Below are 72,089 nucleotides of genomic sequence, written 5' to 3' on the forward strand. Positions count from 1 at the left end.
ATCCTTTCCACAAATCTGTGAAGTAGTGTTTTTTTTTTTAAGACAAGTGACAGGAATCTTATGAGGGGATTGCTTATAGATATAGAATTCACATGGATAAGTATAATGAAGTAAGATACTCGTTTATATAAGTACGGCAGGTTAAAATGAAGCATGATAGTTATACAAGTCCATTAGAAATAATTGTATACATTTTTTAAAAAGAAATAATTGTATATTCATATACTTGCATAATGTATAAGATAATTATATATAGAACTGTAGCTGTTTACCATTGTAATGACATACACTTTATGTTTTAGTTCTACTTTTTCTGTTGCATTTATTTTCAAGCAGTTGTTTATGCATTCCCCCCCCCCCTCATAAAGTATGCATCCTTGTGTTTTGTTCCTTTCATTCGTTTCTGTTTTCTGTTACTATTTTAAAAGCAACAAAAATGCATTTTTTTTAAAAAAAGGCAAATCACAGTATTTGAAACAATTATAAAAAACCAAAGTCACTTCTTAAGATGTAGATATAAATTGCTATTAAAATAAGGCACAGAGACAGAATAAATAAAATATTGTATGATAAAATGGATGCAAAATTGTAAGGAAACAATTACGTTTCAGCTATGAGAGGACTTGCGAAAAAAGAACTCAATAAAATGTACCTATAATTTAAAACGAAATGGGTACAAAATGTTTTACAGATGGTATGCAGTTCCTTCTATAATTACAAAGATATTAAAATATTAAAATAAGTATTGGAAGTCTGCAAGACACCAGTCTAGAAACCAGGTGCTTGCAAATTCTAGTTCTGCCTTGGGCATAAAGCTATCTGGGTGATCTTAGAACATAGAATAATAAAACTGGAAGGGACCTTGGAACTGAAATTGGCTTTTGTGTTGGTTCAAGAATCTGACATGAGAGAGACATTGGAAGAAGAAGAGACAAAAGGATTGGGTGGGCAGGGAGACAGTTAAGCTTAGAGAATATTTATTTATTTATTTATTATTTATTAATCATTTTTATATGCCGCACCCTCTCCACCAAGGGACTCGGGGCGGCGTTACAAATATGTTATGTATATGAATATGTTAGCACTGTTTGACATTAATAGTAGAAAAAGGCATGTACGTACGTATGTATGGTTTTTTAAAAAAATTCTAGCATGGCCATTGTGAGTTTTGTCTCCTAGTTCCTACTGTCTGTCTGTCTGTCCATCCGTTTGTCTGTTCCTTCGTCCATCCATCCATCCATCCATCCATCCATCCATCCATCCATCGATTTTATTTCTAACCCTAACTCAACCAAATGACTCTGGCACATCTATGTTGTCTATCTCCTCCTCCTCTTCCTCTTCCTCTTCCTCTTCCTCTTCCTCTTCCTCCTCTTCCTCCTCCTCCTCCTCCTCCTCCTCCTCCTCCTCCTCTTCTTCCTTCTCCTTCTTCTTCTCCTCCTTCTCTTTCCCATTCCCTCCTCCTCCTCCTTTTCCTTCTCCTCCTCTTCTTTCTCTTTCACCTTCTCCTTCCCTCTTCCTTCTCCTCTTCCTCCGTCTCCTTTTATTTCTCCTTCTTCTCCTTCTTTCCCCTTCCCCTTCCCTCTTCCTCCTCCTCCCTCCTCCTCCTCCCTCCTCCTCCTCCCTCCTCCTCCTCCCTCCTCCTCCCTCCTCCTCCCCCCATTTAGTTTTTGAGCAAGATCAGTCATGTGTTTAATACTATACTAAAGTAATATTACTATAATTATGTGCAGAAATGGGCAATGGCAATTCCAGGGGGGCCATGGTTGCACTCATTCCCGATGAAGCCTTTGTAAGGAAAAGGGAGACGGCTTATGTTTCAGACTCTATCCTTTTGCTTGTCAAATTGCCGAACAAGAAATCTCGGTTTACCCATCACAGCAATCCAGGTGAGATGAATCCCATCAGTTTTTCTTTCGTGGGCTACCAGAGTGAATGTGTGGGGCACATCTAAAATAATTTTCAATCAGAGAAAGGTTGTGACCCAAATCTAGCTAATATAATGAGAAAACCTTGATTCATGCTGAATTTCAAGATGGAACATGACCCTGCAAAAATGTTAAATTAAAAGAAATAAAAGAAACATCTGGGGTCCTTGGAACTGAAGTGCTTGCCCAAATCAAGAGTCAGCCAAAGGATGAAGATAGTCTGAACCAGAATGTTCCCTCTCACAATTCTTCACTGGTGTTCAGATTCTCATTGTTTTATTTAAGGGATATACTATGAGAGTCTCTCTCTGTTAAAATGTCAGACTTTCAAGATTAGATTCGATTCTGTAACTTGCAGAGACACACCACACAACAATCGGTTGAGGATATGAAGGTAGATTGAGCAAATGTTGTAAACAGAATTTTAATGTCACAATGCCAAGGAACTTCTTCATGGGGTATTTAATGCCCATCCATCTATGAAGACATAGAGAGGAAACTGGAGACATTTTTATTAGGCTTAACCACAACAAAATATAATAAAGAGACTTTATACCTAATTCTGCATATTATCACAGCGGCCAGAATAGTATATGCACAGAAATGGAAGAACAACACAACACCAAGCAAAGAGGAGATAACACAGAAGATCTTAGAATGCGCAGAGATGGATAAATTGACCAAGGAAATTCAAGGAAAGGAGGAAACAGAGTACTCTTTAAGTTGGGGGAAATGGTATAAGTGGTTATATGATAGAAACAGGAAATAAGAACTTTGGGAAATGTCGTTTGTATTACAGAAGAAGTAGGAATTAGTGATAAGAATGTAGGAAAAGTAGGGTTTATAAAAGTAGGAAAAGTTATATATTAGTAGAAGAACAACAAAGACTGTCTGATACAAATAACCAAACACAGACTGATAAGCAGAAGAGTAAGAAATAATAGTATCAGCTCAGGATTCTAAGTGTTAAATTACTTTGAGAGGGAAATAGTGTTCATAAAGATATACCGATAGATACCTGCTGTAAGAAGGAATGTGTAGTTCTGATGTTATTCGTAAGTCTTGTGTATGTTTTTGCCAATGTGTATAAGTGTTTGTAATAAAAAAAAATTTAAAAAAAAGAAAATAGTCTGAATCAGAATGTTCCCTGTCCCAATTTATCATTGGTGTTCAGATTGTCATTGTTTTATTTAAGGGATATACTATGAGAGCCTCTCTTTTGTAAAAGAGGATTTCAGGATTTCAGGATTTCAAGATTAGATTCAACTCTGTAACTTACGGAGACCCACCAAGCAGCAATTGGTCGAGGATATGAAGATAGATTGAGCAAATGCTATAAACAGAATTTTAATGTCATAATGCCAAGGAACTTTTGGGTGGGGTATTTAATTTCCATCTATCTGTGAACATCCATAATCTTCTTAGGAAGCAAAGAAAAAAAACACTAGCAATTCTGAAATGCATTGTATAATTCCCTTCTAAATAAAAGGGAATTTCAAACACAACTAACCAATAGAACAAAACAGCCAGAAGGGTAGGTTTAACCAATATGCTAAGAACATGCTGTCCAAAAACACAACCAAGTTTATTACCTACCCATCTATCAGACTTTGTTGCAGAAAATGAAATCCAGAAAGCACACTCAGATGACTGATTCAGCTGGATTCATTAACTTCTCTATATACATAATAACAGATGAATAAATGTATAATACCAATAGTAGATTCTTTCAACATGATAGAAGTTACAAGCAGAATACAAGCAAGAGAGAACAGTTTCATCTCAGAGTTCAGAGCAGACAGAGACAGAGTAGTTTCAGTTTCGATTCTCAGCACAGACTCAGATCTGTTTCAGCTCCCATTGGCTGACTTAGTTACTAGGTCGATTCATTGGCTGACCTTGTTACCATGTCTCTCCCAGTCATGAGTATTCTAACAGCATCTCTAGCATTGATTTGAAGTTACTATTGTAATTTTTTTGTGTTGTGGGCCAGGAGTCATACAACAATAGCTGAAGAAATCCTCTAGTCACACTAGAATTTAAGAAAATGCCTTACTGTGAGGCCCTTGGTGCTCTCTGAGCTTGGTTATTTTCTTGTTAGATCTTTCATTACCAAACTAGTTAATATCATCAGTGCTAGAAGGGAATGGTGTTTGCTCTCTTTTTATATACTCGTGGAATGTCCTGGCAGTATTGATGGGGGTGGTCTTGGTAGTTCCTTGATTAGGTTGTTGTTTACTGTTTGACTGTTAGTCTGAATTGGTAGTTCCTTAATTGGGTATCATTTACTTCTTGATTATTGGTCTAGTGTTAATCTTGGTGTTAATCTCTGCTCGTCTAGATGTTGACTGCTGGCCAGAAGATATTTCGAGTATCCCTCTTGAATGGTACGTAGGTGTTGTTTACCATTATGTGCCTGTTGATGGCTGATTTTTCTGAGAGGAACACAGAGACCAAGGACCAAAGGAGATGCCAAATATGGAAAACAAATGGCTGTGACCAGAAGACAGGATTCCACCTTTCCCAAAATATGCTTCCAACCACACCTACTCCTGATCAATTGATCTCATGTTCAAGGTTGAATCAACTTCTCAGATTTCACCCATTTCAAGGCTGTCCTTAGGGGAGGAAAATGTCTCATCAAAACAATTGTGTGGGATTGCATCCGTAGCAATGTACTAGAATTTTACAAATTCAGGTGTCAAGTAGTGAGCTATGATGTTGATAAGTCAAGATTAAAGCATTGCATGAAAGACAAAAGCAGAAAGAAAAAAAGTCATGAAGGGGTGTTGATGATCTCCATCAAGAGATGACTCCCTTTCCTGGTTCTGTTTGATGCCCCCCAAGGGAAGAAGACTGGTAAAAACCTTCTGAACAGCTTTGAAAAGCAAAAGGAAGAAAAGAACAAATTGCAAATAGCTTGTTACTTGGAACTTTTCCTCTCTCCTCGAAGTTCAGCTTGGTACAAAGTGTTCTTTTTATTTGTTAAGAAAATTCTTTGTTAATCTTTTTCATTGAGAGCTTTGATGAAGAGGTAGAGGGAATGTTAATCAGATTGGCAGAGAAGCCAAAATTGGATGGGATAAAAGACTGAAACACAATGGAAAACAACCTTGAATTGTTAGAGAAATGGACTCAGGGTAACAGAATGAAAATTTAATAAAGACAAATGCAAAGACCTTTACTTAACAAATAAAAGGCAAATGCATTAAGTGCAGGAAGGTGGATACTTGATTCTGTAATGGAAAGGCTGCCAGATGTGCTGGGGAAAATCCAAATGTCCAGTAAATGAAAACAAAGAGTCACAACACGTGTTTCTGTGTCCCTTTACTCTCTTCTAGTGGTTTTCTGGATTTTTGCAGCCTAAATCTGCAATGGTTCAGGGATTTCAATATTAAGGGAGAAAGATAATTCGGCGAATGCTGGCGTGAATATGTCACACATATTTTATTTGTATTCATTTGTTTATTTATTTTATTTTGTCAAGCATGTATTAGATGACATATATAAGTATAAAAATGATTATAAATACAGTAAATGGATACAAATAAGTGGGGACAGTAGGACAGGGACGGTAGGCATGCTGTTGAGCTTAAGCATGCCCCTTATAGAGGTCTTAGGAGTGGGGCGACGTCGACTGTAGACAGTCTAAGGTTAAAGTTGTGGGGGTTTGGGGAAGAAACCACAGTATCAGGTAGTGCATTCCAGGCATTGACCACTCTGTGGTCACTCTGTCGTATTTTCTGCAATCAAGTTTGGAGTGGTTTACCTTGAGTTTGTATCAATTGTGTGCTCATGTATTGTTGTGGTTGAAGCTGAAGTAGCCATTGACCGGTAGGACATTGTAGCAGAAATGCCAGGTCTGGTGGCATAAGGGATTCTGTTGTGAGCAGAGGAGTGGAGGACTCTTCTCGTGAAATATCTCTGGACTCGCTCAATTGTATTAATGTCCATTACACAGTGTGGATTACAGGCAGATGAGCTGTATTCGAGAATTGGTCTAGCAAATGTTTTGTATGTTGGCAATGACTTAAAAAAGCAGGGTCATTGGGTTATCTCTGATTGGTTACATGAATGTATAAGATGTTTGCCACACTCTTCCATAGGTGTGACTCTTCCTTGCATGCTTGCTATCTGTGTGCTGGGGAACTGTCTACCCAGCTATTTTGATTGGCCAAATAAAAGCTGTTTCTTTTTTTTTTTAAAAAAAAGCAGGGTCATTTCCTGTACTCACCCATGATCTCAGGAAGAGATAAGTCTGATTTAAGGAGATGAAGGCTAGCACACTGTCCATTCCCAGATGAATTCTGAACCACCAGTTCTTGGATCTGAATCATTGCACAGCACTCAAAAGACTTGTCTCAAAGATGCTTTTCCAAAAGGCAACTGGACTATATTTTTCTCCCAGAAGCTTCAAAAAGTCTGACTGGAGGGTGGGTGGGTGTGGGGAAAATGGAAGGATTATATTTCTTTGCAGTTATCTGGTCGTTAGCACTCTTTCTGAGAGCTGTCGAGATTTCCCCACCATCCAGTCAGAACTGATGAAGCTTTTTGGGTGAGAAGCAAAATGTCTTCTCATATTTTCCTTAAGGAAAAAAAATATAGTCCAATTGCCTTTTGAAAAAAAAAAAACACCTTTGAGACAACCATGACCTGGATGACTGAGAATCTCCGTAGATACTCACAATGCTTCTAAATAAAAAGATTAGGGAATAATGTATGGGCATATACACACTTTTGATATTTAGGCCACCCGATTCTGCCATAACTCTGGGCAGTGATTTTGCACACTCTATACTTTCAAGATTTAGACCATTTTAAAAAAATACACTCTGAATGCAATTAAACATCAGAAATAGAATGAAAACACATCTGGGCAAAATTAATAAAACAAAAAGCAGACATAATATGTCTACAGGAAACACATATCAAACAACAAGACATAAAATACTTAGAATGTCCGAAATTGGGGAAATTATATACAGCATCGGCAGAAGAAAAAAGAAAAGGATTAGCAATTTATGTTAAAGAGAGAATAAAGACAAGCTTAATCTATGCAGATCCAAGGGGAAGAATATTAATTTTAGAGATATGGATAAACCAAAAACCAATATTGCTGGTAGCAATTTATGCCCCAAACGAAGACCAGAAAAATTTCTATAAAAAATTACATGAAAAAATCAGAGAAATTGGAGGGGAAAACATCTGTATAATAGGAGACTATAATGCCATAGTAGATAGCAAAATAGACTATGTAAGTGACAAAAAAACCAAAAACAAAAAAAAAGTATTACCAACGTGTATGGAGATGATGGAAGAGCTAAATCTAATAGACATCTGGAGAAAAATGGAACCAAATAAAAAACAATTTACCTTTTACTCAAATCCACACCAATCTTGGTCACGGATCGACATGGCATGGATGAATAAGGAAATCGGGGCAGAAGTATATAAAATTGAAATACTACCAAACACCTGGGCAGACCATAACCCCATTAAAATAATCTGGAAAGGGGAAAAAAAACTAGACGAAGATGGACATTAAACCTGCAAATATTAAAAGAAAAAGAATTTATCCAAAAGTGTAAGAGTGAGTTGGGACTATTTCTCAAAGAAAACACAAAAGAACAGACATCAATACAAAACCTATGGGATACCATGAAAGCCTACATACGAGGAATCATTATAGCTTATTCAGCAAAAAGAAATAAAGAAAAATGGGCACAACAGAAAGCATTAGAGAAGGAAATTGAGAACCTAGAAAAAGAACTCCAAAACAAACCACAAAGTGACAAAATTAGAAAAGATTGGATGCTAGCGAAACACAAATTAAACATACTAGTCCAGGAAGAAATAGTAAAACACTTAAAACTAACGAAACAAAATTTTTTTGAACAAGCAAATAAACCAGGAAGGTGGTTATCTTATAGATTGAGAAAAGAAAGAGAAAAAAGACTAATATATCAACTCCAAGAGGAAACGGGTGAATTACAACACACAGTGGAAGGGGAAAAAAAGATTGTACATAAATATTTCGAGAAGTTATACAAGGGGGAACAAGTAGATGACAAACAAATACAAGAATATTTGAACAAAGAAGAACCCCCAGTAATACCGGAAGAGATGAAAGAAATGCTAACGAAACAAATAACAAATATTGAACTGAAACAGGCAATTCAAAAACAGAAAAATAATAAAACACCAGGTCCAGATGGATTCCCAGCAGAATGGTACAAAACGATAAACGATCTGAATGAATCAATAGAACCCCTAATGTTGGAGATGTACAACGAAACATTGACGAAAGCAAAAATACCAAACACATGGAGGGAAGCATACATTACGTTAATATATAAAGAAGGTACAGACCACAACCAAATTCAAAATTGCAGGCCAATCTCGTTGCTGAACGTGGACTACAAAATATTTGCAACAATAATAGCGGAGAGACTAAAAAGATTACTAAATGATTACATACACCCAGATAAAAATGGATTTCTCCCAACAAGACAAATTAGAAATAATACCAGAATAATTGCTAATATCTTGGAGTACTATGAGGTGCATACAGAGAAACAAGTGGCACTTGTATTCCTGGATGCACAGAAGGCATTTGATAATCTAAATTGGCAATGCATGAAACAACAAATTAAAAATATGAATCTAGGAAATAAATTTGAAAAATTAATAGAAACAATATACTCCACCCAAAAGGCAAGCATACTATTGAATGGGGAGAATACAGAGTCTTTTGAAATAACGAAAGGAGTGAGACAAGGCTGCCCACTATCACCTCTGCTTTTTATTCTGACGCTAGAAAGCCTTCTGATACGAATTAGAAAAAACCAGGAAATAAGAGGAACCAAAACTAAAAAGGAAGAATACAAAATACAGGCCTTTGCAGATGACTTAGTATTTATCATAGAAGATCCATTAGAAACAGGGAACAGGTTAATGCAAGAACTAGAAAAATATGGAGATGTGGCAGGACTAAAAATTAATAGAGAAAAGACTAAAATAATAACCAAAAATCTGAAGGAAAAACAGAACAAAGAATTAGAAAAAACAATAGGACTCCAGGTAGTAAAGAAAGTCAAATATTTAGGAATATGGCTAACTGCAAAGTGCTCAACCATAAAAGAAAATAATTACCCAAAATTAGTGCAACAAATAAAAAAAGACCTAGAATTATGGGGGAAACTACAACTATCGCTATTAGGGAAAATAGCAACTATAAAAATGAACATACTACCAAGAGTCCTATATCTATTTCAAACGATCCCCATAAAACTAGAGAAAACTTTTTTTACTGAATTGAATAAAATAATACTAAAATTCATTTGGCAAGGGAAAAAAGCTAGGATAAAACTGAAAGCATTACAGGACGATAGAAGCAGAGGTGGTATGGGACTACCTGACTGGGAACTCTATTACAATGCAGCAGCACTAATTTGGATTAAAGATTGGATAAATCTAAAAAAACAAAAGAATATTAGCAATAGAAGGCCACGACCTACAAACAGGATGGCACTTTTTCTTATGGGAAGAGAGTAAAAAGAAGCAAAAATATTTCCATAGACATTACATTAGAGAAGCATTAATTCAAGTCTGGAATAAAATTAAAGCAAAACACTATATGAAAATACCGGCATGGCTTTCCACCATGGAAGCCATGATACACCCCAATACGCTAGATTTATCAAAAATGGTTAGATATAGTGAAATATTAGATAACCAGGGGAATTTGAAAACGAACCAAGAACTAAAAGAGAATAATATCAATATAGATTGGTGGCCATACCTCCAATTACAATCAAGATATAAAAAAGATATAAAAGAATATGGAATATATACGGAATTGCAACAAATAGACAAAATCTTAACTGGCCCAGAAAACAAATTTATAACGAAAATGTATAAATATTTGTTAGAAATAAACTTAGAAGAAGAAATAGTTAAAGGATGTATGATAGCATGGGCCAAAAATTTTGGTTATAACATAGATCTAGCGGATTGGGAAAAAATTTGGAATATAAATTATAAATTAACGAGATCAGCGACACTGAAAGATAATATATATAAAATGTTTTATCGTTGGCACCTACCACCAACAAGATTAGCAAAAATGTACCCAACACTGAAATCGATATGCTGGAAATGTAAAAAAGAAGAAGGGACCTACTACCACATGTGGTGGACATGCCCGGAATCGCAAAAATACTGGAAAAGAATCTGGAAGTGGGCACAAGAAATTACGGGGGAACAAGTAAAGTATAAACCCGAAACCCTTTTATTAGGAATAATTAAAGGGAACTATACAAAAAAAATTAAATATTTACTAACACATATATTAACTATAGCTAGAATTGCCTTCGCCCAATGCTGGAAGCAAAACAATACACCGCCAGATGAATTAGTGATAAAAAAAACTTTGGAGTGCGCAGAGATGAACAAACTAACTCAAAAATTACAGGACAAAGAAGAATCGGAATACTACGAAATTTGGAATAAGTGGTATGAATGGTTGGATAATAAGAAAAACATTTAAGCCGAAAACAATATACATAAATAAACATAGAACTGTATATAAAAATAGGTAAATATGTTAAATATCATAAAAATGTATAGATAAAATGACATAAGGATTGTAATATATGGTAAAGAGAGGAAAACATACATAGATACGACGATGTAACATTGTACAAACTGTTGATATAAAGAGTGTAATATGTGATAAAAAGACAAAAACAATAAAAAAATTATTCAAAAAAAAAAAAAAAGAAATAGAATGAAAGCCATACGAAATTCAGCATTCAGAAGGATACGTTCATAGCAGAGGTGGTATTCAGCAGGTTCTAACCAGTTCTGGAGAACTGGTAGCAGAAATTTTTAGTAGTTCGGAGAACCTGAAAATGCCACCTCTGACTGGCCCCGGCCCCATCTATTCTCTACCTTCCAAGTCCCAGTTGATTGGGAGGAAATGAGGATTTTGCAGTAACCTTCCCCTAGAGTGTGGAGGGAATGGAGATTTTACAGTATCCTTCCCCTGCCACGCCCACCAAGCCATGCCCACAGAACCGATAGTAAACATTTTTGATTCACACCATTGGTTCATAGCTAAGGATAAATAAATTAGATCCAGTTTAGATCCAGATTAGTCAGGGCTAGCAACTGCCCTAACCAGGAGGGCGGGGACATCTTAGAAGGGAAGTATGCTGGAGGTGTGAAAGGGAAATTGGTGGGTATGGACACTAACAGGAACCAGAAATGCCAAACCAAGCAATCTGCCAAGCTTCAAGGACACCAGTCCTGGGAAAGGAATTTACACTGACGCCTGAGGCGACAAGTTCCCAAACCATTGGAATGAGACCTGATTGGACTGCTCCCCCAGGAGGGAGGGTTTTGGACATTGGGGATTACTTTCAATATATGATTTTCAAATGGTTTTTCTTCAGAGCTTGCCTCACCCACCCTGCACTCAGGATATGTATGTATGTATGTATGTATGTATGTATGTATGTATGTATGTATGTATGTATGTATGTATGTATGTATGTTCCAGAATAATTCTGGAACACCTCAAGCAATTTCAACCAAACTTGGTACACAGATGACTTACTCTCTGGAAATAAATACTGTGGGAGTAAGACACCAAACTCCTCTCTGGGTTTGTGTTCTGTTAAGATATGGTCTGTTGTGCCTTAAAATGGCTTCTACTATAGTGCCGTAAATGGCTTCTACTGTGCTAGAAACAAATACTGGGATGGGTGGGTGTAAGACACTCTTAACACCTAAGGGTCACTCTTTCCTTAGGAGTAGCTGGGGCCAGTCTGACACAGCAGTTTTTTAAACTCTGGGAAACACCATCAGCCTGTATTTTAGAAGACCGTGATACCAAAGGGCTGCTTTCTAGTTTCAACCCCCTCGTTTTACATAAATGGAAACAGTAGATGACTGTGAATTGAATATGAGGCAGCAGGGTGCTGAGGCTGCAAGAAAAGATAAGTACAATTTAGGTTGCATCAACCCAGATATAATTTCCCAATAACAGGAAGTAATCCTTCCACTTTATCCTGATTTAGCCAGACGATATCTTGAGTACTGTGTCCAGCTCTTAAGTGCCCAGTGAAATTGAAACAACTTCGTTGGAAGGCCAACAAAGATGATCAGATCTTAGAAAAGACTTTGGAAGATCTGGGAAAGTTTCACCTTAAAATATGGGAGATAGGATAACAATCATCAACAATTTGAAAGGAAGCCACCTAAAAGAAACTCAACCTTTGTTTTCTCTTGTTTCAGAGCTCAGGGTTCGGAGTCATGGATTAATGAAGAAAGGAGAAGCAGATTTCAACTGTATGTTAAGAAACAAAAACCACCCTAACAGTCAGAATAGTTCAACAGTGAAACCAGTGACCCAATGAAGGGATGATGAGTTCTTGAGTTCTCCTTCACTATTGTAGAAGAAATCACATCCCCATCTGTCTGAGATACTTTACTTAGCATTCCTGCTCTACGAATGGCACTAGATTGAGTGATTTAAATTAGGGGTCACAACCCTTTGGACCTCAGGCACTACTAAATTCATAATTTTAACTTCTACAGACCACTAATATGATTTGCCTAATGACCTGCTGGGTGGGCGTGGCTAGGTGGTCATGTGAGTGAGTTGGTATGGCCAACTCAATGCCACTCATGTCAAGGGGCACCACACCAGCCTCTACTCGCCCCTCCCTTCCCACCCACTCCTTGCCTGCCTGCTCTACCTCCTTAGGGCCCCAACAGGAAGCAGTTGTTGGAGCTAAGCAGCCACCAGGAGAAAGAGTTGGCAAGACAGCGGGTTCAGTTCAAATTGGATCTGACCAAGAAGCAGGCTCAACAGAAGCTCCTCAATGAGAACTACAAGCATAGGCTTTCCAAGCAGAGGGAAGACCTGCGGTAGTATAAGGCCAGGTACAGGCGCCTGGAGGCTCAGTGGGCTGAGATGGCTAGCCAATTCCAGGCCATGATGCAGTCCCACTGGAACAAGGCCCTCCAGCTCTTCGCCACCAGCGTCACTTCCCTCCAGCCTTCGCCCTAAGCCCCGCACCAGGAGGCTGAAGCAGACCCCAAGTCAGAATGTCTGCCCCGCCTCCGACCCACACAAAATGACCCAGAAGGTGGAGACTCTCTGCAGCAACACAAGCCTTTATTGCACGTATCTGGTCCAGGGGCTGTATTTGGAGGACCCCTGATTTAGTGCAATATAAAAAAATGCAAATAATTTTTCTGCAGATCACCAAAATTTTCTCGTGGCCCACCAGTGGTCAACGGACCACCAGTTGGTGACCACTAATTTAAACGAAACTTCCAATTTTAGGATTTTGTGATTACTCTGACCCATGAACCCTCATTTTAAGAGAGTGGAATATAAATAAATAAAAAAGAACACTAGTAACTGAATGTAGGCAGAAGTTAAAAGGTCCTGCAATCTCTGCAGAATTCCTTTGAAATTTTGCTTTTTTCAGAGTCTATTTTCTGTTGTTTGGCCTGTGTGATTAATAGGGGAGACTGACAAGTAAAGGCATACTCCACACGAGAGAAAAACACATTTATACATACAACAATTGCAAAGCACATTGATTATGCCTTTTAAAGCATCCAAATGGACTTCAAATAGTTATTTGGTCTTGAGTGGAAGATCCTCCTTCCCTTTAAGTGGTCATCAAGAGAAGGAAAACAGTCCTTTCAGTGAGGAATAGATGACAGTTTATAGCAAGATGATTCCACGTTATCTTCTCTGGAGTAATAAGTAGAAAACGGGCACGTCTTTGGTCCTGCTGCCACCATAAAAATCAGCCCCAAATATTAAAATATAAAATATAAGCATCTTGAGAAAGTCAGAGGTCTCCTCTGCTCTGATCTCAAGAAAATGGCTGAAAAATTAAGGAGACCAAATTGGGCTGAAAATTATTTCTGAATCAACTTCTAGTCCAGTTTTAGAGCAATTTTTCTCAGTCTTGGTAACTTGATAATTGGTAGACTGGCTAGTTCAGCAGCATTGAGGAGGGGAGGTGTCAGACTTTGCACTCTTATGCCTACATAATAATTCCAGACTAATTCCCCACTTCGCTCCTCTGCATGAGATCTTGGTTCTTAGGTTATATAATTTTTGTGATGTTCAGTGTTCCTATATTTGTTCTTATATTTCTACATTATTGCACATGGTGAAAGATCAAAGTTAGTCCACTTTCTGACAAGGCCTTTTGCTTGAGCAGGTGGTTGGACTAGATGGCGGCGCCATTGCGGGAGCCAGTAGGAAGGCGGCGGAAGGGGCGGGAGCAGGAAAAATAAGGCTTCCTGGCTCCTCAAAAGCAGAGTGGCAGAGGAGGAGGCGGCAGGGATAACGTGGGGCCAAGCTCAGGTGCTCTGAGTGAAGGGGGAGGCACCACCGCCACTGCCATGGGTGGGGGCACCAGCGGGAGCTTTGGCGGCCTCACCTCAGCCGCAGCACCGGGCGGCAAATGCAGCAGTGCTGTTGGAGGAGGAGGAGACAGCAGCAGTTATTCCGGTGGCGGCGGGGGCTTTGGTGGCTTCACCTCAAACTACGCAAACTACTGTCAGTCGCCCCTTGCTCATCAAAGCAAGTCTGTGGAGGTCCTTTGTGGGCAGCCAGTTCTAGCCGCCTGCAAAGGACTTCCCCGTGCTTGCTTTGCTGAATATGGGACAATTGACAGTAGTTTGAGCGGCGCAGCTGGCCCCTAGGTGGTCCTAGGAGAATGGCCGTGCCGCATAAGCTCCTGCCGCCGTCCCCACCCCCGCGCCTATGCTAAACCTAACCAGGACATAAAATCTGAGGCCCCTCAGCTTCCAGAGCCTGTGACATTAGAAATCATTGCTTGGCAGTTGGAAACTGCTGCGCGGTGCTTTCTTGCCACGTGTGCAGCCGCGCAGCTGTGCACCTTAAAGGGAACATTGACTTGGAATACTACATCCAGTTCTGGTCACCGCAATATAAAAAAGAGGTTGAGAGTCTGGAAAGAGCACAGAGAAAAGCAACGAGAAAGATTAAGGGGCTGGAGGCTAAAACATACAAAGAACACTTATAGGCATTGGGTATGTCTAGTCTAATGAAAAGAAGGGCTAGGGGTACCATGATAGCACTGTTCCAATGTTTTAGGGGCTCCTACAAAATTGATGGGGTCAAACTACTTGCTTGCACAACAAGCAAGACAAGAAACGATGGATGGACATTAACCGAGGAGAGAGGCAACCTAGAACTAAGGAGAAATTTCTTAATGGTGAGAGCAATCAACCAATGGAACAGCTTGCCTTCAGAAGTTATGGGTACCCCATCACTGGATGCTTTCAAAAAGAGACTGGACAACCATTTGTCTGAAATGGTATAGGGTCTCCTTCTTGAGCAGTCCTTAAATTTTTATTAGCATTCCAATATCTGTGTATTAGATCAAAGGCTCCAGAAACAACCACCACACAAGATCCAGAATGAGACAAGTGTGTAGGCTGTTGTTGCGGAGATACTCAGCAGAGAAAGGAAAGCAAAATACAAATGAAACATTGATTAGATTCCCAGAATAATGGGTCTATCCGGGTTAGAATAATTGTCAGAAGAAAACTTCGCATGGAACCAAAGACGTCCCACGAGTCAAATGTGCATGATGAAACCGGATGTCTCATTTCGTTAATGCAACTCTGCAAATACTAGATAAGGGCCTAGCTTTGGCCTCCTCAAACAAAAAACAACATTTAAGGGGAGGACATTGCAATCTATTTCATCCTCATTTCTGTAATTACACTTGTGAAGCTATTGACTTTGTTTCTGGGTGCTATTTGCTGAGTGGTAGTCCGTGGAAAGCTTCGGGGAAGGAAAGAGAGGACGATAAATAGAAGTTTCCCAAATGTCAAGCCACTATTAAAAATGGATTTTCATCCATTATTATAGATGTCACCCAGATATCAAGAGTGCCACATTGCTTCCACGTAAACAGGCATTTTCCGCTTTCTCTAAAACTGTGCCTCATATTTCACCCAATGTTTGTAAATTGCCAGATTTTTACTTGCAATGCTGGAGGCTATGTTTTAAACTCCGCTAAGTGACATTTTCTCAGTTAATATGTGGTCAGAACCTGGTTATTTTCTCGATGTTTTCTTTTGGGGGGAGTTTTTCTCCTGCTGTTCTTAGCTCAGAAGACACACACCACAGAGGGATAGAATAAAGATCATGTGAAGTGTTAATGCCACTTTATAATGCCTTGATAAAGCCACACTTGGAAAACTGCATCCAGTTTTGGTCGCCACGATGTAAAAAAGATGTGGAGACTCTAGAAAGAGTGCAGAGAAGAGCAACAAAGATGATTAGGGGACTGGAGACTAAAACATATGAAGAACGGTTGCAGGAACTGGGTATGTTTAGCTTAAGAGAAAGAAGGACTAGGGGAGACATGATAGCATTGTTCCAATATCTCAGGGGTTGCCACAAAGAAGAGGGAGTCAAAGTATTCTCCAAGGCACCTGAGGGTAGAACAAGAAGCAATGGGTGGAAACTAGTCAAGGAGAGAAGCAACCTAGAACAAAGGAGAAATTTCCTGACACTTAGAACAATTAATCAGTGGGACAACTTACCTCCAGAAATTCCAATGCTGGAAGTTTTTAAGAATAGATTAGATAACCATTTGTCTGAAATGGTCTAGGGTCTCCTGCCTGAGCAAGGTTTAGACTAGAAAACCTCCAAGGTCCCTTCCAACTCCGCTATTCTATTCTATTCTAATAATAATAATATATTTATTTCTTAGCCGCACCCTCTCCCGAAGGACTTGGGGCGGCGTACAACGAAACATTCGAAATAAATATGTAAACAAAACAAACATATAACAAAGGTACACTAAAACATACATACATACATAAGGAGGAGATCGATTGATAAAAACAATTAAAATACTGTATTTAAAACCCCTAGAAATTAAATATAATTAAAATACCCAGTTAAAAACCCGTCAGGAGCGATATGGTTAAATCAAAGTTGAGCCAGGCCAGCTGCTTGGAAAAGGTGGGTCTTAAGCTTAATACGGAAGGAGCGGAGGTCAGAGGTATTCCTAATATTCGGAGGGAGGTCATTCCACAGGGCTGGGCCCGCCACAGAGAAGGCTCTACTCCTAGGCGCCGCCCCACGACATTGTCTAGCGGACGGCACCTGGAGGAGCCCCTCTCTGTGCGAGCGAATTGGTCGCAGGGATGTATGGGGCAGAATACGATCCTGCAAGTAACTAGGTCCTAAGCCATGGAGCGCTTTAAAGATAGTTATCAAAACCTTGAAACGCACCCGATAGACCACAGGAAGCCAGTGCAGCTCGCGCAGGAGCGGTGTCACGTGGGAGTACCTAGTACTCCCCATAATTACCTGCGCGGCTGCGTTCTGGATCAACTGCAGCCTCCAGGTGCATTTCAAGGGAAGCCCCATGTAGAGAGCGTTACAGTAGTCCAAGCGAGACGTCACCAGCGCATGAGTGACTGTGCGCAAGGCATCCCGGTCCAGTAGGGGGCGCAATTGGCGCACCAGGCGAACCTGGTGGAACGCCCCCCTTGCCACGGCTGTCACATGGTCATCCATGGACAGCCGGGCATCTAGGAGGACGCCCAAATTGCGCGCCCGCTCCACGGGGGCAAGATGGATGCCCCCAATGGCCAATGATGGAATTAATTGGCTGAACCGGGGGGCTGGTACCCACAGCCACTCCGTCTTGGAAGGGTTGAGCTTGAGTCGGTTGTCATCCATCCAGATCCGTACGGCTTCCACACACCGGGACATCACTTCGATGGCCTCGTTGGGGTGGTTCGGGGTGGAAAAGTACAGCTGAGTATCATCAGCGTACAGATGGTATCCCACCCCGAAACCACGGATGATCTCACCCAGCGGCTTCATATATGTGTTGAACAGGAGTGGCGAGAGGACCGACCCCTGTGGCACCCCACAAGTAAGGGGGCGTAGGGTCGACCTCTCTTCTCCTGTCAACACACGCTGCGTCCGGTCAGAAAGGTAGGAGCCGAACCACCGCAAAACGGTGCCCCGGACCCCCAACCCCTCCAGCCGGCGCAGCAGGATACCATGGTCGATGGTATCAAAAGCCGCCGAGAGGTCTAATAGGACCAGGATAGAGGAACAACCTCTATCTCTGGCCCTCCAGAGATCATCCACCAACGCGACCAAGGCCGTCTCCGTGCTGTGACCGGGGCGGAAGCCGGACTGGCGCGGGTCTAGATAATCATTTTCCTCCAGATGTCGTGGGAACTGGTAGGCCACCACACTCTCTACAACCTTCGCCAAGAAGGGAAGGTTGGAGACAGGACAATAATTGGCCAGCTCCAAAGGGTCCAGGGAATGCTTCTTGAGCAAGGGTCTCACCACCGCCTCTTTCAAGGCGGCCGGGAGAGACCCCTCTCCCAACGAAGCATTCACTAGGCCCAGGAGCCAGTCTCGTGTAACCTCCCAGGATGCCAGTACAAGCCAGGAGGGACACGGGTCCAATAAACATGTGGTGGGTCGCAGTCGTCCACGCAATCTGTCCAAATCCTCGATGGCAACCAAGTCAAACTCCTCCCAGATAGAAGCCTCAAGACTCGCCATGGGCGTCTCCACTGGATCACTGACAGGAACCCAGTCTCTCAGGATTTGAGCGATTTTATCCTGCAGATATTTACCAAATTCCTCTGCCCTGCCCTGTAGAGGGGCCTCCCGCGGCCTCTGAAACAAGAGGGAGCGGGACACCCGAAACAGGGCGGCAGGGCGGTTCTCCGCGGATGCAATGAGAGTGGCACAGTATTGACGTTTGGCCGCTCTCAATGCCACAAGGTACGTCCTTAAATGGGCTCGTACCTTTGTTCGATCAAATTCGGAGCGAGAGGATCTCCAACGACTCTCTAGACGTCTCTTGCGGCATTTCATCACCCTCAGCTCCTCGGTAAACCAAGGGGCCAGGGTGGATCGTTGCCGGCGGAGAGGCCGCAAAGGCGCCACCCGGTTCAAGGCCCCGGTAGTTGCATTATTCCACGCAACCACCAGGTCCCCTACCCGGGGGCGGGTCAAGGTTACAGGAGGTGGCCCAAGCTCCGTCTGGAACCTATCAGGTTCCATCAGGTGCCTGGGGCGGAACCATCTGGAACTATTCTATTCTATTCTATTCTATTCTACTCTACTCTACTCTACTCTACTCTACTCTACTCTACTCTACTCTACTCTACTCTACTCTACTCTACTCCTGTTCTGTTCTGTTCTGTTCTATTGGAAAACTGTCTACAGAAATAAGCACATCTTAAGGAAAGTAGATGTGAATTTTCACACAATTATTTAAAAAGCAAAATTATGCACTAATGAGACAGATCACTGATTAGATTCCTATGCAGCTGGAATCAATTTGATATAAATGGATTCCTTTACCCTTTACATCCAATCTTTCTTTTTTATTTTTTTATTTCTTTTTTTTTTAAATAAAACTTTATTTTTAGCAGAAGGAGAATGATGTGGCAGGCTATGAATTGCAGCTTTTCTAGACACATGCACACCTTATTGAAAATGAATTATAATTTAATATCATGGAGATGTCTATATTTCAGTGCTTTTCAGATTCATGCCTGCCTGTCATTTTTTTTTACCAAGTGGGCAGCTATGCTAAAAAGCTGATTAATATCAGGTTACCATCGAGTTAAAAAAGAAATAAGGAAATGGAAGTGAAAATAAAATGCTATTTAAAATGAAAGAAAAAGAAATAGCTGTGAAGGAGAAAAGGAAGAAAGAACATGCAGAAAAAGAGAAAAAGAGAGAAATGATCCTTGAAATTGTCAGAGGATAGGCAGGTGTTGAAAGCAAATTGACATAGATGGCTTCATTTGAAAAAAAAATAGAGCAAGTTTAATTAGCTTATCATTTTATCTGCCGATCATGACATGATTTTGACATTTCTTATTTTCCATTCTGGCAGCTTTTAGGTTAATTTTAGAATATGCACAGCAGGTGGTTGAATCTGACAATCCACGCAGGTGTTGGGAATTCATCAGTCTAGGGACCCCATGCTGGCTGGGGAATTCTGGGAGTTGAAGTCCACAAGTCTTTAAGTTGTCAAAGTTAGACACTCCTGTCCTACATAGTGGCATTCTCATTTGGTTGTTGGCTACATTCTCCTTCTACTTGCAGCCAGAATCTTCTGCTAATCCAGCAGTCATAAAGTGGCAACAATTAATTATGAAGATTTAGCAAGAAGCTCCTGACACCCAGGGTAGTAGAATTGTGCTAACTACAGGTAGACTTACGGCCACAATCAGGCCAAAATTTATGTTGTTAAATGAGACAATTGTTAGGTCAATATGTATGGCAGTGATGCATTACCTTTTTCTCCTCATGTGCCAAAATCATGCATGCATGCACAACAATGTGGACCCATAATGCAATGTGCCCTGCCCCCCCTGCACATGTGGGTACAACCCCCCCCATGCTTTTCCCCTCCCACACATGCATGCAACTTCCTGCCCACATTTTGGCCTAGCAGGCCTCCCTGAAACCTGCTGGGACCAAAAACGGGCTGTGGAATGGTGCCATCTCCCGTGCATGCATGCATGCATAACTCCCTCCCCTCTTCCCACGCATGCATGCATGCCTCCCTCATGCGCAGCAGAGACTCCAAAATCAGCATTTCAGCTCTTCAGGAAAATCAGGTGGAGCTGAGCTGGGCAACGGCTCGTGTGCCCTCAGAAAGAGCAGCACATGCCACCTGTGGTACATGTGCCATAGCTTTGCCATCACAGATCTATGGATATTCTCAGTCATCCAGGTCATGGTTTTCCCAAAGGTGCTTTTTCCAGAGGCAAATGGGCTTTCTTGTTTTTCTTTGAAGATGTTTTGCTTCTCATCCAAGAAGCTCCTTCAGGTCATCCAAGAAGCTTCTTGGATGAGAAGCGAAACGTCTACAAAGAAAAAACCCCAAAGTCCAGTTGCCTCTTGAAAAAAAAGCACCTTTGGGACATTTGTTAGGTGAGTATTGCCCCACTTTAAGACCTTTCTTGCCACAGTTGTTAAGTCAATCATTGCAGTTGCTAAGTTAGTAACACGTTTCTTTGAGTGAAACTGGCTTCCCCGTGGACTTTGCTTGTCTGAAGGTCGCAAAAGGGGATCGCAGAGACTCCGGGACATTACGACTGTCATAAATATGAAACAATCGTCAAGCATTTACATTTTGATCATGTGACCATGGGGATGCTGCAATGGTCATCAGTGTGAAAAACCGTCATTTTTTTCAATGATGTTGTAACTTTGAATGGTTACTAAACAAACTTGCCTTCGTTCATGAAACAAACTGTTGTAAGTCAAGGACCATCTATTGCTGTGGCCTGTCAGTAGCCAGTGGAGCTGGCAGCAGATTCGGACAGTGAGGAGGTTGGGGAGGAACATGGGCCAGTCCTGTAGTCTGGGGAAGGCTCTGATGAGGGCTCTGTGTCGGAGGCAGAGATAGGGCGGAGGCTGTCTGGCAGTGATCAGCTGCCTTCAGAGTGGGACATCAGTGAGGCAGAGGAACAGCTGGAGCCTGTTCCCAGTGTGTGCATGCAGAGTTGCCAGATGAAGGGAACAGCTAAGGTAAAGGGGTTGACTTGGGAGTAAGGCCTCAGGTGGACGATGAATGGCCCCTCCCAGAGAGAATAAAAGAGGAGCGAAAGGGGAGTGGAGTTTGCAGGAGACAATTAGTTTGCTTAATTGTTTGTGACTCTCTGAGACTCTTTGCCAAGTTCTGCAGATATTGGCCTGGCAGCTCTCCAAGCCAGATAAGGTCTGTGACTGTAAATCCTCCCTCAAAAGACTTTGCTGGATGTGAATGAGCAGAATTCACAGTAAATTTCAGGAGAAGGAGTTTGCTTCATGCTCTCAAGAAGCCTCGGTTAGAACACCTGTATTGAAAAAGATGGATAAGGGTAGTCGATGTAGGAGATGATCTGAGGGAGAGTGCATCATCAGCAATAATAGATATGATTTTTTAGTAAATGAGAAGACCCCAAATCCTTGTTTTGCCTATAAATTGCACTGGGTGACAATGTCATTTATAAACAATACATGGTTTTGAGGCCTTCTTACTTGCTAGAAATCATTTTTACTCTTTTAGTTGAGAAGACAACCTCAAACATTTCCTCTTTCCCGTACCACCATTTGATGTCATATATCTGTCATAAACAAAATGCACAGGTATAGTATAGGTGGTACCTTGCTCAATAGTAGTAACTGTGAGAGGAATCTTGGAGTCCTAGTGGACAACCATTTAAATATGAGCCAGCAATGTGCAGCAGCTGCCAAAAAAGTAAACACAGTTCTAGGCTGCATAAACAGAGGGATAGAACCAAGATCATGTGAAGTGTTAATACCACTTTATAATGCCTTGGTAAGGCCACACTTGGAATACTGCATTCAGTTTTGGTCACCACGATGTAGAAAAGCTGTGGAGACTCTAGAAAGAGTGCAGAGAAGAACAACAAAGATGATTAGGGGACTGGAGACTAAAACATATAAAGAACGGTTGCAGGAACTGGGTATGTCTAGTTTAATGAAAAGAAGGACTAGGGGAGACATGATAGCAGTCTTCCAATATCTCAGGGGTTGCCACAAAGAAGAGGGAGTCAAACTATTCTCCAAGGCACCTGAGGGTAGAACAAGAAGCAATGGGTGGAAACTAATCAAGGAGAGAAGGGAACTAATCAAGGAGAGAAGCAACTTAGAACTGAGGAGAAATTTCCTCAGAAAGAAGATGTTGGATAGCCATTTGTTTGAAATGGTATAGGGTTTCCTGCCTAGGCAGGGGGTTGGACTAGAAGACCTCCAAGGTCCCTTCCAACTCTGCTATTGTATTGTATTATTGTATCTAATAAGATGTAGCAGAGAGGTGGAGTCTTGTGGTGGCCTAGAGGTGGAGGCTCTCGTGTCACAATCAGGAGGCTGTGAGTTTGATCCCAGGTACAGGCAAATATTTCTCTTTATGAGAACACTGAGAATATATCTGCTGAAAAAACCCTCTGCATTGGCGACAGGAAGGGCATCCGGCCAGTAAACACTTGGCTCCATTCAGTTTCCCAGATTCTACCCCGCAAGGGATTATGGGGTCGTTAAAAGAGGATGATATAACAGAGCGGTACAGCACTCTTGTATTCTGTTCCTGCTTTTTTTGTTCTTGTTGATCATGAAAAAATTCTGAACCTACACACATTTAAGTACAATTTTCAGTTCATTTAATCATAAAATTGTAACAACAACACAGAGCGAATGGAATTTGCTGGTTCTGCCCTTAGCTACATTTTGACATAAGGCAGGGGAAAGTGCAATTGCTGGATAATGATTCTCAGGAGTGGGAAAACACAGGAACATTTTCCTCCTTGCTAAATATTTGTGTGTGTGTTCGGGGTACATGATGATCACAAAGGCCAGCAAGGCAACAATAATTGCCGAGGTCTGTTGAGTGAAAGCTTGGGTGCAGTTGTCTCTTTAACAGTTCCAGCACAAGTAATTACAGCTACCCGTTGCTGATCAACATGATTGCCTCCACTAAGGTAAACAGAGGAATTATCTAAATTACTAATCAGATACCGATCAAAAGTTGCCTTGTAGTCCCTTGATTTCAAAATGATTTCCCAGCATGGGAGAAACAGAGAAGAAGCAGGGAGAAAGGAGCAAAGGGAATTGCAAGTTTGTTTGTTTGTTTGGATTTATATGCCGCCCTTCTCCAAAAGGACTCAGGGCGGCGTACAACATTAAAAAAACACACATCCCAAAAGTTTAAAAAAAAATTAAATATATATCCCAAAAACAAACCGAATTTAAAAGACAATACATTTAAAATAAGTTAAAATTAACAGGCCAGGCCGGCTTGCTGGAAAAGCCAACTTTTTAGGGCGCGTCAGAAGGACCGGAGGTCAGGGATTATGCGAAGCTCCGGGGGCAGCTCATTCCAGAGGGAAGGCGCTCCCACAGAGAAGGCTCTCCCCCTGGGGGTCACCAGCTGACACTGTCTGGCCGACAGCACCCTGAGGAAGCCAACTCTGTGGGATCATACTGGATGGTGGGAGGCTACTGGTGGCAGCATGTTGCAGAATGGAGATGCTTGTGCACAGACTGTGCGTGTAATTCCACAGACACTTCTCCTCGTGCTCCTCTTTAGAACCTAAATGTGTCGGATCTGCTGGTGGTGGCCAATTTTGAAATGGAATATTGTTACAATTTAGAAGGGAATTTGGAGGAAGCTCTAATTTTTCTTGGGCCGCTCTTCATCACGGAATTCTCAGGGGCCGCCACAAAGAAGAGGGAGTCAAGCTATTCTCCAAAGCACCAGAAGGCAGGACAAGAAGCAATGGATGGAAACTAATCAAGGAGAGAAGCAACCGAGAGCTAAGGAGAAATTTCCTGGCAGTTAGAACAATTACCGTATTTTTCAGAGTATAAGACTCACCAGAGTATAAGATGCACCAAGGTTTTCAAGACGCAAATTTTTTTTAAAAAAAGTTTTTGCACTCTGCAAACCTCCCAAAAATGGCCCATTTTTCGTGAAAAGGGACCCTTTTTTTCAAAAAAGAGAGGCATGAATAGGCTTTAGGGGGCCTGTAGAGTGCTCTTGGGGGGTACCCCCCCCAAATGAGCAAAAAACGCCTGTTTTTTGCGAAAATGGGCCCGTTATTTGTCAAAAAATTGCATGCATAGCCTTTAAGAGGATTGAATGCTCCTGGGGGATGGGGCGCAAATTGAGGAAAAAATGCCCCATTTTTTGCTCATTTCTGCCCTCTCCAGCCCTCAGGAGCTCTCTGAAAGCCTCCTACAGGATCTGCACCGCCATTTTGGTTCAACACATATGTGAAGCCGCTGGGGGAGATCATCCGTGGTTTTGGGGTTGAATACCATCTGTACGCTGATGATACTCAGCTGTACGTTTCAACCCCAAACCACCCCAGCGAGGCTGTCGAAGTGATGTCCCGGTGTTTGGAAGCCGTCGGGGTCTGGATGGGGGACAACAGACTCAAACTCAACCCCTCCAAGACTGAGTGGCTGTGGCTACCGGCACCTCGGTTCAGTCAGCTGACTCCAACGCTGGCCATAGGGGGCGAACAACTGCCCCCTGTGGAACGGGCGCTCAATTTGGGCGTCCTCCTAGATGCCCGGCTGTCAATGGACGACCATGTGGCAGCCGTGGCAAGGGGGGCGTTCCACCAGGTTTGCCTGGTGCGCCAATTGCGCCACCTGCTGGACCGGGATGCCCTACGCACGGTCACTCATGCACTGGTGACGTCTCACCTGGACTACTGTAATGCTCTCTACATGGGGCTTCCCTTGGGACGTGCACGAAGACTGCAGCTAGTCCAGAATGCAGCCGCGCGGGCAGTCATGGGGAGTACTAGGTACTCCCACGTAACACCGCTCCTGCGCGAGCTGCACTGGCTACCTGTGGTCTTTCGGGTGCGTTTCAAGGTTTTGACCACCATCTTTAAAGCGCTCCATGGCATAGGGCCTAGTTACCTGCGGGATCGCATCCTCCCACACACATCCCTGCGGCCAATTCGCTCTCACAGGGAGGGGCTTCTCCTAGTGCCGTCCACTAGGCAATGCCAACGGGCGACACCAAGGAGTAGGGCCTTCTCTGTGATGGGCCCAACCCTCTGGAATGACCTCCCCCCCGACATTAGAACCACCACTGACTTCCGCTCCTTCCGGCAGAAACTGAAGACACACCTGTTCCGACTGGCTGGTCTGGCATAATTTTTAACGTCTACCTCCTGGCATATATATTTCCTACTGGTTTTTTAGGGGACTTAATTTTATAGGACACTGGGGTTTTAAATTCTGTATATTTTAAATTATTTATTTAGCAATTACAGTTCTGTCTATTTTTATCCTCCTCTTATTTATGTATTTCTCCATTTAATAATTTTAATTGTTTAAATTTTATCTATGATGTTTTTGATATGGACTGTACACCGCCCCGAGTCCCTTTTGGGAGAGGGGGCGGTCTAGAAGCGCTAATTAAAAAAAAAGGGGGGGGGCGGGGTTTCAGGAGGCCAAAAATGATGTATTCAGTGTATAAGATTTTCAGCCTCTTTTTAAAGGGAAAAAGCTGTGTCTTATACTCCAAAAAATATAGTAATCAGTGGAACAACCTCCAGAAGTTGTAAATGCTCCAACAATATATTATATATGTTTAATAAGTTTAAATAAATTAAAACTAATCCTCACAATCATGTTGGCCATGTCATAAAGTAGACCGAAACAATGAGCAATGTGGATCCCAAGGAGCCAGAACAGGAACCAGTCCCGTAGATTTTATGGGAGGGAATCCCAATTTGAGGCCATCACATTCTTGGCTTAAGTCATGGAATTCTTCATTGTGACAGATGAATTTTAATTTTTCTATATGTAAGCCCATTGTTTCCCAACAGATTGGAACTCATTAAAAGCAAAGCAAGTAAAAATGCTACAGCAGATACCTGGTCCAGTTTTTGCCTCTATCAAGTTACTTCAAACTAGAATAGAATAGAATAGCAGAGTTGGAAGGGATTTTGGAGGTCTTCTAGTCCAACCCCCTGCCTAAGCAGAAAACCCTACACCACTTCAGACAAATGCTTATCCTACATCTTCTTAAAAACCTCCAGTGTTGGAGCATTCACAACTTCTGGAGGCAAGTTGTTCCACTGATTAATTATTCTGTCAGGAAATTTCTCCTCAGTTCTAAGTTGCTTCTCTCCTTGATTAGTTTCCACCCATTGCTTCTTGTTCTGCCCTCAGGTGCCTTGGAGAATAGTTTGACTCCCTCTTCTTTGTGGCAACCCCCGAGATATTGGAACACTGCTATCACATCACCCTTACTTCTTCTTTTCATCAAACTAGACATACCCAGTTCCTGCAACCGTTCTTCATATGTTTTAGTCTCCAGTCCCCTAATCATCTTTGTTGCTCTTCTCTGCACTCTTTCTAGAGTCTCCACATCTTTTCTACATCGTGGCGACCAAAACTGGATGCAATATTCCAAGTGTGGCCTTACTAAGGCATTATAAAGTGGTATTAACACTTTAAAATTAGAGCAGCTGGACAAGGGAAATACTTACTTGGGTGAGCTCCAAATCCTGGTGATTCATGGCTTTAATTTTGTCCATCTGTTTTGGCCTGTAAAGTATTCCCTAGAGACACATTTGATCTCAGAGGTCCATGTCTGGGATCCAAATATCCTTTATGGTCTGTGGGAAGATGGACGCTTTCCATACACAAAGAGGAATTTTGACATTCATCTTACTTTTTTTATTTGTTTGCTACTAATGAAATCTGAGAACAAATCTAATTCCTACAGCAGCTTTGGAAATGCCCCAAGAATGATGTATAGGACAAGCCACCAGAATTATGATTGCTCTAAGTCCTAGGATGAATTTAATCCAGTTGCAAATTCTCTTAGAGAACTTGATAGCCATGGCAGCTTGAGAGCTTTGATGATAAACCAGGAATGTGTTTTTTTCTTTTGTAAATGGAACCGTGATGCCGCAGTAGCCGAAATCTGCCCCATCATTTGCAAGCCATGTTCTTGATCCTGGACATTGCCTGGGAGTCTATCTGACAGCTGGAGAGAGAAAAACACAGGCTGAACAAACCACTTAGCCTAAACAGCAAGAAAATAATTAGCAGCTGCAAAAAGCGAATGGGATTTTGAACACCTAGTTTTCGGGAAAACATACATTTTTCTGGAGTTCAAGATGTATCATAGGAAAATCTTTAATTTAGCCCAGTTTTCTTTAGTGAATCAAATGTTACACTAATTCTGGTACATATATCATTCTAAACAGCCTAAAACATGATCCTGTACTAGGTCACCTTTTTGCGGTTGTGTATATATACACAAACGGGACATGGTGGATCAGTGGCTAAGATGCTGAGCTTGTCGATCAGTAGGTCAGCAGTTCAGCGGTTTGAATCCCTAGCGCGGCGTAACAGAGTGAGCTCCCGTTACTTGTCCCAGATTCTGCCAACCTAGCAGTTTGAAAGCACGTAAAAAAGCAAGTAGAAAAATAGGAACCACCTTTGATTCCTTTTTTTAAAATAAATGTTTTATTTACAAACATACAAAATACACACAGAGAGAACAAGAAGCAATGGGTGGAAACTAATCAAGGAGAGAAGCAACTTAGAACTAAAGAGAAATTTCCTGACAGTGAGAACAATTAATCAGTGGAACAGCTTGCCTCCAGAAGTTGTAAATGCTCCAACACTTGAAGTTTTTAAGAAGAGATTGGACAACCATTTGTCTGAAGTGGTGTAGAATTTCCAGCCTATGCAGGGGGTTGGACTAGAAGACCTTCAAGGTCCCTTCCAACTATTCTATTCTGTTCTGTTCTGTTTTATTCTATTCTATTCTATTCTTCCAGGGATCAGAAAAACCACCCCAAGATTTTCAACTGTTGTCTTTCTTGATTGTTTTCCAAATGTCCGGGTTCTATCTTATCTTATCTATCTTATCAATCATGTATTTTCACACTGTTTAATCTGGATATTACAATCAAAGTTTTAGCCCACTTTATCTTGCATTCTTTCACATGTTCTTCTGTTTCAGGTTTCAATAAGAGTGTATACATTTTAACAATTCCACGTTCACTGTTCGTCCACGCTTTTAATACATGCCCGTTGCCAAGCACTGAATTTTGATCATATGACCATGGAGATGCTACAATGGTTGTAAGTGTGAAAAAATAGTAATTTAAAAAGTGTATTTTTAAAGTGCCATTGTTAGGTTTCAAACAGTCAATAAACAAATGGTTATAAGTTGAGGACTACCTGTTGTGGACTCTTTTCCTGGAAATATTCAAATTGGAGCTTTTAGGGGTTCTTATAATAGTTGAGGCTTTCACCAAGGAGGTTAGACTAGAACAGTGGTCACCAACTGATTGTCCGTGAACCACTGGTGGTCCACGAAGAAATTTTGGTGGTCTGCAGAAAAATTATTTGCATCTTTTATATTGCACTAAATCAGAGGTCCTCAAACTACGACCCCTGGGCCGGATACATGCAATGAACGTTTGTGTTGCTGCAGAGAGTCTCCCCCTTTGCGGTCTTTTTGTGTGGGATGGAGGGGGGGGCAGTAATTCAGACTTGGGGTCTGCTTCAGCCTCCTGGTGCTGGGCTTTGGGAGAAGGCTGGAGGGAAGCACTTCTGATGGAGAAGAGCCAGAGGACCTTGCTCCAATAGGACTGCATCATGGCCTGGAACTGGCTGACTATCTGAGCCTGCGGAGCCTCCAGGCGCCCGTACCTGGCCTTGCACTCCCACTGGCCTTCCCTCTGCTTGGAAAGCCTATGTCCGTAGTCCTCAGTGAGGTACTTCTGCTGAGCCTCCTCCTTGGTCAGATCCAGTTTGAACTGAGCCAGCTGTTTTGCCAACTCTTTCTCCTGGTGGCTGCTTAGCTCCAACAACTGCTTCCTGTTGGGGCCCTAAGGAGCCCAGGTGGGCAGGCAAGGAGTGGCTGGGAGGGGAGAGGTGAGTAGAGGCCAGCGAGGCACCTCGAAGTGAGTGACATCAAGTTTGCCACACCCAATCAGTCACATGACCACCTAGCCATGGCCATCCAGCAGGTCATTAAGCAGATCATATTACTTGTCCACAAGATTTAAAATCATGAATTTAGTGGTCCCTGGGGTCCAAAAGGTTGGGGACCCCTTGATTAAATGATCTTCTGATCATTACATTCTAGCTTTCCACGTTGCATGCTTTCTGTCAGGCCTGCAGCCATCTTTTCTTTTGGATCTTTGGCCTGCCACACTTTCCATTACTCTACTATGCCTTTTCTATTGTGGGAAAATGGGAGGGGGGATTGTATAGAGTTAGATGCTATGTAGCCAAAACAAAATTCCTTTCTAGAAAGCCAAGGTCATCCTTTGTCTCCGCAACTCTGCACTTGACCAGAACTGGATGGGTGGAACTGCCATCATGGCAGTGGATGATTGGACCATGTGATTGACTTGGGGGTGTGGGGCAAGATTTTGAACTTTCAACTGGGTGAGGAAAACCAGGAAGCTTTCAGATTCAGGTTTTCCCAGATGTGCCAATATGGCTCTCTTAACAAATTGGAACTTTGAGCAATAATACAATATAATACAATAGCAGAGTTGGAAGGGACCTTGGAGGTCTTCTAGTCCAACCCCCTGCCTAGGCAGGAAACCCTATACCTTTTCAGACAAATGGCTATCCAACATCTTCTTAAAGTCTTCCAGTGTTGGGGCATTCAAAACTTCTGGAGGCAAGCTGTTCCACTGATTAATTGTTCTCACTGTCAGGAAATTTCTCCCTAGTTCTAAGTTGCTTCTCTCCTTGATTAGTTTCCAGACATTGCTTCTTGTCCTACCCTCAGGTGCCTTGGAGAATAGTTTGACTCCCTCTTCTTTGTGGCAACCTCTGAGATATTGGAACAATGCTATCATGTCTCCCCTAGTCCTTCTTTCTCTTAAGCTAAACATACCCAGTTCCTGCAACCGTTCTTCATATGTTTTAGTCTCCCGTCCCCTAATCATCTTTGTTGCTCTTCTCTGCACTCTTTCTAGAGTCTCCACATCTTTTCTACATTGTGGCGACCAAAACTGAATGCAGCATTCCAAGTGTGGCCTTACCAAGACATTATAAAGTGGTATTAACCCTTCACATGATCTTGATTCTATCCCTCTGTTTATGTAGCCCAGAACTGTGTTGGCTTTTTTGGCAGCTGCTGCACACCAAGGCAATACTTTGCCTTGGACTCAGATTTAATTTTGGATGCTATTCGGAACCCTGACATTAATCCGAATCATGACACTTTTACCATGTAATTCTGGATGGCGCTCAAAACAATATGGTTGACCCACATAATTGCCTTTTCAAAACGATATTGTATCTGGACTCTAAAACATGCTGGTTTGGGGGGGGTTTCCCCCCTTAAAAATCCTTTTTCCTTCAAAGAAGGCTGAAGGGAGCATTATGCAACAGTGCGAACAAAGCGAACAAACAGCAGAACTGAATAGGGGGATTATGATGAATGGGTTCCTGAAATAAATGCCCCGATAATTTCCGCGAGAGCTGTCCAGATTCTGAAGCCGTTCCTTGCCTTTGGAAGAATAATAGCCATCAGAACGTCACTTGAGGAGAAAACCTAAAGACAAAATACCTCTCCAAAGGTACTTTCATCGCAGGTGATGCCAGCGTAGAAGGGAAGAAGTGGAACTGCAAGTGGATAAAGGTCTGTCACGTCTGGGAGAGGTAATTAAGACGGATCACGTAGGAAAATGTGCTAGTTTCAAAAAGCATTCCTTGGAAATGACTTGTAGGCTGAGAAGCAGCTGCAACAGGAGAAGTATTATGCTGCAAAAGAGTTCCCAAGACATTTTTCTGTCCTAAGAGACTGGAGTACTATGACCTCGTAGACGGCCCTCACTCTGTCAAGGACCTTGGAGTACTCATCTCAAATGATTTAGGCACCAGAGCTCACTGTAACAACATTGCCAAAAAGGCATTAAGAGTTGTTAACCTAATCTTCCATAGCTTCTTCTCCAGTAATATTGTACTGCAAACTAGGGCATACAAAACCTTTGCTAGACCAATTCTTGAATACAGCTCGTCTGTCTGGAATCCGCACTGTATATTGGACATTAACACAATTGAGCGATTCCAGAGGTATTTCACGAGAAGAGTCCTCCACTCCTCTGCTCACCACAGAGTACCTTATGCCATCACACTCGACAACCTAGGGCTTGGGTAACCTAGAACTATGCCGCCTACAGCCTGACCTAAGCGTAGTACACACAATTGTCTGCTACAACATCCTACCTGTCAATGACTACTTCAGCTTCAACTGCAATAATATAGAAGCACACAATAGATACAAACTCAAGGTGAACGGCACCAAACTCGATTGCAGAAAATATGACGTCAGCAACAGAGTGGTCAACGCCTGGAATGCTCTACCTGACTCTGTTGTTACATCCTCAAACCCTCACAGCTTCAACCTTAAACTGTCTACCATGGACCTCAGCCCATTCTTAAGAGGTCTTTAAGGGGCGTGGATAAGCGCACCAGCATGCCTACCGTCCCTGTCCTACTGTCCCCATTTATTTGTACCCATTTCCTGTGTTCTTATTCATGTTTATTCTTATTCCTGTTATCTTGTACATGAGTGACAAACTAAATAAAATTAACTAATTAATTGGAATAGCAGTGTTCCAGTATTTGCAATGGTTCTTCTTTCTCTTCATCCAGTAAGCCATTACAATACAAAACAACAATGCACACACAGCCAGCACCAATCAGCACCAATCTACCAATCATGATACAACCACACAACCAATCATTCCACTTACTGAAACAACGCCAGCACCCCATCCCCTCCCACCAAGATTTACAGAAAGACGGCAGCTCCGTTCCCATTTTAAACCCAACCGCTATTTGCACGCACTCTCACACCACCACCCAGCACAGATCAACTCTGTAGCCAAGACACTCATCTCCAGAACAAAACGCTTAGCTGACGAACAACACCTCAAAACCGAACTACACACTCTCACCAACGTACTAACATCCAACGGATTCCAAAGAAACAATATCATTAACCTAATCCAAAAAGAAAACCCCACTAAAATCCAAGACAGTGAACAAGAAAACGGCAAAGCCCTCCTCCCATACATAAAAGGCACCACAGACAGAATCAGCAAGATCCTCCACAAACACAACATCAAGACAGCATTCTACACAAACCGAAAAATATCCACCATACTGAGAAACCCCAAAGACAAAATAGAGTTAGAAAATCAAGGAGTATATGAAATCCCATGCCCCACCTGCCCCACCACATACATCGGACAAACCAACAGAAGAATAAAGGCACGCATTGAAGAACACAAAAACTCAGTCAGAAAGGAGGAACCAACTTCTTCCCTGGTCCAACACCTCAAAGCCACAGGACATGATATAGACTTTAAAAAGACCAGAACTATTGCCAAAATTGAACACTTTAACAACAGAATAATCAGAGAAGCTATTGAGATAGAAAACGACCACACAGCATGAATAAACGAGATGATACCTCCCGCCTACCAGCCATTTGGAAACCCACCCTCACTGACAAACGAGTCCCTAACACTAAGAATGATACCAGACCCACACTCATGAAAACCACACAGGATGTCACTATCACACATCCACACAAAAAGCAAGCCCAAACCCACACCGATAATGACCACAAACCAGAAGCCCGACCACAAACCAGAAGCCAGACCACAGCTGCATTATTAGTCACTTTAAACCCCTCCAATCCATACATGAAGCAAACTGATGCCCACCACGGAGATGTGGCACTACCACAAACGCGAAGCCAAACAACAGTAACGCAGCTCACCAGCTCAAATCCCTCTGCAACTCAGACTAACACAAGCAAAACCAGGCCCCCACCCAAACAGAACACGCCCCCATCCAATCAGAGCACAGCCAAACTCCCATCCAATCAGAGCACAGCCAAGCCCCCTACCAATCAGAATACACCTCCACCCAATCAGAATGCAGCCAAGCTCCCACCCAATCAGCACAAACCCCCACTGGCAGTTAAAAAGAGGAACCGGCTGAGATCTCACATTGCTCCTGGAAGCACCAAGCCAGAAGCACCAAGCCGGAAGCAGCAGCCTGAAGATGATGAATGAGACTTCATCGAAACGTTGTGAAGATACGTCTAATTCTACGCGGGAGAAAACCCGAACAACCAAAGACACACACACACACACACACACACACACACACACACACACACACACATATATATGTTGTATTTGTACTGATAAATAAATAAAGGGAGACTAGTAAAGACATACTAGTCTCCCTTTATTTATTTATCAGCGCAAATACAACACAAATATAAAAAGGCAACATTAAAAATAAAAATATGGGTTTCTGCCTGCATGGTTTTCTGTGATGAGCCGAAGGACAGAAAGAGGGAGGAGTAAGCTCCCTCCCATATTTGGGCATACCAGGGGTTGTAACACAAACACACACACACACACGTGTGTGTGTGTGTGTATTTGTGTATTTGTGTTACAACCCCTGGTATGCCCAAGTCTCCCTTTATTTATTTATACTATTTACTAGTCTCCCTTTATTTATTTATCAGCAGAAATTCAACACACACAAACATATATATATGGTTTGATAATAGGAAATTTGATATAAATTGCAAATGGTGACTATGAAAGGGGGTTTAGAAACTCTGTTATTAAATATAACCAATTTTTATATAGCACGTGTTATAAAGATGTAATGTTACTGGATGATATTGGGAAGAACTAACGAAATGCCATTGTGTGGTTTTGCTTTAAATTTGGAATATTTTATACAAAAGGATATAAAAACAGTTTTAGTCAAATGAAGGTTGAGGTATGATGATAGTAATATATATATATAAATATACTTGATTTAAAATATATGATTTGCTATGAATTGTAGGTGATGACTGTGGAAGGGATGCACGGAGGTTTTTGTAACCAATCAACACACTTTCTACAATTTGTAATGGAAGATGGTTTTGTGGGGTTTTTTGTCTGTTTTGTCTGTTTGTGTTTATTCAAAAATAAAAAAAATCTATAAAAAAGCAAAACAAATAGAGCATCCACCCACCCACCCACCCACCCACCCACCCACCCACCCTTCCATCCATCCATCCATCCATCCATCCATCCATCCATCCATCCATCCATCCATCCATCCATCCATCCATCTATCTATCTATCTATCTATCTATCTATCTATCTATCTATCTACAAAATGAATCTTTCTCAGCCTGATATCTGAAGATGCATTGACATGCTGGCATATCTAGAAGCCTCTGGGAAAGAAGAGAAAGAAGAACCATTGCAAAAAAGACACTCAAGTCCATTGAGGGAGAAAGCTTGCCAAAGAGACTCAGACCATCTTTGCCTTAATCGCAAGAAAGGTGGAAGGAAAGAGGAGGACAACCAGAAGTGAGGTGGATGGATTCAACTATTGTAGATGCAATAGTTGAATTTTGGGAAGATCTGAAGGGCCAGATTGTGGACAATTCATTCTGGAGAAGGTCTGTGTGATTCCTAAGAGCCAACACCAGCCTGATTGCATGCAATCAATCAAAGTTGAGTGGGATAATTCATCTGACAGGCTTTCACGATTTTGTTATATCATCCTACTAGCAATAGAGATCTTTCCAGGCATCCAAATGACTCTTGTTTCCTGAATTTGACAGCCTCACAGGGCTTGACAACAGGGCTACAACTTATATCACGTCCCAGGAAGACATACCTGGAGGGGAAGAGACCGGAGAAGGGTAATTGACTGTTGACATTTTGCCCAAGGTCTGTGAAGTTAGCATTGACTAAAACGATGCGCCTACCATAAAGGCTGTATTTCAACAGGACATTTTGATGTGATGGAAGAACTCATTCCAAGTTGAAGGTAAACCAAAATGACACTCCTTTCTGAAGACACAGCTTGGAGCTTCTGCCCTGCTTTAACCCAGATGCAAAAAAAGTCCTTCTGTAAATGTGCAGAAGCCACACATCTTGGCTGATTTCCAAGCTTGGATTTGAAGAGTGGCTTAATTCTAATGGATGGAAAGTAACCAAGGAGAGAAGCAACCTAGAACTAAGAAGAAATTTCCTGACAGTTAGAACAATTAATCAGTGGAACAACTTGCCTCCAGAAGTTGTGAATTCTCCAACACTGGAAGTATTTAAGAACAGATTGGACAACCATTCGTCTGAAATGGTATAGGGTTCCCTGCCTGAGCAGGGGGTTGGACTAGAAGACCTCCAAGGTCCCTTCCAACTCTGTTTACTCTACTCTACTCTACTCTACTCTACTCTACTCTACTCTGCTCTGCTCTGCTCTGCTCTGCTCTGCTCTGCTCCGCACCGCTCCATTCCATTCCATTCCATTCCATTCCATTCCATTCCATTGTATTCTATTCTATTCTATTCTTTTTCAAGTTGATGTACCCCTGCAAGTTAGATCATTATACTGGTGGTCTTCGAATTATGACCTTAACTGAGTCCAAAATTTCTGCTGCTAAGTGAGGCATTTGTTGATTGAGTTTTGAGCCCCATAAAATTGAGCCCCATTTTATGACCTGAATGAGTACAGTTGTTACAGTAACATGGTTGTTAACTGAATCCTGTTTCCTCATTGACTGTGCTTGTCAGAAGGTCACAAAAGGCGATCACATGACTCTGGGACACCACAACTGTCCTAAATATGAGTCAGTGGCCAAGCATCTGACTTTTGATCACATGGCCATGGGGATGTTGCAACAGTCGTAAGTGTGAAAAATGTCAAAAGTCACTTTTTTCAGTCATTAAATGAACTGTTGCAAGTTGAGGACTACCTATAACAGTGATGGCTAACCTTTTTGTTGTTGGGTGCCAAAAATGTGAGTGCGCATACACAATAGCATGTGCACGTGCCGGCACCCATAATGCAAAATGAAAATCAGCTGGCTGGCATGCGCATGCGCACTGGAGCTGACGGCTTGCGTGCCGACAGATATGGCTCAGTGGTGGGTTGCAGGAGCTATGCCCTGATACGGGCGTACCGGAGCCTGCCCAGAGCACCGGATACCATTCGAGTATGGCGCTCCAGACGGTACACCTGCCCGCCAAAGTTCCTTCCCTGTGCTTTACGCCTTTGGCACTTCCACACACGCTTGTGGCATGTACAGCGCCTGCGTGATGCTCCGCCGAGCAGCTCGAGCGTTGCGGAGGTTTGCGGAAGCTTCTCAGGCAAGTACGACACATACTCGCACCACGCGTGTCCATGTGGGTGACGCTGGGGCCGTTCCAACCATACCGATTGGAACGGAATCTGGAACTCACCACGTGCCATCTGTGGCATGCATGCCATAGGTTCGCCATCACAGACCTATAATGTTGCAGGTCAAGGCAGAGTCTTAAAGTGAAATGGAACTATTTCAGATGGGCTTACTAACTCATTGGGCCTTAGAACTGCATGAAGCACAAGAACAGGAAATTCAAATAACATTGCACTTGGAGTCCTCATGAGCAAAAATCCAGAGAAAATATGAGACCACCCCAAAGACAACGTTCTGATGAAAACAAAGCAGAAGACACAAATCCTTCTTGGGGATCATTGGATTTCCTTTCCAGCAACATTTGAAGTTACTACAAAGGTTTCTCCTGGAATAAAACAACAACAACAAGGACGACAACAACCACAAACCCAGGAGACGCAGGTGAAGTGAAATGGTACAAATAGCACAATTTCTAAGGGAGTTAATACATGAGTGAGAGGAGAGCTGGTGAAATCTCTCGGTTTCATATTTCCTTCCTTGATAGCAGTTTAATTGTCCTAAGCATATGCTTTCATCTGCTGGAAATTTAATGAAGCTTTTTGGTAATTAAATTTCCATTATCCGGGCAGATAAAGAATGAATAGTAGAGGATGGTAACCTCTTCAAGGTGATTTAATGAATCCAGGGCTGAGGTGGGGCATTCAAAGCATTGATTTTTTTAAAAAAATTCTTAAAATACTACCCAGTTTTGATTGGTGCTGGTGAGTGTTGCTGACCGGTAGTGGGATTCCAAATCTTTTCCTACTGGTTCTATGAAAGTGCACTTCGTGCACGCATGCACCACTCAAAGACCAACCTCAGTGTCAGCGCTGGTGAGCTGAGCTGTTTTTTTTACCTCAGCTGAGGCGCGGATCAGCTGAGCTAAAAAAACAAGGGAATGTAGGACAGGAAATGACGGGGGCAGGAGGGCGGGGCCAGCCAGAGAAGGTATTTGTTGATTCTCCAAAGTATCGTATTTTTCGGAGTATAAGATGCATCTCCCCCCCCCCCAAAAGAGCATGGAAATGTTGGTGCATCTTATATACCGAATACAGCCATTTTTGTCCTCCCAAAGCCCCACCCCCGCAACTTATTTTACCAAAAAACAGGGTAATTTTTGTAAAAATGGAGGCCTTTTTGTCTTCCCCCAGCCCCCAGAATCACTCTGCAGGCTTCAGCAGAGCTGGGGGAAGGCACAAATACCCCCTTTTTTGAAAAAAATGGACAGAAAATTGATGTTTTTTCACAAAAACAGAGGTGCTTTTGCCTTCCCCCAGCCCCCAGCAGCACTCTGCAGCGTTCAGCAGGGCAGGGGGAAGGCAAAAATGCCTCTGTTTTTATGAAAAATGGCCTGTTTTCCACCTGTTTTATTTTGCAAAAATGGGGGTGATTTTCCCTCCCCCCAGCCCTGCTGAAGCCTGCATGAATGGCCTTTAGGGAGCTTGCAGAGTGCTCCAGGGTGGAGGGGGGCAAAATGAGCAAAAAATGGCCCGTTTTTGTGTGAAAATGGGCCCGTTTTTCATTTTAAAAAGGGCATGGATAGCCTTTAGGAAGCTTATAGAGTGCTCCTGGGGGCTGAGGGGATAAAATTGAGCAAAAACGGACCATTCTTTTGCTCATTTCTGCCCTCCTCAGCCCTCAGGAGCTCTCTAAAAGCTTCCTAGAGGCTATGCCCATCCATTTTGGTTTCGGGAGGCAAAAACTGCTATATTCAGTGTAGAAGACACACCCAGATTTTCAGCCTCTTTTTTGAGGGAAAAAGGTGTATCTTATACTCCGAAAAATATCGTACCATGTTTCCTCAAAAATAGGACAGGGTCTTATTTTCTTTTTACCCCCAAAATAAGCACTTGGCCTTATTTTTGGGGAGGCCTTATTATTTTTAAGGTGTAGGAGGTGGTGAGCGTGGTCACTTCATGGCTGCTGCTGTGTTGCAATATTTTCAGGGATGGCTTGTTTTTTTTGGAATTCCTCAATGCAGCTGGGAGGCATGATTTCCCATCCCCCCGCCTAAAGCAACTCGGGAGCAGGTCAGGAAATATTCATGAGTTGACAACCATCAGGCTCCCTCAGCTAGGAAACAGAGATTAACATTCCTCCTCTAGTTGGACACAACTGGATAGGGGAAACTTTTAGTCTTACCTTTACTTTTCTTTAGTGGACATGCTTGTTCTTCCAGCCATTCTTCCTCTGAAAATAAACTCTTTGCTGCCATCCAAATTTGGCAGCCAATGCTTGTTTCTATGGAGAGGTGGGACCATTAGAATAGACACAGAACATCCTAGAACTGTGATGGTGAACCTATGGCACACATGTCCAAAGTGGCACGCGAAGCCATGTCACCCGGCATGCACAGAATTGCCTGTTTGTCTTCCAGGTTTCTGGCGTGCATGCCCGTGAAATGATCAGCTGTCCTTCGCATGCGCAGCAGTGTCGAAAATTGGTGTGTCCATGTGCACCATCCAGCTGATTGTCGGGTGCGCATGTGTGCCAGAACCCAGACGTTTAGCTTTTCCAGAGCGCCATCCCTTTGTGCATGTGGCAATGCCGAAAACCGGCCTGTGCATGCATATGCCGGTGAGCTGATCCTCGGTTGTGCATGTGTGCTAGAACCCGGAGGTTTGGCTTTTCCAAAGTGTGGCCCTGACAAGCGGTCACATGGGTGTGCAACATTTCTGCAGGATCTTTTTGGCACTCAGTGCCAAAGAGGTTTGCCATCACTGTCCTAGAAGTTGCATGAGATTGCCTATTGTCCTGCCATAGTCAATGGCATTGCTAGCAAAGCCAGCCTTTTAGACAATGGACAGCCGATGCCAAAATATGAATTTCAAGCTGGTTGAAATTGATGGTCCATGTAGCTCAGACAGAATTCATCCTTCTGACAGTGACCAACAGATGCCATAGGAAGGTTTTTAAGCTGGGCGATGCCCATCTGCCTTCGGTTAATCCCCAGCATCTGGTGATCTAAGGTATATTGGCTTGAACACAAAGGCTGCTCTCCTGAAATAAGCTTCATCGATGGAAAATATCTGTTTGAAACCCATTTATCACCCAAAGCCACTGCGAAGCTCTGTAATGAGCTCAGGAGATGCAGTTAAATTGCATAGTCTAACCATATATAATTAGAATAATTTGCATCTCCACATGGCAGGTGCTAGACTATCGTTGGTAGGCCTGTTGCACTCATTTTAATTTTGCAGTATTTCTGTTCCAAATTATTCCTCCTAAACCTTGAATGTGGAGGTCATCCCTCTATGGTTTTTGATCTAAGCCCTTTTAGGAGGCATTGAATGGCCAATGAATCTGGATTGCTGTTTTCATTTCTATCTAACGTCCAGTTATGGTCAGGACAGAATCACCATCTGGTTCCCACTGACTTTGATGAGTGCTTTTAATTTGAGGAATCCGGTTAATTATTCTCCCATAACCCAAGAAATTTGTCTAGAGCAAGCTTTTTTTTTCCAGAGTAGCAGGTAGTAGCACAAAGCTATTTGTTTAAAGGCAACTAAACGATTATATAGTGGGATAAAGCTAAAATCTTAAACTTTCAGGTCTCTCTCAGCGTGAAGAAGCCAGCTTGAGGCTGATGGCTTGTGCTTTGTAATAACAACATTTTTAACAGATGATACCTTCCAGAGTCAAGATGTTGAATCAACCTAAAATGCTTCCCAAATTACATTTCTCCAGCCATGTCACAAGCTGTCCTGGTGAGCCCGATTAATCCCTGTCATTTATTGAAGCTATCAATATTGACCAAGATGGGCAAAAATTAACTAATTGAAGGGACAATAAACCTCCACAGAGTCAACTGGAAACATCATTGGATCATAACGGTATAGGGTTTCCTGCCTAGGCAGGGGGTTGGACTAGAAAACCTCCAAGGTCCCTTCCAACTCTACTATTGTATTGTATTGTGTTGTGTTGTGTTGTGTTGTATTGTATTGCATTGCATTGCATTGCATTGCATTGTATTGTATAACGATGAGCTCTGACTTCATTCTCTTAGGTTGAAGTTTTCTGTTGTTCTTCTTAGTTGCAAAGTCATGAACGACCCATTGCAACCCCATGGACAACGTTCCTCCAGACCTTCTAGTCCTCTACCATCCTCTGGAGTCCATTTAAGCTCATGCTGACTGCTTCAGTGACTCCATCCAGCCACCTCATTCTCTGTCGCCCCCTTCTTCTTTTGCCCTCAGTCTTTCCCAGCATTAGGTTCTTCTCCAATGAGTCCTAAGCAGTCATAACCAGGTCATCATGTGGCCGTGCCCAATTTTACAAACTTTTTGGGGTGGTCATTAAGCACAAATGCAATTGCAAAGCAATGATGGTCATTATGCAAACACCATGGTTGTTAATCAAACCCATTGTTTGCTGTGGAGCATCTCCTAATGGAAACCAAAAGTAAATGCAAGTAAATGCAAGTTTTCAGAAAAATAATATCTCAAACTGTGGTGCCATGAGGCTGGTTGCCAAGTGCCAATGGTCAGTGGATCTGGCAGCAGATTCGGACAGTGAGAAGGTTGGGGAGGAACATGGGCCAGTCCTGGAGTCTGGGGAAGGCTCTGATGAGGGCTCTGCATCAGAGGCAGAGAGGGGGCCAAAGCCGTATGTCAGTTATCAGCTGGAGTCAGACATCAGTGAGGCAGACGAAGATCTGGAGACTGTTCCCATGCACAGAGTTGCCAGAGGAAGGGAACAGTTAAATAACAGGGGTCAACTTGGGAGTAAGGCCACAGGTGGACGATGAATGGCCCCTCCCAGAGGAAATGAAAGAGGAGCGAAAGGGGAGTGGAGTTTGCAGGAGACAATTAGTTCGCTTAACTGGTTCGTGACTCTCCGAGACTCCTCGCCATGTTTTGCAGATATTGGCCTGTCAGTTCTCCAAGCCAGAGAAGGTCTGTGACTGTAAATCCTCCCTGGAAAGACTTTGCTGGATGTGAATGAGCAGAATTCATATTAATTTAATAAAAGAGTTTTTTGTCAGGACAAGGACTTTGCTTCATGCTCTTGGGAAGCCTCAGTCAGAACAGCGACGAGGTGACCACCAGGGTGGGTATCTGAATCTGAAGTAAATTTGGGGAGGTCTATCATAACTTTGAATGGTCACTAGCTAATCGGTCATAACTTGAGGACTACCTGTACCACATCCATCTTCTTGCAGCTGGACTTCAAACTAATTGGTTTTCTTTTCTGCAGTGGAATAGATGCAGAAGGAATCTCGGTCTCTTTGGAATGGCAGCCTACTTGGCTGAGGTTCTTCTTATGTTTCTATTCCCCTCCGCCTTCCATTTTTAATTACATTCGGTTTAATTGTTTCCCTAAATCAATCACCCAAAATAGTTTTGTTGTGAATTTCCTGAAAGAAAGGCGAGATACAAACGGAAGAAGATGACTATTGTCACTGCTATCGCTACACTTTCTCTGGGTAGAGTTATTTCAAGAATCCCACCCCACCCCTACCCCCTTTCTTTGGCATGTGGTGTCTTCGTAGTGTTTGGGAATGGATGTTCAGCAAAATTCACACATGTGCAGATCTGGAAGCCACCATATGTGCCGTCATATCAAATTTGCTTTCATTTGCCATTTTAGTGCTAATGTGTACTCATAAAGTGAAGACATAGGGTTAGCTATTAATGAAGTGAGGGAACCAAATGTGTGAAAGAAAGCACATGCGCCAGTTCAGGAATTAAATTTAGAACATCTACTAGCTAAGTCAGAATTCAGAATGAATCAAAACTCAAGGTGGAAGAGACACTATTGTTAACGGGAAAGACGGCTGGGATGGGCTCAGCTTATTCCGTGAGACAACTTGCCAAATGCGGTTAGTGTCACCGCAGTGGAATAAGAATTGTTTTGATTGCTTAATAGCTGTTTGCTTTTTCTTTCGTTTCAAGGGCTTTTTTGTTTGTTGGATGGACCCCAAACAAATAAATCCATCAACTAAATAAGCAGGGATTTAAGTTTAACCTTTCCTAACAGTGAGAACAATTAACCGGTGGAAGGGTTTGCCTTCAGAAGTTGTGGGTGCTCCATGACGGGAGGCTTTTAAGAAGAGACTGGACAGTCACTTGTTGGGAGTGGTATATAGTTTCCTGTTTGAGCAGGGGGTTGGACTAGAAGACCTCCAAAGTCCCTTCTAATTCTGTTATTTTGAGAGCCTCAGAGGTGCAGTGGTTAGAGTGGAGTACTGCAGGCTACTTCTGCTGACTGCCGGCTGCCTGCAATTTGGCAGTTCAAATCTCACTAGGCTCAAGGTTGACTCAGCCTCCCATCCTTCTGAGGTTGGTAAAATGAAGGCTGACTATCCCTCTCCCTCTCTCCCCTCTCTCTCTCGATACCTACCTACCTACCTACCTACCTACCTACCTACCTACCTACCTACATCTATCTATCTATACCTATCTACCTATCTACCATATTTTCCGGAGTATAAGACCAGCTTTTTCCCTCAAAAAAGAGGGTAAAAATCTGAGTGCGAGTTATACACTGAATACAGCATTTTGTGCCTCCCAAAATCCCACCCCCTTCATCAAAATGGCCATGCATAGCCTTTAGGAGCCTTGCAGAATGCTCCTGGGGGCTGGGGAGGGCAGAAATGAGTGAAAAATAAGCCATTTTTTGCTCAATTTTGCCCCCCCCCCAGGCCCCAGGAGCACTCTGCAAGGCTTCTTAAGGCTATGCATGACCTTTTTGGGACATAAAACTGGCCTGTTTTTGTGAAAAATGGGCCATTTTTTCTCATTTTTGCCCCCCACCCCCACCCGAGCACTCTGCAAGGCTCCTAAAGCCTATTCATGCCCTTTTTTTTGAAAAAAAATGGGCCTGTTTTTGCGGTTTTGGGAGGTCTGCAGAGTGCAATTTTTTTTAAAAAAATTTGCCTCTTCAAAACGTTGGTGCGTCTTATACTCCGAAAAATATGGTATCTGTCTGTCTGTCTGTCTGTCTGTCTGTCTACCCACCCACCCCCTCCTATCCTGTCCTATCCTATCCTATCCTATCCTATCCTATCCTATCCTATCCTATCCTATCCTATCCTATCCTATCTATCTATCTATCTATCTATCTATCTATCTATCTATCTATCTATCTATCTATCTATCTATCTATATCTGTCTATCATGGTTAGAATGCAGTATGGCAGGCTAATTCTGCTGACTGCCAGGGGCTTGATCCTTGCTGACTCCAGGTTGACTAAGTCTGCCATCCTTCCAAGGTTGGTAAAATGAAGACCCAGGTTGTTGGGGGCAATATGCTGATTCTGTAAACCGCTTAGAGAGCACTGTAAAGCACTGTGTAGAGGTATATAGGTCTCAGTGCTATTGCTATTCTGCTAAAGACCAGAGAGACAATATGTTGGTGTAGGCATTCCAGCAGTGATGAGTTCCTAGGATAAATGGCCACTTTTTTTTTATTCTGGTGTCCTAATGTTTTGCTGGCAAAATCAGAAAACTGTGTTTCATTTATCTTGGCTGTGTCATGAAGGGGAATTCACTGGAGAAAGCAATTATGTTTGGAAGAGTTAGCAGTAAAAAGAAAGCAAAGAACACAGTGGTTGGATGGTGGTTGTATGCCACCAAGGTTAACACCAGCCAGAGCATAGAACAACTCAAAGAAGTAGCATAAGACTGGAAGATGTAGAGCCGTGGTGGGTTTTTCTTGGGTTCATTAACTTCACTTTCCTACCTGTTTGGCTCTAGTTCAATGAACCAATCTTTGAATATATTTTTAATTTGGGGGAGGTGTCTTTGTTTTTGCAAAGCCTTCTATATATTTGTACCATCTCTTCTTTATATCTCACTAGCTGATAATCTGGCGCCACCCAGGTATTTATTTATCCCAACCTTCCTTCCATGAACGTCGCCGCAATTTCTAAATGTTGGATTTTGCCCTTTGCCAGAGGGAGCCCCCTTGTGGAGTACTGTGAAGCCGTTACCATGCCAACTCCACAGCGCTGCACAGTAGAAGCCATTTTAAAGCAGAATGGTAGAAGCCATTTTAAGGCACAACAGGCTGTATCTTAACAGAACCTCCCCCAAGGGGTGTTAGGAGTGTCTTACCCCCACAGTTTTTTTCCCAGAGAGTAAGTCATCTGTCTATCAAGTTTAGCTGAAATTGCTCGAGGAATTTCCTAAAAGGGAGGACAATTAACCAGTAGAAAGGCTTGCCTTCAGATGTTGTGGGTGCTCCATCATTGGAGGCTTTTAAGAAGAGACTGGACAGTCATTTGGAATGGTATAGGGTCTCCTGCTTGAGCAGTGGGTTAGACTAGAAGACCTCCATGGTCCCTTCCAACTCTGTTATTTATGTTGAGATGTTTAGTAGAAACAATTATCACATTTTATTTTGCTCAGTGACAATTGTCAAGTTTGCTTCCACTCAGTTTCATATTCTCCCAATTGTACATTTATTTGAGACATCTGGTCCACAGTTTGGAAATGTTGGTCCTCTCTTCCCTGTCTATCCTTTTGTGTGCTAACATATATATTTTCCCCTGGACCTGCATTCTTTGTAGAAGCACTGCTTCTATTTTGTGAATGCTCTTTCCAATCAGACAGTTTTTGAGTTGTGAACCCCATCAAAATCTTCTGAAAAACTTGTGGTGGATGGTGTGGATATTTATTTTGGGTTTGTGTGTTGGCTTTTGGCATATATATTAAGAATATGTATTGGGAATGGGACTGAATGAACAGCTTGTCCATTTGAAGCTGCTTACTTCATTTTCTTTTCCTTTACACTCATGTTGGAAAAGCCTTCTTATCTTTAATTATCAGTCAGAATACACGTGGGTTATTTTTTAAATGCTAGTCTTTGTACAATTTTACTCTGACTCACCAAGCTTCATCTCCTTTCCCCCCCCCCCCCCTTAGGAGAAAAAACAACAATAAAAATAAGATTAAATTACAGTTAAAAGCTCACTATTTTACACAGGGTTTGTGAAATGCAACTACCCTTCTTAGGCTTTTCTTTCCATTTCTTTTGTGCCTCTAATTGAATAGTTATTAAATCTAAAAAGGCCAGGCATTTGCTTTTATATTTTTTAAATGTACGCAGCATATTTCTTGTAGGAATTGTAGTCACAGCAAAGTAAGCTGCCAACCCAACAATACAGATGCCTGTTTTTTATCTTCATTGATCTTAAATAATGCTTAATTTGTATGCTGGCCCAAAGGAAACTACCTCCCACTCCAGAAGTAAAGAATCAATGGTTATCCCACCACGGATAATTTACAACTCCCAGGTTCTACCCCAGAAGGAATCAAGAAACTACAATTGTGCAATTTCTAAATATTATAGAAAGAAAGAAAGAAAGAAAGAAAGAAAGAAAGAAAGAAAGAAAGAAAGAAAGGAAGGAAGGAAGGAAGGAAGAAAGAAAAGAGAGAGGGGGGAAGGAAGGAATAGGAAGGAAGAAAGAAAAAAGAAAGAAAGGAAGAAAGAAAGGAAGGAAAAAGGAAGGAAGGAAAGAAAGAGGAAAGAAAGAAGGAGATGGAAGGAGGAAAGAAGGAGGAAGGAAGGAAGATGGAAAGAAGGAAGGAGGAAAGGAAGAAAAGAAGAAAGAAAGGAAGGAAGGAAAGGAAGGAAGGAAAGAAAGAAAAAAGGAAGAAGGAGATGGAAGGAGGAAAGAAAGAGGAAGGAAGGAAGGAGATGGAAAGAAGGAAGGAGGAAAGGAAGAAAAGAAAAGAAAAGAAGAAAAGGAAGGAAGGAAGGAAGGAAAGAAAGAAGGAAGGAAGAAAGGGGAAGGAAGGAGATGGGAGGAAGGAGATGGAAAGAAGGAAGGAAGAAGAAAGGAAGGAGATGGATGGAAGTAAGGAGGGAAGGAAGAAAGGAAAAAAAGGAGATGAAAGAAGGAAGGAGGAAAGGAAGAAAGGAGATGGATGGATGGATGGATGGATGGGAAGAAAGAAGGAAAGAAGGAATAGAGTGTCACAACTTCTCCATAGCTGAGTTACATTAATAAGTAACATCTTTTGAGCATCTCAAGAAAGGTTCTTAGAATTTTTGGTTGAATGTAGGTTTCTCTACTCTTAAAAGAGCTGATAATCTACACAGCTACCTTTTATAACTCAGAATCAATAAAACTGTAAATAAATCAATAAAAATGATTAATCACATATTTGCATATAGATTATTCACTCAGTGAGAAAAACAATTTAGTGCAGATATATCCATGACTTATATTTAGACTATGTTTTTATAATTTCAGTCATAAGGATGATTTTAAGAGGTAAACTTAAAATTGTCCTTATGACTGTCATAAGGAACTTAGAAACTCCTTTAAAAAACGATTTTTTTTAGTTTTCTTTCTTTCTTGAACTCTTTACTTTCTCTTTGAAGTTATTTTTCTTTCCTTTTTAAAAAGAATATATTAGTTTGCATTGAAGTTTTATTTTCTTTTTAAAAAAAAATCTTTACATTTAATAGTTCTACTTGAGCCTTAGTCATGAAAAATAAACTGGGTAATTTTGGGATAGTCTCTCTCAGTCTAACCTCCCTTACAGGACTGTTGTGAGGAAAAGAAAAAGAAGGAAGGAGTGATAGGTATGTTTGCTGCCTTGAGTTCTTTATGCAAATAATAGAAGTGAAATAAAAATAAATGAATGAATAAGTAAAATGAGATATGAGGGCTCTATTTTAAATAGAGGGGACTGGAGACTAAAACATATGAAGAACGGTTGCAGGAACTGGGTATGTTTAGCTTAAGAGAAAGAAGGACTAGGGGAGACATGATAGCAGTGTTCCAATATCTCAGGGGTTGCCACAAAGAAGAGAGAGTCAAGCTATTCTCCAAGGCACCCAAGGGTAGAACAAGAAGCAATGGGTGGAAACTAATCAAGGAGAGAAGCAACTTAGAACTGAGGGGAAATTTCCTGACAGTTAGAACAATTAATCAGTGGAACAGAAGTTGCCTCCAGACGTTGTGAATGCCCCAATACTGGAAGTCTTTAAGAAGATGTTGGATAGCCATTTGTCTGAAACGCTATAGGGTTTCCTGCCTAGGCAGGGGGTTGGACTAGAAGACCTCCAAGGTCCCTTCCAAACTCTACTATTGTATTGTATTGTATTGTATTGTATTGTATTGTATTGTATTGTATTGTATTGTATTGTATTGTATTGTATTGTATTGTAAATAACATATTGTAGACTTAGGTTCAAAACATTCATTGTCAAATGAAGTAAAATCATATCATTTAATCTGGTCTCCATTCTGACTGTTCAAAAGAGAAACCCATTCTGGTTGCAATAATCAAGATAATCACAAGGCAGCAACAAAGGAACACAAAGGAAGGTTGAGAAGTTGTTGCCATCAAACACAAATCTAGTTTTTGTTACTCAAATTGGTCAGTCATGTTTAGAAGGGGTAGCTTGAAGGTTAATTCTACTCCCAGCCCTTGATAATTTTTCATGCCTAATTTGATATAGTGTTGTTAAATGGTTAAATGAATATGTGATATATTGTGGTAATTTATATCAGTTTAGGATGCTAATTATTGGGGGGTGGGTGGGTTGTCTCTGAATTAATTATTTTTTTTCCATTTATTTGAGTATTCTAAATTAATAAGTAATTAATTTGGTGAATGTAACTTGCTTTTTCTTTACTTCTTTTTTTTAAAATGCTCTGAAAATGTAAATTGGAAAAAATTAAGCAGTCTGCCTGATTTATTCTCTCTCGGGAGTAGCTAATTATTAAGATTTTGTTCAAGTTTAATAATTTTGTCCATATGCTCAATTTCAGTTCCTCCCCCCCAGAATCTCCAGGTAAGAGAAAGTTTCTTATGAGGCAATGGGAAGACACTGTCAACATATATAATATATATTTAAAGTTATATGCATATTTAAATCCATTTATTTAAAAAGCTGGCACAAATATTTTGATTTCTCTCCCTATATTCTTACTTCGCACATTAATATTTATGTGTGCATAGGAGTGTGAATAACAGTTGAAATAATTATTAAACAAAAAGGAGGTGTTGAAAATACTGATTAACAGTTTGACCCATGTTTGAGAATGTCTTTCTTTTTAAAAAGTGAAACCATGACAGTATACTGGACCAGTGACGTGCGGTGAGGTTTATACCTGGTGAGGCAGCAATTTTTTTAGACTTGTGGACTTCAACTCCCAGAATTCCACAGTCAGGCATGCTCAGTTGCGACCTGCCGCCCTCCGCCCTGGGATTCAGCCACGGCACCGCCTGCCAGAGCTGCGCGGAATCCGGGGCGCGCTTGTCGGGCGAGGGCAGTGCAGATGGGGAGCGGACGGAGTGGAGGAAGCCTCTCCCCCCCCTCGAGTCTAGGGCAGCGAGTCATTCGATAGGAAACTTGCCCCTTGGAAGGAATGACTCGGCTTGGTTCCTGCTTTGTCTCTCCTGCCTCTTCGCTTCTCCGTTCGGTCGTTGGGCGGCAGATCAAAAGCGGGAGCCAAGCTGGGTCATTCCTCCCAAAAGGCAAGTTTCCCATCGAATGACTCGCTGCCCTGATGATGAGAGGTTAGGCTGTGCCTCACTTGCCTCACCTGACTGCACGTCACTGTACTGGACACTGGATTTTTTTAAGAACACAGAACATAGAATAATAGAGCTGGAAGGGACTTTGGAGGTCTTCTGATCCAACTCCCTGTTTGAGCACTGATGAAGCACCCATAAGTTCTGGAGGCAAGCTGTTCCACTGGTTAATTGTTCTAACTGTCAGGAAATTTCTCCTTAGTTCTAGGTTGCTTCTCTCTTCGATTGGGTTCCATCCATTGCTTCTTGTTCTACTTTGAAGTACTTTGGAAAAATAGGTTGACTCCCTCCTCTTTGTAGATATTCCTTTTTAAAATATTTAGATGTTGTTTTAACTGTGGGAAGCCTCTCCCCCCCCCCCCCAGCAGAAGAATGAAATATTTTGAGAAGCATTAAAAAGGCAAAATATTATATTTATCTAAAGAAGAAATGGAGAAACATGCTCTTAAAGACAGAAAGCAGACTCAGTCTTCCTTAATAGCTCTCAGCAGATATTTTGTGTCCATTAAAAAAAAAAAAAACATTGGGCCAGCCTATTCACAAAACACCTCCAGGGAGGGGATTAAAAATTTACATTCTCTTTCACTCAATTTCCAAGAACAGGACATGATCCTTCAGGACACAATAGGATCAATCTACTAACATTTAGCAGAAGATACAGAGCTCACTAGATTGCGCACTCTCCTAAGGGAATTTCAGACATTGCACAACTCCCCCCCTCCCCCAGCAGCATCTCTGAAACTTATAAAAATCCAAGTACCGTATTTTTTGGAGTATAAGACGCATCAGACCATAAGATGCTCCTTAATTTTGGGGGAGAAAAATAGGGGGAAAAAATCTGCCTACCAGGTATTCATCTGGCCAGTGTCCTTAGTCTGCTCAGTTTCAGCACATACGTTTGCTGGTTTCGAGCGTTGGGGATTAAAAATAGCTTCTAAAGCACAGCTGATCATCAGAGGAAGCAGCAATGAGAAAAGCAGGCGAAGCAGGTAAGATCGCTTCACTCATTAGTGCCTCCTTAGGGCTGAAAAAAGCTTCGAAAAAGCTACATTTGGACTATAAGATACACTCAAATTTTCAACCTCTTTTAGGAGGGGGGTGCGTCTTATACTCTGAAAAATACGGTACTCATCAAACCAATTAGTCAGCTGACCCAAGTCTGCTGTTGGTTCCGTTCATCATTAACCTTCCTTTCCAACCAGCCTCCATGTTGTCTCCAGTGTCTTTCTCCCAGCTTGGAAATGAACCAGATGGATTTTCTTTCCAACATAACATTCCCAGCTGGCTTCTGACAAAGCAAAGTCAATGGGGGAAGCCAGATTCATTTAACAACTGCAGTGATTCACTTAACAACTGCAGTGATTCACTTAACAACTGTGACAGAAATCATACAATGGGGCAAAACTCAATTAACTGTCCTGCTTAGCAAGAAAATGTTGGGATCAATTGTGGTCATAAAGACTACCTGTACCACTTTATTCTCCTAAATATTGCCTTACACTAAAGAAATAAATCTTGCTTCGTAACCATGGTTAAATTGTACATTTTAAGTTGAAAGCTAGGTATGGCTTTGAAAGTTGGACCCTAAGAAAGGCTGAGCGCCAAAGAATGGAAGCCTTTGAACTCTGGTGCTGGAGAAGACTCCTGCGAGTCCCTTGGATTGCATGGCGATCCAACCAGTCAGTCCTTGAGGGGATCAACCCTGACTGCTCTTTAGAAGGCCAGATCCTGGAGATGAAACTCAAATACTTTGGCCACCTAATGAGAAGGAAGGACTCACTGGAGAAGAGCCTAATGCTGGGAAAGATTGAGGGAAAAAGAAGAGGGGCAGGACAGAGAATGAGGTGGCTGGATGGAGTCACCGAAGCAGTAGGCGTGAGGAACGTTGTCCATGCGGTTGCGATGGGTCAGACATGACTTCGGAACAAACAACAACAAAGTTGAAAGGAAAACTATTCCCAAATTGGAATATGGAATGGTTTTCTCTCTCTCCTCCTCCTCTTCCTCCTCCTCTTCCTCCTCCTCCTCCTCCGCCTCCTCCTCCTCCTCCTCCGCCTCCTCCTCCTCCTCCTCCTCTGTCAGGGGAAAAACGCCTAATATCTGAGATCAATGGACCGTGGCTGATTCCCTTCCGCATATCTTTTGAGATATTGAGAAAAATAAAAGTCTTTAAAAGTATTCTAATTAATAAACAAACTTTAATAATAAAATAATAAAAGTAAATGAAACAGAAAATAACTAATGGTTACATTTTGATAATGAAAGCTCTGGTTGCCAAGCTGGCAGCCAAACAAAAAAAAAGAATTTAGTTCTGGAAAGTGTAACCGCATGCGCAATAAATCACTTTCAGATAACATTTTGTTTTATGACCTGCGCAATAAAGCTTTCTTAGTTTAACTCTTGAGTGTCAATTTAGGCAGTTCAGGCCTAGCAAACTTTTTAACATCGTGACACCCCTTCTTTTGCTAGTCTGGGCTGACGTCATCAAATCATCAATTAAGGCACATCTTCTTTCGCAGATATTCGTGTTGATTTGCAGCAAGTGGTTTGTTAAGCATGTCTGCGATCTGATCATGTGTAGAAACATATTGCAATTTAACAAAACCTTGCTTAAACTAATTGCTTTGTGTTTTGATAACGAATGTCAATGTGTCTGGACCTAGAACCTGTAAAATGTGACTCAGAAATATAGACAACAGATACATTATCTTCCATCATGGTGATTGGTCGAATCGGACGTGTCCAGATATCTGTGATCAAAGCATCAAACCACGTTAGAGAATTACAAGCATCTGAAACACAAGCATATTCAGCTTCAGTAGATGAACATGAAACAAAACTCTGTTTTCTCACTTGCCAGTAAACAGGACAACCATTTAGGAACATCATGTAACCAGAAGTGCTTTTGCGTGACTTCTTGTCGCTCGCCCAGTCGGAATCAGCAAAACAAATCAGCTTTGGTTGATCAGTGTGTGTTGGTTCTAGCAATAACTTCATGTGTTTAGTGTGTTTTAGGTATTTCAACAACTTCTTAATGCATGACCAATGAAATTGTGTTGCCTTACCTACGTGTCGTGATAAAAGATTAACACTAAGTGCGATGTCAGGTCTGGTCCAACTACTAATGTATAATAGTGAACCAATGACTGAACGATAAAGTGTTTGATCCTCGAACTCAGGACTTGGTTCATGTGTTAAGTTGTGAAAATCTGTTTGCATGGGTGTCTTTGTTGTGCTAGCATCTTTCATGTTGCAATGATGTAGAATGTGGTCAATTTTCTCTTCTTGTGAAAGACTAAACCCCTTCTGTGTCTTTTCAATTTGAACACCTAAATAAGTGCTAATGTGTCCTAAAGATTTTAGTGTGAAGTATCTCAGCAAACTTTTAGCAAAAATCTCACTCATTTTCTTATTTGGACCAATATAAACAATATCATCAACATAAACAAGAATTATCTCATATGCATTGTTAGATCTTTTTGTGAACACGCATTCATCAGTTTCGGACTTAATAAAGCCCATTGAATTTAGTTTGTCAGTAAGACATAAATACCACATTAAACCTGACTGTTTCAGACCATAAAGACTTTTGTTCAGGAACCAGGTATCCCCTTCTTGCTTTCGGAATCCTGGAGGGCTTCTCACGTAGATCTCTTCATCTAGGTCTGCATGTAGATAAGCTGTGTCCACATCAAATTGGAAAACTTCTAAAACAAGAATAGTTGCAGTGGTTAAAGCAATTTTTACACTTTCAGTTCTGACTGTTGGTGAGTAAGTGTTTGTGTAGTCCTCAGGATAACGTTGAGCGAAACCCTGAGCTACAAGTCTGGCTTTGTATAAAGACTCACCATTCGGTTTCTTCTTGATTCTGTAGACCCATCGGGTGCCAATGACTTTCTTGTTTGCTGGAGGTTTTGCAGGTGTGAATACATTAAGTTTCTTTAAACTGTCCATTTCATCCTGCATTGCATCATACCACTTGTCTTGTTCTGAATCAGGAAGCTGTTTGATTTGTGTGAATGTCTCTGGAGGAAGAGTAACGTTGCAAATCAAAGGTAATGGTGTTTTTGTCAGCTGCCATGAATAACGTTGTGGAGGGATTCCTTTTGTGGCCCTCTTGGAGCGTCTAGGAGCAACAGACCAGTCTTCTTCTTCTTCTTCATCATCATCCTCATCCTCACGTTCATCGCTAGCATCAGCATCCGCGGCTTGCGAAGACGGAACATCAGGTTGTGAAGAACTGGTAGAAGGAATATCTGCCTGTGAATTGTCATCAGGCTGCGTGGCATCTGGAACACCATCTCTAGGAAAATAAACCTCAGGATCATTGGAATGAATCCTGGATCAGTCAATATCTTCCTCAAAATTAGCAGATTGTGAAATGACAATCACATGTTTAGTATCGATGAATTTGAACCATTTTGAATTATCATCAATACCCATAAATCTCAGTCTCTTTGCTACTGTACCTCCCTTTCTTCTTTGACTTAAGGGAGTGTTCACCATAGCATATGAACCAAAAATGTGGAGGTTCTTGAGATCAGGCTTGTAGCCATACAGCATGTAGAAAGGAGTTTGATTGATTACACTGCTCCAAGTACGGTTGACAATGTAATTTGCATATTTGATTGCTTCACCCCAGTATGCGTTACTGAGATTGGCATCTTCTAGAAGACAACGCATCATGGTTTGTAGAACCCCTTGTCTTCTTTCTACGACTCCGTTATGAGCCGGTGTATATGGAGCAGATGTCTGATGAAGAATTCCATTCTTACGCATCCAGTCCTGGAAACGCTGAGACATGAATTCTGCACCACGGTCACTCTGGATTCTGGCAATGCGAACTTGGTATTGTGTAGAAACAAACGCTGCAAAGTCTTTAAAGATCTGAAAGGTCTCAGATTTCTCTCTCATAGGATATACAAATCCATATCTAGAATGATTATCTACAATTGTTAAAAAATACTTTCTGCCACCAAGTGTTGGTGGGAAAGGACCCACTATGTCAGTGTGTACCAAATCAAAAATGCGTGTTGACAGGCGTGTAGCGTGTTTTGGAATTGGAGCCGCCTTGGATTTAGCCTTTTTGCAAACGGCACAATCCAAAAACACCTTACACCCCTTTAGATCCAAACCTTTTGCGAACTCCGGCATCTTTCTAAGAACACGGAAACTGGCGTGCCCCAATCTTCTGTGCCACTTGTGAATACACCTGGAATGCAAAGGTTTACCAGTTAGTGAATTCTCAACATTAACAGTTTCATGAGGACCCTCAGGCTTGCTTTGAGCAACCTGTTTCTGTTTTCTCTGTTTGTTGGCTTTAGGAGCCTTTGGCACAGTAACATTTTCTCTCTCTGGGACAACTCTCTCTGGGTTTACGTTGTGCCTTTTTGGAGTTTGCATACTTGCCTGTGCTTGCCCTTTAGGCTTTGGCTTTAAGTAATAAACACCACCAATCAGCATGGTTTCAGCAACAATATCACCATCTTTAACTAAGTAACTTGCTTTTTTGAGGTGGTGAACCTGGAACTTTAAATCTCTAGACAAGTGACTTTGATTAAGCAAATTACTGGTTGCTGAAGGTATGTAATAAACATCAGGGATGTGTGTATCGAGCTCTTCAATGTAAACAGTTCCTTTTCCCATAACCTTGCAAGTGTGGTTGGTGAAGGAATACAGTTCTCGATACTCGGGCTCTGGTTCGCCCATCTCTGTGAAAAGTTCCCTTCTGTGGGTAACGTGCACAGCTGCTCCACTATCTAAAGTCCACAAAAGACGTCTGTCGAACTTTGGATCAGGTTGTGGAACGTTGGTTATGGCCAGTGTCACAAGTGGAACTTGTGAATCACGCCTTGGACCATGACGACCTTGTCTTCCGCCTCTACCTCTGCCTCTGGAATCTGTTCCTCTGGGCTGGTACGTGGCGGGAGCTGGAACTCGTTGGGGACAATCCCGGGTGTCATGTCCCACACGGTTGCAGGTGTAGCATTTTGGCATCCTTGGAGCGTAGCCTCTTCCTCGGAAGGGACGTCTGGCTGGAGCCTTTGATGCTGGGGGCCGTTGCAGATGTGGTGTAGCTAACCTGATAGCTTCGTCTTCCACTAAAAGTCTGCAAACGTGGTTAACTGTGCGTTGAGCAATAGGCACGTAGTTAATCTTTGCAACAGCATCTTTCCATTCATAATTCAATGAGTTAATGATGATGCTAATCATTTGGATATCATCGATTACATGGCCATTTTGTCTCAATTCACTTCTCATTCTTTTCAGTTTGGTCAAATGTCCACCAATTCGTTCACCAGGTTTCAACTTCAAACCATGGAACTCAGACATGAGCAAACATGAGGATTCAATTGAAACGGGCCTGTAGCAATCTTCCAAAATAGCCCATATTTCTTGGGCAGTTGCATCAGGTGGAAAGATACCTTGGATCTCAATTTCCATTGACATGAGTAAAGTCGTGATTGCTCTGTTTTCGAGGTCTCTTATCGCAGGTGTCCAGGGTTGAGGGGGAGGATTAAAAACCATGGAATGTGTGCCTTCTCTTCGAACCAAGAGCGCAATTTCACTGACCCAGGCTTTATAATTCTCTCCTGACTCCTTTAATTTGGACTCACCAGTCAAGGGGGTGACTGTGAATACCTGCTGAGGAACAATTTGTTGTTCTGGTTGCAAAGCTGGTTGTTGAACCAGGGGATGCTGGGGTTGCATCATTGGCCTTTGCGTGGCAACATCAAATTGGCTTCCTCGAATTCGCCTTTGGCTTTGCCTTTTTCCATCTAGGGAGGATTCAACGCCGCCAGGGGGTCTTGAAGACTTAACCTTTGGAGGCAAAGTTTTGGCTTCTAAAGGGCTCATAGGTAAATCTCTAAAGCTTTGATGAAACTGCATCATCTTTTGCTCTAATAATTTTTCTCTGCCAGCAGATGGCAGTGCAGCTTCACTTCTTGGCTGCAGCCCTCTATACATGGCCGGAAGTTCAATGGGCTCAAAGGGATCACGTGACCTCGGTGACGTGTACATATCTCTTTGTTCTAATTGACCAATGAACTCTGTGGGGTGTGTCTTAGGCTGTTGTTTTGAAGACAAGATGGCGTCCTCAGACATTTTGGGAGTGGGGGAGCTCCTCCTACTTCGCTTTATTTCGTTAAAGCACTCTCTCACCTCCCTAGTATATTTTTCAAACAGCTTTAATCGATATAGATAGCTTTGCATTTCTTGCTCATCATCTGGGGAGATTTCATAAACTTTGCTTTCTGCATAGGAGGATTTTTTCTCTGCCGGCAGTTGCCATTTAGACTTTTGCCGTTCATTAATTGTATCTTGATAATGAGGGAGGTTTACTGACCTCAGTCCGTAGATCTTGCCTTCTGTAGCTCCTTCCCCCACATTTGGCTCGGCACCTGAAGAATCTTGCTCCTCTGTGTCTGAGGGAATGGATTCTTTCGAGCGCTTTCCATGTCCGTGTTTTTTTCTTTTCTTTCTCTTCTTTGACATGGCTAATTAGCCTTAGTCGGTTATCTTAAGATAGCTCGAAGGAAAAATACAGCCATAAATTGTAGCCATCTCAGCTTGTATCATCGAACCAAACTCTGCTACCAAGTTGTCAGGGGAAAAACTCCTGATATCTGAGATCAATGGACCGTGGCTGATTCCCTTCCGCATATCTTTTGAGATATTGAGAAAAATAAAAGTCTTTAAAAGTATTCTAATTAATAAACAAACTTTAATAATAAAATAATAAAAGTAAATGAAACAGAAAATAACTAATGGTTACATTTTGATAATGAAAGCTCTGGTTGCCAAGTCGGCAGCCGAACAAAGAAGAAAGGAATTTTGGAATGTGTAACCGCATGCGCAATAAATCACTTTCAGATAACATTTTGTTTTATGACCTGCGCAATAAAGCTTTCTTAGTTTAACTCTTGAGTGTCAATTTAGGCAGTTCAGGCCTAGCAAACTTTTTAACATCGTGACATCCTCTTCCTCCTCCTCCTCCTCCTCCTCCTCCTCCTCCTCCTCCTCCTCCTCCTCCTCCTCCTCCTCCTCCTCCTTCTCCTTGTGGATTACCTAGTTGTTTCCTGAGTCATTTCTTTTCTGCAGTGCTGTTTCTCTGGTTCTAAATCCTGCAAAAGGTGGATTGTTCAGATGTATTGTTCTTAAGAAAGCAGTTGAAAAGATATTCTTTCATCCCCAGAGGTTTGAGATCAGAGGACTTTTGATCAATCTCCCTCAGTGGGTGGAATGGCCATAATTCAATTAATCTACCTTTCCCTTTGTCCAAAGGATGTAATATAGTTTTAGGGGATTGAATTCATCACATTGTGCATCTAACAGAAGGATTACTTGGAGAAATAATGATACACGCCTGGAAACATATTGATTTTTTTTAATGGAGATTGATTTGCAAGTACGACATTGATTGATCAAGCGCCATCAAATCAATGCCAATTCTTCACAATCGCATGGATAGATTTTCTCCATATTAACCTGCTCTCAATCTGGCCCTTCAACGCTTCTAATGATGCAATCACCATATCCATAGCTAAGTCCATCCACTTCTTTGCTGTTCATCCTCTTAATACCTTCATCCTTAAAACTTCATAAAGCCTTAGAAAGAACACACTTGGAATATTGCATCCAGTTTTGGTCTCCCCAATGAAGAAAATATGTTGAGACTCTAGAAAGAAGAGCAACAGAGAGGCTGAAACTTATAAAGAACAGTTCCTGAAATTGGGTATATGAGGGCTAGGGATGACATGGTAGCAGGGTTCCAATATCTCAGGGGTTGCCTCAAAGAAGAAGGGGGATCAACTTATTCTCCAAAACACTGAAGGCAGAACAAGAAGCAATGGATGGAAATTAACCAAGGAGAAAAGCAACCTAGAACTAAGGAGACATTTCCTGACAGTTAGAACAATTAACCAGTGGAACGACTTGCCTCCAGAAGTTGTGAATGCTTCAACACTGGAAGTTTTAAAGAAGATGTTGGATAACCATTTGTCTGAAGTGGTATAGGGCAGTGTTGGCAAACCTTTTCAGCGCCGAAATGGGGGAGCGTCAAAAACTGGAAGATCAGCCCCCCGGCACACATGCACAAGAGTGCCAGAAGCTCGAAGAGCACTTCATTGACACTCATGCACACACAGGGAAGCTGAGCTTCCAGTTTCCGGCATGTGCATGCATGCTGGTCACCTGGTCTTTTGGTTTCTGGCATGCATGTTGGCCAGTGCATATGTGCACACCGGAAACCAGAAGCTCAGTTTCCCTGCTCATGTATGAGTTCCAGGGAGCTGTCTTTCCAGTTTCCAGTGCTCTTGCATGCAAGAAAACCAGCTGGCCAGTGCGCATGTGCACACCAGAACCCAGAAGAGTAATGGCCGATGGCTGGCGTGCCTGGAGAGATGGCTCTGTGTGCCATTTCCGGCATGCGTGCCATAGGTTTGCCATTGCGGGTGTCGGGTTTTCTGTTCTTTTCTTTCCTTCCACCTTTCTAAGCACTGGGCCCTTCTCCAGAGAGCTGGGTCTTCACATAAAGTATCCGAACTAGGTTATCTGTTATCTGTAATTAGTTATCTGGTGACCTGCGTCTCAAGAGAGAACTCTGGATTGATAAGTTTGATGATCCATTTTTAAAAATTTCCAGCATTAAAATGCAATAGTGATGAGCCCAATCCACAACAGTGGGCGTAATCACCTTTGCAAATATTTCAATGCTTTGAAAGGACAGACTAAACATGAAACATCATAAGAAGAGGAAGCTCACTCTTTGGAAAACACAAATAAACCTCAAATCTGTGTTCTATACGTTTTCTATCACTCTAGCCTTCCTTCGAATTCACTTGCAGTTATGCAATTTTTCCTTGATGGCACTTCATCAGTTTTAGCCTCTTGTTATTTTGTCTTTCCATTTTTGAGAACAAGTGAAATGGAAATATTTTAAACTTTTGTTTGATAATTCCCCATAGATACTCCACCATTCCCTCCTGATTACAAAGCAATTTTTTTCATTCATAAATTAGAATAAAGCGTTTGAGAAAGACGATTCACTGAAGTGTTTTGATGCAGATCTATGCCCCTTATTAACAATGCTTAATAAGACTCTTCTACTTCTGTGTTCTTCAGATTTATTCTTCTCTCTCTCTCTTTTTCTTTTCTTGTTCATTTATCAGACAAATTATGACCACTGATTTAAACTAAGCTGCAACAAATCAAACTGATTTATAGAAAGCAGCTTGGTATTTACTGTTCCTGTCCTCTAATGCAATTATTATTGAAAAGGAAAAGGTACTATTTAAACAACTCAATGAGGTTTTTCATCTGAAATATAATCACATTTTTTCCTGCTGCATACTAAATGCAATCTCTCTATCTATCTCTCTATCTCTCTATCTATCTCTCTATCTATCTATCTATCTCTCTATCTCTCTATCTATCTATCTATCTATCTATCTATCTATCTATCTATCTATCTATCTATCTATATCTATATCTATACCTATACCTATACCTCTGTCTGTCTGTCTGTCTGTCTGTCTGTCTGTCTGTCTGTCTGTCTGTCTGTGTTTCTGTTCCAGCATAACTCTAATTGCCTTGAGCAATTTCAACCAAACTTGGTACACAGATTACCCTCTGGAAAAAATATTGTGGGGGTAAGGCACCCCTAAAACCCCTCCGGGTGTGTGTTCTGTTAAAATACAGCTTGTTGTGCTTTAAAATGGCTTCTACTCTACTGCTGTGCAATGGCTTCTACTGTGCAGTGGAGTTGCCATGGTAATGGCTTCCCAGAACTCCACAAGGGGGCTCCCTCTGGTAAGGGGGAAATCCAACATTAGAAATTACATTTGCTCCAGACATTTTCCTCCTATAAGTAAGTAAGTAAGTAAGTAAGTAAGTAAGTAAGTAAGTAAGTAAGTAAGTAAGTAAACAAACAAACAAACAAACAAATCTTATCTTATCGTATCTTATCATATCTAATGCTATAAATGGTTGAAATATAGAGAAGAGGACAACCAGCCACAAGGTGGGTAGACTCAATTAAGCAGCAACAGTGCATCATTGGAATATCTGAAGGACAAAGTTGGGTCAGAGCAGAGGTGGTATTCAGCAGGTTCTGACCAGTTCTGGAGAATCGGTAGCGGAAACTTTGAGTAGTTCAGAGAACCTGTAAATACCACCTCTGACTGGCCCCACCCCCATCTATTCTGTTCCTTCCGAGTCCCAGTTGATCAGGAGGGAATGGGGATTTTGCAGTAACCTTCCGCTGGAGTGGGGAGGGAATGGAGATTTTACAGTATCCTTCCCCTAACATGCCCACCAAGCCACACCCACCAAGCCATGCCTACAGAAACCAGTAGTAACATTTTTTTGAATCCCACCACCGGGTCAAAGTCTCCTGAAGAAAATAAATTTGGGGGCAGAGAACTTTAGTGAATCATATCACTGAATTTCTCGAGGGGATAGGAGAACTGATCAACATATTTCTCAAGAGCAATGAGAATATTAGCATCTTATTCCTTGAGGCATACATGACCAGGTTTAAACTATCTTACTTCAGATACACTATATGAAGATCCAACTCTCTGTAGACACCTTTAATGATGGAAAAAGTGGAAGGAAAGAGAAGAATGGATTACTGGCATCAAAATGGATGGACTAAGTTTACATAGTGATGAATAAACTATTAGAAAACCTGAAATATGAGGTTAGAGTCAAATTATGATGAAGAAAATATATCTATATGGTTGTTAAGAGTTGACACAGACTTGGTGGCACAAAATCAATCAATCAAATTCTTTAAAAAGCCCCTTGGTTGAGGTTCACCTTGGGATTTAATTCTTTAATTTGTGATTTGGAATTGGGTGAATTGTCCCAAAGGTGCTTTTTCAGGAGGCAACTGGACTTTCTTCTCCTTTTCTATGAAGACCTTTCGCTTCTCATCTAAGAAGCTTCTTTAGTTCTGACTGGATGGTGGGGTATGGAAGGATTTATACTCCTTGCAGACAACTATTCATTTGCATCCTTTTAGAGGGTCGTTCAGGCCACTTGGAGGTTTATCTGTATCCTCAGGGCCACCTGAGTGGTGCAAATGGTTCCCGTGGCCTGCCATTTTTCCTCTGGAAATCCATTCCTACTCTCACACCATTCAAAGGGTCTTCATCCCAAATGTTCCATGCAAATCTGACTTTAAAACAAATAAACGAAGAAGGCACAAATGAATTGCAATATGAAATGGGAAGAAGTTAGAGGCGAAGCTGTGAAGAAATGAAATGGACAGGAGAAGAAACGATTGGCAGGTTTTACGTCTAGCAGTCTTGGCCAAACCATGATTGAAACGTACTGCCTTAGACAACAGAGTAGCGGAACAAAATATCAAATCGCTAACACCATTTTTTTTCATCCCCGCGTTGTCATGGATGCTTCAATCCTATGAAGAAAACTTCTTACATTGATAAAACGCAGGTTCAACTTTGCTCAAACTCCAGATACGATCCCTTCTCGGTATGCCACAGTGCCATGTGCTTTTCTGCTTTAGCGTGAAAGGTTTTGAAGGTTTATTTATAGCTGGCTATTGCTGATGGAAGAAAAGGGGGAATTTAATATTTTCATTATGTGTTTGGACAAGGTGTATATTTTAAGTGCTCAATTTTAAAATCAGACAGAATGTTCAAGGGGGCTTAAATGACTTCCTAATAGCATTCAGCAATTTGGATGCACTTAGAAATGACATTGCCTGTTTTGGGAGATCAGTTGTTGAAATGCCATTTATCAAAAATGGCTTCCAAAACACTGTATTACATAAGTGTCTTTAGGCACCTACCTGTCACTGTCAAGCCTAGCTTTTTTCGATAGCCCACTCCCCAACCATTACAGGCACATTCGTGCCCATCACAACATTCCTTTTTTGAGTAAAAAACATCATGCAAAGTGCACAAAGCAAAGAAGAAATACCAAGCTAAGAAAATTAAAGGCATTAAACCAAAAATAGGAAACAAAACCCTATCTAATTCTAGTTTACATTGTACCATTCACTAAATCTACCACTTCTTTTCTGTTAATCTAAACTCTACTTGTTTTGTTCATGCTTTTAAATCTTGGGGTGGTTTTTCTGATTATTGAAAGAATAGAGTAGAAAATAGAACAGAACAGAACAGAACAGAACAGAACAGAATAGAATAGAATAGAATAGAATAGAATAGCAGAGTTGGAAGGGACCTTGGAGTTCTTCTAGTCCAACCCCCTGCCTAGGCAGGAAACCCTACACCACTTCAGACAAATGGCTATCCAACATCTTCTTAAAAACTTCCAGTGTTGGGGCATTCACAACTTCTGGAGTCAAGTTGTTCCACTGATTAATTGTTCTAACTGTCAGGAAATTTCTCCTCAGTTCTAAGTTGCTTCTCTCCTTGATTAGTTTCCACCCATTGCTTCTTGTTCTACTCTCAGGTGCCTTGGAGAATAGTTTGACTCCCTCTTCTTTGTCGCAGCTCCTGAGATATTGGAACACTGCTATCATGTCACCTCTCGTTCTTCTTTTCATTAAACTAGACATACCCAATTCCAGCAACTGTTCTGTATATGTTTTATACATATATATTCCTCCCTTTTCCAGCACCTTAACGCTACAGGACATGAAATTAATTTTGAAGGACCCAGGCTAATATCCAAAACTGAACACTTCACAACAAGAGAATAATTATGGAAGCTATCGAAATAGAGAAACACCCCTACAACATGAATAAATGTGACGATACCTCACACCTACCAGACATCTGGAAACCAGCCCTGGTAAACAAACAAGCCCCACCCACCACCCAGGACATTACAACACAAAACAACAACGGACACACAGCCAGTACCAATCAGCACCAATCAGCACCAATCTACCAATCATGATACAGCCATACATCCAATCAATCCACTTACTGAAAGAACACCAGCACTCCACCCCCACCCCCCCAAGATTTATAGAAAGATGGCAGCTCCAGCCACTCTTTAAGCCAAAAACACCAGCCTGAAGATGGCGAGTGAGACCTCGCTGAAACATTGCCAAGACAATCTCAATCTTACATGTGAAAAGACCCGAATCCAATAAGGCAGCACACATGTGCGTTGTGTGTGTGTGTGTAAATATATACAAACACATACATACATACATACATACATACACACATACACATACATACATACACACATACATACATACATAATCTCCAATGGATTCCAAAGAAAAACAATTACCAACCTAATCCAAAGGGATTATTTGGGCATACCAGGTGCTTTGACATAACACTTAATCATTTCTTTGACTCAGCTGATAAGGGAGGAGAGCTTGTGGCTTAGAGGATAATATAACTGCCTAACATGTAAAAACAGCCAGGTTCGAATCCCAGTAAGGGTATGGCTAGCTGATGTGAGTTAAAGAGCTTGAAACGGATCTATACTAGTCTCCCTTTATTTATTTATTTATGAGCACAGATGCAACAAACACACACACATGCAAAATTGAAGAAGCTTCTTGAATGAGAAGTGAAATGTCTTCAAGAAAAAACGAAGTCCTAATTTCCTCTTGAAAAAGTACCTTTGGGATTTTTGTGGTCCACCAGCCGCCTAGCGGAACTGGCAGCAGAGTCAGACAGTGAGGAGGTTGGAGAGGAACATGGGCCAGTCCTGGGGGTTGAGCAAAACTCAAACAAGGGCTCTGCATCAGAGGCAGAGAGGGAGCTAGACAGCAGCGAGGCAGAGGAACAGTTGGAGCCTGTTCCCAGTGTGCACATGCTCAGAGCTGCCAGAAGACAAGAACAAGGCCGGGTTGATTTAAGAGTAAAGCCACACATTGGAGGTGATTGGCCCCTCCCAGAGGAAACAAAAGAGGAGCGAACAGGAGTGGGCTTTTGCAGGAAACAAGTCATCCAGAAAGTTCTGTTTGTGATTATTAGAAACCCTCTGTCAAATTTTACTTTGCCCTGTGTTTGGAAACCAGTTATCTGGCAGTGCTCTAAACGAGATAAGGTGCATGTGGATATACTGTTTGCTAAGCCTTGCTGACTGTGAATGAAAGGAATTCACAGTTGTGTAAATAAAAGAGGTTTTGTTGGGACCAAGACTCTGCTTCTTGCTTGCTAAGGAAGCCTAGGTCAGAACAGGGACCACCATGGCCTGGATGACTGAGAATTTGCTCTTCCTCCACGTATTTGTTTTGCAACCCACTTCTCCTTTGTTCTCTTGCACTAGGAGTGCACCAGCTCAATGTAAATATTTGATAAAGATTTGCTCCCTTTTATATTCAATGAGCATTCATTCAGCACTCATATATTCTTGCCCCCACACTTCTAAAGTGTCCTGCACTCATGCATTCCACTCATGCTTATGTTTTTCCTCACACAACCCCTTCTCCTCCTACTACAACAAAGCAGGAAGGAGCACTCTTATAAACAGCAATCTTAGCTTCTTTTGACAAACATTCATTCCTGGATGCACACCATATATTACCATCTATCTTCCTGCCAGCACTTAAGTATCTCAAATTTTCTCCTCGCATCTCCTCATCTTTCAGAAATGCTCTCCTAAACTACACAATTTGTGCTCGCTGTGGCTGTTCTACTATTAATGTCAAATTCTCAGTTTGTTCAGTCCATTTTTCCTGGGAAACACACCTACACATGGTCTTTGGTGCTAATTTTCATGCCTGCACTCCACATTATGCCAGGGTGCTCTTAAGAGTTTTCAGCCAACCATAAAATATCGCTATCACAACAGCATTTAGACATGTTTTGCCCCATAATGCCTTGCAGCACTCTCTGGGCGGTTTACAACATATATCCCCTAACAATCTGGGTCCTCTTTTCACTGACTTCAGACGGATGGAAAGCTGAGTAAACCTTCAGCCCCATCAGGATCGAAATCCAGGCTGTGGGCAGAGTTTGCCTGGAATAATGCATTCTAACCACTGTGCCACTGTGCACAGTGCTAATATCTGGGGCAACCCTACCTTAGCCTTAAGAAAGCTGTACTACACTTTGGAAAATGGGCTCATTGCTACTTTTCACATCCTTTTCAATAGGATTCTGCCAAAGACCTGCCAAAGAGCCATGATGGCACAGTGGTTAGAATGCAGTATCGATTTTCGAACTCCTGGAAGTGGGCAGAGTTCGCCTGCAATTCTGCATTCTAACCACTGTGCCATCATGGCTCTTTGGCACGTCTTTGGCAGAATCCTATTGGAAAGTTGACTCAGCCTTCCATCCTTCCACAGTTGGTAAAATGAGGACCCAGATTGTTGGGGGCAACAGGCTGACTCTGTAAACTGCTTAGAGAGGGCTGTAAAGCACCATGAAGTTATATATACCATATTTTTCGGAGTATAAGACGCACCTTTTTTCCTTTAAAAAGAGGCTGAAAATCTGGGTGCATCTTATACACTTATACAGGATATTTTGCCTTCCGAATCCCCCCTTCACCAAAATGGCCATGCATAGCCTTTAGGAGGCTTCCGGAGAGCTCTTAGGGGCTGGAGAGGGCAGAAATGAGCAAAAAATGGCGCATTTTTTGCTAGTTTTTGCCCCCACCCCACTCCCAGCACTCTATAAGCCTCCTATGGGCTATTCATGCCCTTTAAAAAACTGGCCCTTTTCATGAAAAACAGTCCATTTTGGGGAGGTTTGCAGAGTGCATTTTTTTTTAAAAAATGCCTCTTCAAAACCTTGGTGCGTCTTATACTCCGGTGTATCTTATATGCTGAAAAATAGGGTAACTCTAAGTGCTATTGCTATACTGAATAGATTCCTCTCCTTAGCAATCTGCATTATTTCTTTCTACATTTCACTTTTTAAGGAGGAAGTATAACTCGTAACTCTAATGAGAAGGCCGTGGTGCAATTTCACATATAAATGAAACACAGTTTATTGCATAAACAAAGTATGTCCATAGTTTTAACATTTTTCTATTTTCTCCTTCTGCATCCGCAGCCTTACCTCTTTCAACATTTTTGTAACATTTATGACTTTGATTTCATCTTTTATTTTCCCTTGGACATCAACCTTGAGGGCATTTATTTCAGTTTCACTTTTCAACAGAGTGGAATGATCATTCCCGTAATAATTTTATACCTTCAAGTCAATTTTGTTTCCTGGTGACTGCCTGGACAAGTTCCAGAAACATTTTTAGAAGTAGCTTACCTTTTTCCTCGGGCTGAACGAGAAGGACTGGTTCAAAAATCAATCAACTGGCTTTGTCTCTAAGATGGGACTAAAACTTTTGGTGTCCCAGTTTCTAACGTTCTCCAACTTAGAACAAAGAATAAACTTCCTAATGGTAAGAACAATTAACCAATGGAATAGCTTGCATTTTCAGAAGTTGTGGGTGCTCCATCACTGGAGGGTTTTAAGAAGAGATTGGACAACCATCTGTCTGAAATAGTAGAGGTTCTCCTCCTTGAACAGGGAGTTGGATGCAAATGCAATACTGTATGTGTGCGTGTGTGTGTATATATAATTTATGCTGATAAATAAATAAAGGGAGACTAGTATAGATCTATTTCAAGCTATTTAGCTCTCATCAGCTAGCAATACCCTTACTGGGAATTGGACCTGGGCTGTATTAGATACCTGGCAGTTGTATTAGCACTAAGCCACAGGCTCTCCTCCTTTATCAGCTAAGCCAGGGAAATAGGTATGTCCACCATGTGTGGTAGTATTTTCCATGTGCTTTCTCACACTTCCAACACTTTGGGGATAACTAGATGATATTTTTGCTAGTCTCGCAGGTGGTAGATGCCATCTATAGAACATTTGTTATTGGTTTTCCTTGTATGCCACAGACATGGTCAATTTTAAATTTGTTCCCCAAAATGTTTCCAATTTTTCCAATTTGATATTGTAGCCAACATTCTGTGTCCACCTTACCATGGATTAGTTTAGGAATTTTTAAAAGGCAACCCAAAAGTTGAAATGAGCTATGATTGAAGGAAGAATGCTTGAATGCTTTTGATTTCAGCTTGAAGGACGTCAACTCATAGCTACAGAATAATTTCTCTGCTTGGCTTGGAGTCATCCGGAATCACATATCCATGCCTGGTTAAAGATCTCCTCCTGATCTTTCACAGCAAATGTCAGTTGGAAAATCACCTCCAGTCAATGGATGTGAAGCTAATAGCGATGCGTATAGTCTTCACTGAGAAAAGAGATGCTGAGATTTTCTGGGTAGCTGAATTATTTATGGTCAGCCTGAAGAAACTCAGACAGCTTTTTGAGATCTCTAAAAGCGAGGGAAGAAAACCATGTCTATTTCCACACACCTGTGTGTTTTTAATTATCGGCGTTATGGATTGGGTGATGGGGAGATATTTAAAACTTTGGGCTCAGTTCTTGTAATAGGAATAGGAGTTCTCACTCTCAGTTGAATGTCATGGCAGACATTTTGACTTTTTTGACTGCCCCCTCCCCCTTGGGAAGAAAGAGGGGTGATACCTCTGGGATGGAGATTCATAGATCTGTATGAAAATAATCCTTGTGGGATTTTATTATGCTTTATAAATGTTGAGAGATACACACACACACACACACAGATTGTGCTTGATCAATAGTGCTAGCCAGACAAACACACACAAACACTTCTGAATAATTTTCATTTGGTTCATTTGCTATTTTTTTAATCTATGAATCTTATTTGGTAATCCTCCAATTTGGATAGGCAGGTTTACAAAAGAGAAACACATGTAGGTTTTGCCCAACAGTTTTTTTTTTTTAAATAAAAATTTCCCAGGCTGTGGTGTATTGATGTATTTTTCTCCACTGTAGGTATAAGTAGGCCTAACATACAGGGGGTTTCAGGATACAGCTTTTCCTCACATGCATTAGGATTTTTCAGGATTTTTTTTTAACCTCTTGTGAAAAATTCTGTTAATTTTCATTTTTTTCTCCCTCTATTTTCAGTTTCCCTTCAGCCCATGAATCAATGGGATACAATGACTTAGGTGAACACATATTAGCTGTGTATTTAAATTAAATTAATGTATGCATGTATTTAAATTAATTAAAATGTACAACTACAGATGAATTTAGGTAGATGACGGACAGGTAACCCTGTTATGGAAAATATTCATTCAAGTAATATTTATTAAATTTATATGCTTCCCATATGCAACCGTGGGCAGTTTACAATCGTTAGAAACATTGAAGACAAAAATCAATACAAAAAACAGAATATAACAAAAGACAGAACAACAGTGGCAAAGAAAGAACAAAAAAGAAGGGACATTGTTGTCCTTGCCAAAAATCTGGACATGGCGTGGGAGTCAGGGCCAGCACCAAGGCAACCTCAGAGCTCCAAGGGAGAAGAGAGAATCAATCTGTCAGAGGTAGAGACAGAGGTGGAGTCTGGGCCCTCCATCAGCCCTCAGATGGAGAGTCAACAGCACCCAGAAGTGGCTGATGAGGAAGAGGAGGAAAAGCTGGGTCCAGTGCCTGTGCAAAAGGTAGAGAAGAGGAGAGGAGAGCAGTGGAAATCTATGGGTCAGTCCTTGGGACAGAAGAGCCACCTCTGCTAGCAAATCCACCCTAGCTAGGGGGTGGAGATGAATAGATGTGGCAGTCAACATATTCATCTCCTTGCTGGAAAGACTTGTTAGCTGCACTGCAGTGAGAAACATTTTGCCAGGGCTGCTGGAGCTCCTAATAAAGGAATTATTGATTAATTACAGAGGGCTTGTTGTGTTTGGGGAGCTAGGACAGAACACATGCGATAGGCTTTCATACCTAAGGCATGACTAACTCATTGTATTCTGGTGATTGGCCCAAAGTCACCCAGCCCACTTTCATGCCTAAGGTGGGACTAGAACTCACTGTCTCCTAGTGAGTGGCCCAAAGTCACCCAACTGGCTTTCATGCCTAAGATGGGACTAGAACTCATGGTCTCCTGCTTTCTAGCCTGGTGTCTTAACCACTAGACCGAACTGGCTCTCTCTAAATACTCCTAAAAGATTCTTCTCATAAGCTCTTTAGTAAACTATTAGAGTCAACAGTCCAATTGGGCAGACCTTTTATCTTTTGCTGAGGTTGGTTACAATAATGCTGTCCACAGTAGCACAGGACTCACGCCGTTCAAAGTAGTGAGCGGAATGGACTTCATCCCAATGCCTGAGTATCCAAGGGACACCCCCCCTTCTCAGTCAGCTTGACTGATTGAATGTCGACGCTGAAAGCAACCTGGGAAAATGTCAAAAAAGCACTGGCTAAAGCCTATAAGAAACAGGCAGATAAAAACCGGGCTCTGCAACGGCTTTTCTGGGTGGGAGAGAAGGTTTACCTCTCCACAAAATATTTGAGATTAAAACTCCCTAGCAAGAAACAGATTGGGAAAAAATTGAAAAATAAATAAATAAATAAATAAATAAACAAACAAACAAACAAACAAACAAATAACTCACCTTTTTATCATTATATATCAAAGATATATAATGATAAAAAGGTAGTTATTTATTTATTTTTTAAAAAAGTAAAACCATGCATATCTCCATATTTCCAAAAGGGAACTAAAAGTGACCTTTGGCCAATGAATAATTTCAAGTGTGGAGCAATTAGCAACTCAGATACATGAACAAAAATGTGCAATTATGAGAAAATACTCACTGAAACGCATTGTATTAGGGGTTACTGTTTACTACGGCATGCAATTTTTTGAGGCATGAATTTATTGAGGCATGAATTTATTTTGAAGCTAATTTGAGTTCACTTCTGAACTGAATTGACTTTTCAAATCAAACAGCTTATTCGCTTTGAATAATTTAATTAAATCAGACAGATATCATTTGTTCTGATTTAGACTGATTCATCTGACTTTTATACTGTAGATACCCAGATGCTCGGGGGAGGGAGATTGGTAGATTCTAAATTGGATAAAATAAATAATATAAACAATAAATAAAGTTGAAAAAGATACATTGTTATTGTACAAAGTGATGTATCACCCAATTGATTGAAAATCATTTAACAATCCAAATCAATTTAGATTGGATCATGGGCAATCTGTAACCTCTTATTGTTAGATGATAGAAAAAAATGAACAAAAATGGATATTGGAATGGAACTATAACGGGGGAGCTGAATTTAGAAAATCATGTAGAAACGGAACAAAAATTCATTTCAGGTATTAAAAAAATGAGATTGGCAAACACATTGGTACATTTACTGATGTGGATTTGAAATTTTAGGTATCTCACATTCAACCTGGTATCTCTGAGACTATAATTTCCATCACCTTTTATCTTTAGTTGGTATAGCTGTAAATGAAAACATCTTGGGAGCTTTTGGGTAGAGAAGGGTACATAATGGTTACCCATTTCTGATCTGTTGGACTTTGCAAAGGTGAGCTAAGTCCCTTTTTGGCATACCATATTTGGAACATAGAATGTCCATTCCATTACATAAAATAGAATAGAATTTTTTGTTGACCAAGTGTGAATGGACACACAAGGAATTTGTCTTTGGCGCATATGCTCTCAGTGTACATAAAAACACAAGATGCATTCATCAAGAACCATAAGGTACAACACTTAATGATAGTCATAAAGTACAAATAAGCAATCAGGAAAACAAACAATATAAATATAAATTGTAACGATACATGCAACAAAGTTACAGTCATGAAGTCATAAGTGGGAGGAGATGGGTGATAGGAATGATGAGAAGACTTATAGTAGTAGTAATACAGCCTTAGTGAATAGTTTGACAGTGTTGAGGGAATTATTTGTTTTGCAGAGTGAGGGCATTTGAGGCAAAACTATCCTTGTGTCTAGTTGTCTTGGTGTGCAATGCTCTATAGCATCATTTTGAAGGTAGGAGTTGAGACAATTTATGTCCAGGATGCGAGGGGTCTGTCAATATTTTCACAGCCCTCTTTTTGAGTCATGCAGTGTACAAGTCCTCAATGGAAAGCAGATTGATAGTAATTGTTTTTTTCTGCAGTTCTAATTATCCTCTGAAGTCTGTCTCTGTCTTGTTGGGTTGCAGAGCCAAACCAGACGGTTATGGAGGTGCAAATGACAGACTCAATCATTCCTCTGTAGAACTGGATCGGCAGCTCCTTGGGCAGTTTGAGCTTCCTGAGTTGGCGCAGAAAGAACATTCTTTGTTGTGCTTTTTTGATGACTTTTTGATGTTAGGTGTCCACTTGAGGTCTTGATATGTGATATATAAAATAAACATTTTATGTGTTGAAAACGTTGAGTGGGTGTTCAAAGTGTAGTCATAAATGTTCTTGAGGATGACATGTTCCTGCTTTCAAGGACAATGCTTTGGAAAAACAAGATAACTACCTTTATAGATATTGTAGAAGGAAGTCCAGGCATCTAAAAATCAAGATTCTATTCTCAAAAATAACCATGATTGCTCCCAATATACTAGATCCTTGAGCTCTGAGGTGACATTCATACTCAAAATAACAGAATAACAGAGTTGGTAGGGACCTTGGAGGTCTTCCAAACTGCCCAAGCAAATGGGTTTCCAATCTCGTCTTAAAAGCCTCCAGTGACTCACAACATCTGAAGGCAAGCCATTCCACTGGTTAATTGTCCTCACTGTTAGGAAGTTTCTCCTTAATTCCAGGTTGCTTCTCTCCTTGATTAGTTTCCTTCCATTGTTTCTTGTGTTGCCTTCCGGTGCTTTGGAAAATAAGTTGATCTCTTTTTCTTTGTGATAGCCCCTAAAATACTGGAATATTGCTATCAAATCACCAATAATCCAGAGGTGGGCTGCTGCTGGTTTGGACCAGTTTGCGTGTACCGGTAGTTCTGACCACATCTGGGCCCA

Source organism: Natrix helvetica (genome assembly GCF_964273705.1).
Source record: "Natrix helvetica genome assembly, chromosome: 4".
Taxonomy (NCBI): Eukaryota; Metazoa; Chordata; class Lepidosauria; order Squamata; family Natricidae; genus Natrix; species Natrix helvetica.